The following is a 72,089-nucleotide window of genomic DNA, read 5'->3' on the forward strand; positions in this document are numbered from 1 at the left end:
CACACACACGGTTCTCTGGCGTGGTTCTGTATGTGTAAAACGGTCAGTTTAGAACATTTGTAATTGTTTAAACCCCTTTAAAAAAAAAAAATACACAACTATACATCGCGTTGTATACACACCTGATGTAAGGTAGGGCTCTGTGGTCGCGGGGTCTGAATGTTTTCCTGCTCAGTTTGTTAACCCTGGAACTAATCAAACAAAAACGTTATTACATAATTTAAAACAATCGCTAGTTTAAAACATACATACGTTTAAAAATCCAGTAATGCTGTACACACCTTGTGCCTGTTAGAGAACTAGTTCCAGCTGTAAAAGCGCCCGTTTCTGAAGAAAAGGGTCCTGGGCCGTTCTCCCGAACTCCTAAAAATTAAGCTTTTGTTTTAGGAAAAAAAATAGTTTGAATATCCTATAATATGTTAACATAACACTTTTTAAAAATCCAATAATAGGTTTTGTTTTACTTACCGTTTACGATGGCCATGTTATAAAGAACGATGTTAGTGTTGATGATCGCAAAGAAAATGGTGTGCTCTGCAGCGAATCTTGAGGCGTAAATGGCTCAGGGTTTCGGGGTCTGAGCCTGTTTTTTATATAGGGTGGTGTTTCCAAAAAGAAAAGGTATGTCGCCAATCAATTTAAATGAGACCCTTCAGGGCTTTTGTCTTCTCAAGGAATTACAAAGGAACCGATACTTCAGACAATAGGCGGGGTCGCCACCCGACTGGTACACCTGCCCCATTTACCTTGTCGAGGAATTACAAAAAGAGCCAATACCGGCCACTTTAAACAATAGGCTGGGCCCTTGTTCGCATGGTACTCTCAACAACTATGTGATACCCGCGGTGTGCTTTTACAATCCTGAACAAATTCAAACAATTAGCCAGCTGTTGAAAAGTTGGAGCGGGTCTGGGCGACTGGTTTTAGAAGTATCACTGTAGCGTTTATTTTCTAAAGGGCTGAATGTTATTTGCGACTATCTGTTGTGTTAAAAACTACTCTGAAACCATGAAACCCCTTACAGAAGAAATGGCCCGTTTGATCCGTTTTTAAATAAATAAAATGCTTGCATCGGTGCAAGGTGTTGACACCGGAATCACAAAATGAGTGTATTTAAAAGACGATTAGTTTGAAAAGAGCGATACTGGCTGCTTATAGCATTTATTTTCTAAAGGACTGAATGCTATTTGTGACATTTACTGTGTTAAAAACTAGCTGGCTGGCTTTGTCTCACTCTTAGTTCAACATTCCGAAATCCCGATTTTTAAATAAAATGATCGCATCAACCCTGGAAAGAAACCCCAGTAGATGTGTAAAAACTAGTTAAATTAAAACTAGGGGTTTGATTAAATGAAACGCTTGTGAACATGCTGACATCATCCATTCAGAAGAAATTCCCATTTGTGCCATTTATAAAATAAAATGCATGCCTCACTGCAAGCTGAGACATTGTCAGATTTAGAAAATTAGTGTGATTAAAACACTATTACCAACACTTTTGACTAGAGCACACCCTCTTTGTTAAGGCGCACTGTGAACCAAAACAGCTTCCACTCCGCCAAGAATGAAACAAGAAACAAAGAATTGCTTTTAAGAACACATGCATAACTGAATGTTGCGATACACCTAAGTGATAAAAATAGTTTAATTAAAAACCCTATGGTTTGATTAAATTAAAACCCCGTTAAAAACACATAAACTCATATAACCCCTCTGATCCCCTGTGGTATTTCCACACCTGAACGCGCATGCGCACACACACACGAAACTGGTCAAATCGGTTTGGTTGGCCGCCATCTTGGACTAGTGCCATCGAATTACTGAACGCGCATGCGCACACGCACGAAACCGGTCAAACCAGTTGTCAAACCGGTTTGGTTGGCCGCCATCTTGGACAGGTGCCATCGTATTACTACTCTCACTAAATGAGAAATCAGCAGGGAATGGTACAGTGACCTGTGATCAGCTCAAACGTGGAGATTCATTTTTAATGTAAATCCTTAAGCGCAGGTTTAAAAGTCAAGGACCAGACCCTGCATTTAAAAAAAAAAAATACAGGTAATTAGATGGGCCAGTTTATTAGCCGGGGAGGAAAAAGTGTTTGGTTAACTTAGGGATAGAAAAAAAGTCAGTTAAGCAGGCGTCTGTCTCATGTAGGCTGACTTTATAAGGAGGAATAATTCACTATCAAAATGTCCCTGTGGTAAAACAGTAGGAAGGGATTAGAAGAAACCAAAACAACTCTGCGTTAAATGAGCCTGGCAATCCACATGACACTTAATGAGAACCATATTTGCACTTCACTCGAGCGGCCCCATTACAAACAGAATATTCCAGTGTGTGTCAAATATTATTCCTTAAAAGAATGAACATGTCAATTCCAATTTAACATTTCCCTAAGTATGTAAAAAAGTATTGCGAGTGAGTTTGAACGCATCGCTTTAATTCTCCAAAAGAAAATGTGCAATTGAGCATTTCTATTTTCTATTTTTTATTAGACTGCACGTTAAATTCTGCGATTTCTTGATATCTGATGCTTGGTGCTGTTTGCATGCGTGCAGAGTTTAGTCTGCACTGTCCCGCATGTGAATGCGCTGGATTGAGCAGATCTGTCAAGTGTGTTTAGGAGCGATGGTTTATGATACGTGCTGGTCAGATGAAAAATATAAGGGGTGACATTTTCCAGACTTTTCACCATCATTTGACCATAAACTAAATGAGTCGTGTGCTCAAGTGCTTGTGTGAATTAGCTCATTCAAATTGAAACAGAGATGCATTTATCTTAAGCGGATGGTTTATGGCTGATGTAGCAGCTGGCTAAGTTCTTCCATTAAATTATTTTTCAAAGAATGATTCTCTGAGCATGAGTTTAGACAGGTTCACAAATTGTGATACTTTCCATGGCTGCCGCTTAGCGAGCGTTGTTTATTTGGGAGCTAATTTGGCTGGCTTTATTGAGAGGCTCGCTGTGGCGCTGGTACAGGCAGAAATATTGTCCCACTTGAGCTGGACACATGCAGTAAATACACTGCAAAAAGTGTAGTTAACAGGCCATTTCATCTGATATTCAGGCTGTAAATCACGCTTTTCTTCAAGCAAGCAAAAGGTTGAGCTGGATTTGATGTGATTTTGTTTGTTTCCTGTGCAGTGTGTTTCATACAATCTGTCATTCAACTGAATGTGTGTGTATATTTTTTTCCTGCGATTTAAGATTGTTAAAATAATCTTGACAGCATTTTGCCAGTCCTTCATCAGATATGTGCACACATCACTATTAAACTTAAGGTGGTCTTTCTTATTCGCACGAGTCCATCAGATGGAAATATTCAAGACATTTTCATAAAATCATCATTTTATTGTTGAATTTGTGTGTTCCAATATGTTTGCACAGCAACAAGTCTTTAATGAATAGCCACAGTGTTGCTTATTGTAAATTTATTAGGAACTGAGAAGTCTAACATTTGGTTTGAGGTTCGGTTCATTTAAGCTGTGCCAGTAAGTGTATTACACGCCCTAAATAAAACAAATCATTCTGACGGCACATAACCGGCTTTTTTTTAATTGTTATTGTCATTAATATTGATTGGCTAAAACTCGCACTAGGTGAAAACAGATCAGAGTTTTGGGATCCTATAATATGCATTTCTAATGGTGGAATCTAAATTTTCTTTGTGTGTCCTGAAACTTTACAGTGTGAAATATTTTATATTTCTAATCCAGCCAGCAGTGTAAAAAAAATAGTGTTCACATCCTCCAGCTAAATAAATGTTGATGTAGTTTGTTACATTTGACTGATTTTTGATGCATTAACATGTATGTATGTCTGTATTACTTGCTGTTACAAATTAAAGTTGATCTAATAAATGACATGTCAAAATGCTTTGTATTATATTTTTTTCTTTCTTTGTATTACTGCTGTTAATAAGCAATACAAATATAGCTTTTAACTTCATGGTGTAAATAATAAACATTAACAAAACTGTTTGTGTAATAAAACTTTCTCTGAGGTGTATAAGTAAAGTTGTCGTTACTAGTTTGTATTTTTTCATGAGGTATTCTGGGAGCCTGCTGCAGATGACCAACACCCCTGATGAATGAAAGCCTGGTTTAAGAAAGTCTGGAAAACCGACAGGGGGCGTCTCCTCTCCCTCCGTCCCCCGCCTCCCCCTCCGGCACCCTCCTCCAGTGTGGTGGAAGAAGGAGGTATTGGGGATCTCCTCCTAGACAACAAACCCACATTCAAAGAGGGGCACACGAATTACATCACGCTCCGTGCGGAGGATATAACGGAGGTTGCGAGTTACGCTCAGCGCTTTTCTGCAGAGGACACAAGTGGAGCATCATGCCGAGCAGAGGCGCGCGAAGCTCGAGGACGCATGATCTGATCTTTGCCTTTAGAAGTCGTTTCCACTAATGCTTCGTGGAACAATCTTTTATTTCTATCGCGGATTTTTATCATGGGAATCTGAATATTAAGGGACTCTAGAGGCCCACGTTTGGATACGGCTCACGCGTAATTGCGCACAAGTGGACAATAAGCAGCTCCGTGTGCGTGAGGATCTCATCGATGAACATGGATCAGTCTCACCAGTGTATTGCCATGTATCTGCTGGTGCTGTCTCTCGGACTTGTGATGGATAGAGGGATTTGTCAGCACTACTACCTTCTCCGTCCCATCCCGAGTGACAGTCTGCCGCAGGTGGAATTAAAAGAGGACCCGGATCCTGTCTTTGACCCCAAGGAGCGAGATCTTAACGAGACTGAATTAAAGAGCATCCTGGGAGACTTTGACACTCGTTTTTTGTCCGTGTTACAGCCCACGGAGGACAAATTCACCGGGAACGATGAGCTCGACGACTTCGAGATCCAAAAGCCGGGGGGAGTACTCCCGAAAGAAATCCGAGCGGTGGATTTTGACATCCAGTTCGGCAAGAAGCACAAGCCCAGCAAGAAGCGGCGCCTGCAGCAGCGGCTGTGGGCCTACTCATTCTGCCCGGTCGTGTACACCTGGACCGACCTGGGGAACAGATTCTGGCCGCGGTTTGTGCGAGTGGGCAGCTGCCTGAGCAAACGGTCTTGTTCTGTTCCGGAGGGGATGGTGTGCAAACCTGCGAACTCTACCCACCTGACGATACTGAGATGGAGATGCGTGCAGAGGAAGGGGGGGCTAAAGTGCGCCTGGATACCGGTGCAGTACCCGATCATTACAGACTGCAAATGCTCCTGTTCGAGTTAAAACACAAGACTCTGAAGATAAATTATAAGCTCAGTATTTTTTTTTTCCAAATCTCTTTCACGTGCACTACCGAGTGTAGGAATGTATTTTCTGTATATGCGGTGCCACGCAGTTATATAACTCCATGTACAAAATCAGTATTATTTGTAACCAGAGTCTACTTTATTTGTGGAGAATATTGGTTATATATTTTGTATTTATGGAGCGATAGAGCCACGTAAGGACTTGCTGTTTTCAAAACGCGGACGCAGCGAATCGACCTCAGAGTTAAACGTGGATTATTGATACAGTTTTGTGTCAGTGACTTGTTGTTATCCTGTAAATTTAAGGAAATGTGCTATTTATTCTTTATATTCGTACAATAAAACGACACTGAAATGATTTAAACATGATTTTCCTTTACTTCTTATCACTTTTATACCCAATCTGAGCGATTACACATTAAGTCACCTGCCACATTACGCACAGCCTGTAGTTCCCACGCTAAAACCATTTTACGCATCGTGTTCTTATTACAGTTATGGTGGCTGGCCTTCCCTGTCTTACAGCTTATTTCATAACAGTACATAATTATAGAACCAGACGGAGATTTGGCTATAAAACTACTCATTATTGGGGGGAAACGTTTCTCATGGTATCATATTGGTCTTATCAGTAGTCAATTATCACTTTCTGATTTATATACAACAGGTCACTGGTTCTCTTCAGTTAGCCAGAACTATCTTATCAGTGCTAAGGCTGTCAGTCACACATAGGGTCCTTTACAAGCTGATTATAGAAGAAGTCTCACATGTCTCACTTTCTTTCATCTGCACAAGCCCTCCTCCTCATTTTCAGCCCAGCAGGAGATTTGCTGGAGAATCAGAGGCTGATACTACATGACTGTTAATAAGCTGACACCATTAAAATCTGGATAAAGTATTTTCTTCATAGTGCAGTTTGTTCATTAAAGGTCTGATGTCTCCTGGGTAAATACTGAGCGTGCAAAAGAGCTAAACATACAAAAAAGCTCAACTTTCTTTACAGTTAGGAAAGAGATTACAGTCAGTAAATATGCACAGAAACAATCTGATTAAAAATTAAGATTAAACACAATGATGGGGAATATTTTCCTGTAGATGATGGGAAGCGCTCAATTTGAGCATAATTTTGCAGCCTTGCACACATTCAGTTGCAAATATCAACGTGAGTCATTATAAACATGCTCAATTTATTTAAATCAGGGAAGAACGTGGCATAAAATATTGCATTACAGTCTTGCGTTCATTAGCTTTATATTGCATAGGTATATAAGGCAGTAGTGATGACAGGTTACGTGCTTTACTCAAAAATGAAAATACTTTTTAGGCAATAGATGAATGATGGGAAGAATCACGGTATAATTCAAAGATTGCATATACTTGTCATTACTTCATAACACTTCCAATACATAATTTCAATCTAAGGCTTTACTCGACATTGTGGTACTGCAGTTTTACTGTAAATGACAGAGCTGGGTTTTCTTCCCTTTGCTGTGTAACACACAGTAATGCATCTTCTTACAAACATAGTGATTTTATCCCAGTCGCTCTGAATCAGTAAAGGCATCTGTGTGTGAACTTTGTGTGAATTATTTTGAATTTAGTGGGAAAAGACTTATACAGTTTACAGCTGTATTAAATAATCTGTATATTCTGTAATGGCCTATCAAAACATAATGGGCCTTTTCAAAGCTACACGGTGTTAGATTTTAACAGCATTGCATTAAAAAGAAATATTGTGGCGGTCTTGTTCATTGTTATTCAAGCTGACATCTTTATATCTTTTTTTTTTTTTTAACTTTGGCACCGCCGCTAAAATCCAAGGGATGCTCTGTGTGTTTGATCACAGCTGTAGGGTTTATAATATGAATAGTTTTAATGTAGCGTTTCTAATCGTTTTGTGGAGCTGCTTCTGTCTCACACTGACTGAGACAACCCCCCCACCCCTCAGTTGTTCCAGAGCCTCAGTCGGGTAGACAGTGGGGCACCAGAAAGCCTGTGTTTTGTTTTAGTTGTGTTTAGTCGGTAATGATGCTCCTTAGCCTCAGAGCCAGCTCTGCACATATGCATGCAGCAGACAAATCCCTGCACTTGTCACCGGATGGTAACCTAAGGCCAAAAATTTGTACGACGCATCTTCAATAAAGTCGTCGTGTAGCCTTTGATGTATGTGTGTGTATGCTGGATCTCAGGCGGTTGCCGCTGATCTGTTATTTCCACTATACTGTTTGTCCTCTTGTGTAAAGTTGGCAATAGTCGGGATTCACAGATGACAAGCTCTGTGCATACCCAGCTATTTCAGGTTTTATGCATCATAGTCTGAAGATTTCGATGCGATGGGCCACAACTCTATAATAAAATGATACACAAAGCTTTCTGCTTTGATGAAAGCCAAAAAATACCTTTTGATCTTCTTAATGATAGTAGCTCAGAGAAAGTTTTGACTGGTAACGGAAAGTGCTCTGTTAAAAGGCACATTTGACATAAGATATGGCCTTTAAACTTTAAGATGTGTTTTATATTTCAAAAGCTTAATTTGGCAAACATAATGAAACGCAGCCCTCGTTAATCCACCCGTTTCAGTGTGTGCATACTTTTTAGTTTTGATCTGAAGCCATGACACTCTTATTTTGCACTGCATGCTATAGTAGATCAACTTATAGATAACAGAGTAACCCTTAACGGTGCCTAACACAAATTAAAAGACGTTAACAATTAAAACACCTGGAGAATTGACAAGTGACGCTTTAGTACTTGTCAAAGATGAAGATAGCCGACATGATGTCAGCCACCGGTTTGTGGAACAGACTGGAGCCTGTAGGAAAAACAGGGCGAGCTAATATAGTTAAAGTTAGCATGTTTAAGAGATCCGCAGCTAGACGCCTAGTCAGATATCACTCATTGATTTGGACTGCATATGTTGAAGATTCAGAATTGGCAATTTGGACAACCCCATGTGGGGTTTTTGAAGCCCAAAGTAAGCATATTCTATCAAGAGGGCAGCGTGCTAAAATGTCAGCTAATGTTAGCTAACTTGGTTAGCAAGCTACACCCACAAACTGTACTGGTGCATCACACCAATGCTAGATGCCTCTGTAAAGCACGCTGTGATTGCTTTAGTGCCTTAAAAATAAGTTAGATATATAAATGTAACTCCTTTAAAAGCACTTTAGTTTTCTCAGAGATCTTATTTTCTTGAGTATAAGGTGCTTGCTCAGGTGCTAAGTTGAGCAAGCACCTGATTCAAGGGTGAAATGAGTCCATCTGTTGATGAACAGCAGTTTAAATCTCTGTATAAAGCTACTAAGTGGGTCTTGAGTTGAATGTCTAAAAGTTTCAAAATGTAAAAGGTTTGCTTAATTTTTTTAATGGATGGTTTAAAATGTGTCAAATTTATCTGACATGCTTTCATTTGGAGTTCATTCATAATTCTCTATCTTTAGCGACTGTAGGGATTTGTCTGCGTGTGTCTGTCACTGTGGGCAAATCTAAAGACATGTAAATGGGTTTCACTGACTCGCTGTCCAGATGTCCAGCCATGGCTGCAGCAGAGCCCTCTGGGAAACGTCGCCGAATGAAGGCAGGTGTTCGCTCCCAGTGGAACAGGGAACATATGTTTGTGTTGTTCACACACATGTTGCTCAGTTAAAGCCTCATTTTGTTCCTGCATTATTTTGTTAGAAAGCTTTTCCCTCCTGTTGAATATCGGCTGCAAAACCAGCGCTCTTAGTCTGAATAGGAACACGCGTAACCAAGGGTGTAATTTCCAGGGGGTTAGGGGGGTTATGACCCCCCCCCAATAAAATCATGAATTATCTTGCATAAATAGGCTGTTGATTTTCTTTACTCATTTCAGTTATTACCAGCAAAGTAGTTTCATGTTTAATCATCTGGGAATTTACCCAGATTTATTTATTTAGACAGAGATCTTGACCCCCCCCAATGTTCAGCACAGAGTTACGCCGATGCGCATAACGCTTAACCCATTAACAATGTGCACACTTGTGTAGACTACAGTGTGTCTGTGTGTTTCTGTGCTGTGCTCACAGTGATGATACTTCTCGTCCTAACTGATAATCAAGCTGTATGGACAGTTTGAGTATTTTTAAAATGGTAATTCCATCTTCTCCTGACTCATAAACACAGTCTGTAAATTTTACCAGTACTGCATTAATACTTTCATAATTCCTAGCGCCAGCTCCTGTTATTGGAATTGTTTCAGTTCCAACTTATCTGGGATTTGGGTGGAAAAAGCGGTTTAAGGGTTCTGAAACACCCGTAAACACCAAGCTGAGTCAGCCATTGGGCTTTGTTTGGAGTTTTTATTTATGGAGATGGTTTGTTGTTTAACTCATTAGCTTATCAGCATGAAACTGTCAAAGCTATTTACTAAGAATTTTTCTCAATTATATCATTGTTTTGGCACTGACGTTTATGGAATTATGTTGTTGGTTGAACATTGATACAATTAATGGAAAATTGTACTCAACAGATGGTTAACTAGTGTTTTTTTTTTGCCTCATAGATACCATCCACTTCCAATTAGATCACTCAAAACATCAGTTTCATGAGCAAACATTAGGAGCGGGCGCACTTTCGCTGAGCCTGCAGAGCGCAAATCATTAGCAAATGAGCCCGAGTGTACTCCTTTGAACGTCTTTCACCTACAACTGTTCAGTGTCAAAATTTGAGGTTTGGCATTTGGCAGTTTTTATCACTCAAGCTTTAACTTCTTGTAATTTCATGCTCTGCAATAAAGACTGATCACAAAAATCCAGAAATGTTCCTTCGTGGCCTGACGATGAGCCAGGTCTTATGGATTTTTGTTGGTTTCTGGAATAAACTAAATGTCAGTGATTGAGAAAATTATTTCAACCAGGCTACTTTTGTCTTTTATCTTTTGCTAAATGTTACTTCTGAGATGAAATGGCATAAATCAGTGTACAGAGAATATGAGAAACTGGTGTGCTCTGGGCAGACATGGCCTGTCAAAGGTTTGATTTGTCTGGTAAAAGATGCTGTTTGGCGCTCTGCCTGGTTCGCTGCGCTCTCCCACACATCGCATAATTGGAAGCCTTTGAAATCTCCTCGCTGCTGCTGCTGCTGGTCCTCGTCCTGGTCACGATGTTCAAGCTGAGATGCGTACCATGGCCAATGTTAATTTTTCCGGCATTTTTGTCTGCTGTAAATTTCACCAGGTTGATGATTTGTGGGGGCGAGGAGGGGGCGATCCCGCTGTTTGATGTCCAGAGCTCGTTAATCCAAACCTCATCTGGTATGCAAGGTCAGGCCGTACTTTGATGTACACGGGGGCAGTTCTGCCAAGCCCAGAGAGCCGAGAGGGCACTGTTCATTTACAAAAAAAAAAAAAAAATCAGGAGACATAGCAGCCTTGACACATCTTGGCTTTTGTCCATCAACTACTGTGAAGACAAGGTCTAGCTTGATGAAGAGGCCTCTTAAGCCTCCTGCAGCTAGGAGAGCACGCACGAACATTTCCTGAGAAACTGATTCAATACCAGTCGTTTTCCAAACTCACGGGTAATTGGAGGAATGTGTGAAAGTTTCATGTTTTCCTCGGGGAGCCACCAGCGCGGTTTAGAAAGAAAGCACCATGACGATGCAGAATATATAAACCCAATATTGGCATGTGCTGTCATACTGCTTCCATGCGTTTCCTTTTAAAGATTCGCCATATATTCCTATTAAAGCAGCTTTCACCCCTGAGCTGCTTGACAATAAAACAAACAATAATTGGTTTATTTTGGGATTTTGATTTGTAACCGCTTCAAATCCTTTGCCATTTTTGGCTTGCGGTCCTTTGAAACAGAGAAGAATGAGTGGAAGCGGTGTGTTTGTTATGTAAAATTAAGCAACAACGGCCCCTACTTTGCACCCAGCGCAGGAATTCACTGCAATTAACTCTTGAGCGTCGCATGTAAATACGAAGGGGTTCGGGGCTCCGCAGGCAGGCCGGCGCTCTTCACACACTGGATCCCGGGCCTTTGTTCTTCCAGGGCTTTGGCCGGCCGCCACACTGCCTCACTTGGCAGCACCTAACTATAATTTTCTCACAATGCCTGGCGTGTGAGCCGTCCATCATTCCTCTCTCTGTGTCTCCCAAAGCTCCCCCGGCCCACTGGCACCTCTTAAGCCTCCAGCATTTTCAGGTTTACCCACTCCTGAGCGCATGCCAAGTCTTTTCTATCATCCCGTCATCTTGCACAACCAAACAAGCTGCCTAAGGATATTTATTAATTCACTCTTCACACTTGGCTATGCTTTGATCAGATGGTAAGTATCTTGCCATCTGATCAAAGTATCACTCCTGTATCGCTCCTGGAGGTGTTTTGATATTCTCAGATGTTCTGTGGGATCGCTGCAAATTGTTTCCAGGTCCAGCTCTGTTCAGTTCACCGACAGTAACTTTAGAAAGTAATAACAAGAGTGCTGCTCTGTACATGTTTTCCTCTTGTTCCTTAAATACCTTTTAGATGTTCACTTGATTCTGAGAAGGCAGCATGATATCGGGGTTTAGAAAGAAATCCTCAGGTGCAAAGGAAGTGGCCACAGCATGGACAGAACCAAGCACGGGTATGGCACTTTAAGCTCAGATTTTAGATTTTGTAATTTGATTACTGCGGTGTTGCTCCGAGCGTGTGATTTTTATCTATTTAATTTCTTATCTGAGGTTTGACAGCATTCAATATCATCAAGCTAAAGTTGAAGCAATGCATAATATTCACTCTCTCACTTGTACCATCATGACATAAATGCGATGTAAATATTAGGAGTGCAACGATACTCGTATCATATTGAACCGTTCGATACAGTGCTTTCGGTTCGGTACGCATATGTATCGAACAATACAAAATTTTTAATTTATTTTATCAACTTTCCTTCTGACGATGCTGTCTGTGTTGAGCGCTCAGTGGATCTGCACTCGACAGTGCAGCCTAGGCGGAATAGTCGAACACAGATTCACTGAGCACATGGCAAGCTAGCGAGACAGAAGCTAAGCTCTGGTTGCAACATGACAAGTTGAACCTCCCCCACCCTCATTCAGATCTGGTGTTTGGAACTATTTTGGTTTTCATGTGACGTATGACCCTGAAGGTAAGCGCGTCATGGACTAAAGTAAAACAGTATGTTGGATGTGCCACGCAATGCTCAATTACATGGTGGGAGCTAGTGTGTTAGCGCAGTTAGCTCGTTAACATGTTGACGCCGTCCAGCCCCACGCACGGGGCGATCCGCGGTAGCTCGTTAACGGAGATTTGCCGTGTTGTGGCGTTAACGTCATTTCAGATTAACGCTGACAGCACTAGTGGGAACACAACGAATATGACTGCACATTTACGCCGACATCATCCTAGTGCAAAGACAAGTGGAAGCAGACAAAAACAACAAGCACGCATGCTACAAACTTTACCCGAGTCATTTAGACAGCCGTTAGCACAGGATTCTCCTTATGGGGACCTGATATGTTTAATATGCTGCTGAGAATATAGCCCAGAAGAAGCGGATAGTATAGCTTTTATTTTGGAAAGAGCCATTTCTCTGTAATAAACTCTCTTCTCCAAAGATGAGTGACTCCTCAATCAGATAGATTTATTATTTTATCCCTTTGTTGTTTCAGCAACACGGAAATTTAAAAACTGTACTTTTGAGTTAAAATATATATTTATAATTTTAATAAATGACAAATTAAAAAGGCATGAACATTTTTTTTGTATCGAAAAAATATCGAACCGTGACACCAAAGTATCGAACCGAACCGTGAATTTTGTGTATTGTTGCAACCCTAGTAAATATATAAATACACAACTTTTTTTTAAAGTGCAGTGTTTGAATTAAACCCAACATCTAAGACTGAAAAATAGAGTTAATGCAGAGTGCCAAAAGTTGCAGTTCCTCTTGTGGCCACTTGAGGCTGGCTCCAAAAACAATTTCTTCCCCATAGACTGCTACATTATAATGGCGAAATAAACACGCCTGTTGTTTTTAGCCTTACTGGGTAGTTTTCTTCTTCATAACTTTTTATAATGGCTGATTTTTTGTTTTCTATAGCAGCGGTCCCCAACCCCCAGGCCATGGACCGGTACCGGTCCGTGAGTCGTTTGGTACCGGGCCGCGAGAGTTGGGGCTTGAGTGTGAAAGTCATGGTTTTCAGGGTTTTTATCATTAACTCGGTTTCCCTGGGTCTTTTCCCGTGTTGTAGTTGTGTGCTTTACCATAGCGACCAGAGAGCATCAAGGGGTAGAGAGGAGGATGTTACTCTCAATGTTGTTGGCACATTTCAGGAGGACGCTGCTAATAAAGTTACATAATTACACAGTGAATTTGCGTTTATTATTATATTTACAAAATACCACAGTTTTTGTCTTGGTTGTGTCATTTTAATTTGTTGTATTTATCCGCGACGCCTTAAAGGCCGGTCTGTGAAAATATTGTCTGACATTAAACCGGTCCATGGCGCAAAAAAATATAGCTTATTCAGTGTTGCTGTTTTGTTTGGGTGTCCTGACGCAGGAAGTTGTAGCTGATTTGTGTCTACTTGGTCTCACCTGGACTAATTGGAGTTGCTGAGTAGTACGACTTGGCTGTGTGATACAGATAATATTCTATACACTAATTAAACCACCAACTGTTTTTCATTGGTGAGAGTCAAGGCAAAAATCCTGAAAACAATGGTAGTAAGAAAGAAACAGAGTGTTGTATATTATAGACTTTTGGAAGGTCAGATATTATTATGAGTTCATTATAAAGAATTCTTTAAAAAGCCACCAAAGATTGAATAATGAGAATAAAGCTGAAAGCTTCCAGTCTTGTTGTATTTGTTTTGTAACTGGAATCGCGTCTTTATGTGTTTATCCTTGGTCAGAGGTTTTGGTTCAGGACTTTCCACAGTACTTCAGGATCTTGGCAGCCATGCGGGCACTGCAACCGTGATGTGTGCTTTGGGGATTTGGGTCGAAGTGTAGCAATCCAGCGATCTGGATTGTGTGGCTTTTCTCTCTTTTCAGTAGGTGTTGAACTCTGCATGGACACACCGAGTGTTCAAAGATGTTCGGCTCAGTTATACGGGAATTTGCAATGCTCGGTTTGAGGGATATTGTGAAGCGTCACTGCAGGTAAACAGTCTGTGTGCTGGCAGAAACAGATACAAGCAGATTGTGCAAAGGTCTGCCAGGAGTGCCGCTCTGCCGGGATGCATGTTGTGCGAGGAAATGAAGTTTGTGAAAGTCTTTTCTAAACTTTGGCTTAGCTGCTGAGACTGGAGTAGCAGTTGTGGTGTTTCCCTGTGGGTATAAGCGAGTACTCAGTGTGGCAACCTCCCGGTTAAATAAACTGCAAATAACTTGTATTTTCTCGAAAAAGAGAAGAAGATAAAAGAAGAATAAAAACTTGAGTTTGCAGATATTACGATTTTATCAAATGGTGGAACATAAACCTCCACAGAACCTACAGATTTACTTCTGTTTCAGTTCATTACATAATCAACAGAACCTGAAGTTCAGCATTAAAGGTTATTGGGAGCGAAAGCCCTCCAGCACCAGAGACTGAGACCGAGCCAACCGTGGCGTCTCCATCCTCATGATGGAGCACCGCCAATAGCACGCCTGTGGGTTTCTGATATGATTGCATTCTGTCAAGGTGCTGCACAGGCATGTCACATAAATACTCAAGATTTCATGGGCATGATGACTTGAGGCGTGAGCTCAGATATTTTAGCAAATGTGTCAGCTGGTAAATATACACATGGTGTGCATGGCACTTAATCATACGGAAAACCTCACTGACAAGTATCTCATCACGGTACATAAATTTAGTTTGAAAGGCATTTTAAGTTTTTGTTTTGTTGAAATACTTCCAGCGAGCAACTCCTCCTATAACCACAAATTGTCATTTTTGCATTTCTGCTCGTGGACAAATGAACAAACATGCTGTAACCTGCTAATTTGGGAGAAAACGCAACATGTCCTCGTACTCCAGCGACAGGAGATTGCCAGTTAGTTCTGTAACAACATGGATTCAAATATAATATCCAGTGTTGGAAGAAGCATCATCTGGACTTCGACTCGGGAGATTGGTGCTCCTCCTACATGCAGGATTAAGCAACGGGCGCAGGTGTACTGTTGAGAAAACGGGGTCTATTTTACCCAAAATATGACAACAAATAGGCAGCAATGCAAATAAGCTATTTTAAGAACTAAACGGGCTCATTAAAAAGGTCAGCAACTTGGAGCGCTGCTTCACAAACCAAGACCCAGGTCAGAAACAAACCAACCAACAAATGAGAGAGAAGACAAAGGGACACGGAGAGTAAGTAAACTCAGTGCTCAGTCCTAAACCCCCATGCTTTCACAGCAGATGGTTTGGTCCACTTGTTAGGTCTGTGAACTCTAACCAGCTCTGCTGTCAGCCTTTTGTTCAGCTACAGGAAAGACTGTAGCAGCAGATGGGCACCTCAAGAGAAAGACAAAACATCATTAATGCAACTTAGAAAAAGCATTGACAAACACAGGAAACCAAACATGCCTGCCCTCATTTACAGTGCAATAAAATGTGCTGAAACACACTAACCAAACACAACAAACCCTTCCAGGGGGGACTGTCCTGTGCACGTCCAGTGACAGCAGTAGAAAGGAGTTCAAACGGGATAGAAAGGAGTGCGATTTTGTTTGGTGTACAGTGCACGGACATGACCAAATTGTTATTTTGATTCTTCACAGCTGAATCATTTTATAGTTTTTCAGTTGGTCTTTGGATAAACTCGGGTATCAAAACTTTTTCTCACGACTCTCACCCCATAATTTACATCCTCTTACTCACTTTAATACGTTGTAAAGTGAAGATGATACAGTATCGTTCTTGAACCGTTGCCAGCGTGAGGTACCTTTGTTTGCATACTATTTGGCCTCAGTCATCAGGTCTCTCCCCTGCATATTTTGTGGGTAAAGGGTGCTGCTGTTGTCCAAATGGAGAGAGGGAGAGTAAGGGAAGAAGAGAGCTTATGAAAGACAGCAGCATGGGCAGTAGGCGGCATAGAATGGAAGATTTAAGATTTATCACCGAGCCACGGAGTGGAAAGAAGTGCTGCAAGTCTGGAGAGTGGGTTTCCACTTCAGCCTAATTCAGTGTGAAGTGTTTAAGACACACGAGTTTGGTTTGAGGAGATAAATGGGAAAGCCAGGCTACTTTCCGAGGCCGACACCTCTCTGTATTTCAGCTCCATAATTAACTCTCTCAGTAAGTTTTCGCCACAATTCACTGCAGGTTGGCGATTTCGTGTTTGAAGCGCGTTCTTCGATTGAGGTCCACATTTGTTTGACGTGACAGACAGTGTGAAGCTGCTCTGAAAGGTATTTCAGAGGATATGTGCCATCTAGTGGTACAGATGTGTGCAGATGTTTCCCACAGCTGCAATGAAAGTGCAAGTCGATGGATCCGGAGTGCAGTTTGTCTCTGCTATGGCTCGAGATTAAAAAGCATGAGTGCACAGCATGCTAACAAGGACTAATATTAGCAGATGGTGAGCTCTTAAGACTAACGCTGGAGACTTTATGTGAGGAATGATTGATGCGTTCTTAACACTTCCCAGTTTTTAAATTATGTGTGTGTCTGTGAAGACGGGTCCTTCTCACAAACGTGACCTAAATGACATGTTTGATGACTCGGCCCTCACACTCTGAGCCCATTGGCTCTCTTAATGGCCGTTTTATTACCTTAGCGTGTTAACCTGAAGCGCCACTTGCCGCCTAAGAAGGAACCGAGGAGCTGCATGAAAATGATTACACCGCAATTATATCAGCCACTTTGTGCGACTCCTCAATGCCCAGCTGTCTGCCGCCTGCTGCCAAGAAATGGATTAGTTTCACTGCTCCTCTAATAAGACTGTTAAACCAGCAGCATGAGCTCGAATAAATGGATGAAAGCTACAGATAGAGGGATGGAAATAGATGAATATTGTCAGGCTGCAGCCAGTCGTAGCTGGAAAACCTGGCCGATGCAAAGAGGGGATTCTCATTATCTCCAGGAACAGTGAACACCCAGCTGGCTCTTCCTACAATCAACACCTGTCAAAGGTTCTCACGCAGGACACGACAGCGTCAAACAGAGAGAGTTTTGTATACCCGGAGGGCACGAGTACAATCCCGGCAGTAATAAAACTCGGGCAGACCGTGTTGGTCCTGTAAACGTAATCTGCAAAGTGTTAATTACAACCTGGCGCCTCTGTGAAGCTGGAAGTCAGCTGAGATGTCAGCGGCGTCCCGATCTCCTTCCTAAACAACACAGCTCGAGCCGTGGCGACAGACCTTGGAAACGAGATTTTCTCTCTGTTGGGGTTCCTGTTTGAATGGGCTGCTTTAAACAAATTAAGAGTCAGTCAGATGCTGTGTTTGCGTGACCCCCTTCATCCTCGGGGGTTAGGGTTGGGGTGGGGGTAGCAGGGCGGGGCACAGCCAGAGCGCCCGCGTTGTTTGCTGTCATTCATGTGGAGGGCCGAGGGTTTGTGTGTTTACCGCACGCAAGCGCTCCTCGCAAGTGCCACTCAATGGAAATGCTGCTCAGGGTCCATTGCATGCCACAAAGCCAGGAGACGCCACGGCTGTGAAGCTGCATGGATTAATCGATTAGCGAGAAGTCGGCCTGCTGGAAATTTGAGCTCTTGCTCTGCACTTTTTTAAAAGTAATTCCAGCTTCTCCATGTGGAATCAATCAAAAGGATTTGTTCATATGTAATAATAAAACGGAACCTGTCTTTTCCCTGATTGGTTGAGGGTTTATGGGTAAATCTGTAAATTTATTAATCTCTGCTCGTTATGCTCACTCTGGTTTTCTGGAAACTCTTCCTCTGCCTGCGTCTCCCACTGTAGCCCCAGAGGACAGGGCTCAGTCAATGAGCGCCGCTCTCAGATTTTGTTATTTTGTTATTGTGTAATGGTTTCCAAAGGTTGATGGATGGCTCCTCTACAGGTCTCCCTTGAGGAGCAAACCCCTCTATCTAGACATTAATCTACTGCTGTGAGACAGACACGCTTGTTTAGCTAGCACAAAGCCCAGTAAGCTGTTGTCTCTGAGAAAAACCTGGCCGTCTCCAGAGCCACTGGAGGCAGCGAGGGCTGGAGCCAGAGTAATGACCTGTGAAATTCACCGATAGAGTTGTCGTGTTGCACGCAGGTCTGCCGGCACCGGGCCTTGTTCACAGCCCACTGCTGGTATCAGTGCTCCTCTCCTGATGCCGCTCAGCCAAAAGGACTTAAAACCAAAATGCAGACTTTGTGAAACTCTTAAAAAAAAAAACAACTTTTGAGCTTTGTTTTCCTCTAACGAGTCGACGATAAACTGCCACTGAAATCGGCCGGTAACGAGCTGCTCCTTGGCGAGTTTTGTTCTAAATTATTTGGTTAAACTCTATCTGAGACTAATTTCCACTGTGCTGTATCATAACAGCGCTCTCAAATATTTACTCGGCTTTGCCCTGTGAAACGGTCAATATTACCTCTCCCTCTCAATCAGATTAGGATGTGAAGCTGAAAGTTGAGGAGGGGAGCCTTTGACGGCAGTAATGAAAGTAGTTGTGTCTTCCCGAGAGCAGATTAAAGAAAGATCAGAAGGGCAAACTTCCCGCTGGCCTCTTATGTCTGGTTGATACAGTTTGACTTAGTTACCCCAGTTTCACAGCGGAGGGAGATTTCCTCCTTATTCTTGCCCCGTGGGTGTTAAGACATTGATGAACTCTCAGGTGCATGCACCTTCAAATGCAACAGCACCATCTAGTGGTCATTATAATAGTTGTGCACGGGACTTGTGTTGGGCTCCTGCAGTGGAGAGATTTGCAGACTCACATGTGCTTTTTTTAAAAATTGTTATAAACTCTGAATGTCTCCTCAGCACCAAGAGAAAGTGATAGAAAACTTAAAATGCATAGAATTGTTTCTTTTTCTGGCTTCTTTCACTGAATTTTTAATTTAGGGCAACACCTAATAAGTCCTCTAACATTAACCTGAGGATTTCACTTTGGTTGCATGGCAAGAAGACAAGAAAATGGTAGCAAAATAGCAGTATTATTAATTCTAATGTTGGGATTTGTCTGAAACTGCAATGTTAAATTTATATAAATATAAAGCAAAGCGGCCAACGCCACGAAATGTCTCGACTTCTCCGATAAATTAAAGAAAACCCCGAGCCAGACTGAAGAGTTGTACCTTTTTATTAGTCACTCTGACAATTGGTACAATACAAAGATTGATGACACTGTGCTATCCCCAAAAGGCTTTTAATTTGAAATAAATAGTAAGGAAAACATTCAATGGAGACGGTTAGTAATCTAAAAAAAAAAGCAACAGGTATATGAAAAGTTCCTTTATCAATAAAACAAGTAAATATAAAAACATAAGAAGTCATATTAACACCTTGCATTACCCCGTAGTCTATCACACGGTGCTGATGACACCAGATATCACACACAGTCTGTGGTGCATTGCTTTACATTGTATACAGTGTGCTGCAGCCACATGAAGAAGACCCTAAACCCACAAATGTACCTATTACACATGCAACAAAAGGTGATGCTGAGTGCAGTCTACTTCTGTAAACTGCACCTACACCACTCGTATGGTTCCAATTAGGCCACAAATATTTTTTCTCTTTACATTTGTAACAGGTCATCCAGCAGGGCTTTTCTTTTCCCTTCCAGTTTCACAAGAATACAGACGAGGAAACAGAAACGGTGTAGTCTCCAGTGGATGCTCAGGAGAACTCCTTTATTGAACAACCTGAAATTCTAGCTATCTTTGGGGTAATGCCTTTGTGTTTAGTCTGAGAGAAAGAAAGGCACAGTCTGCAGAGCAGGATTAGACACAGGAGTTCAGACGAAGTGCTTTGTTGCTGAACTCCTCTCGAGGGAGCAGAAAGTAGCGCACACTGTTGCGGTTTCTTTTCCGTTACATCAGACAGACCCTTTTTTTTCCTCTCCCTCCGGGAGGCCGAGCCTGCAGCTCCTGAACCCATGCACGAGGGGTGAAATGAGAAGACCACAGCTGCAAGTAACAGGAAAAAACGAAAAAGAAAAAAAAAGCCCTTTCAGTACTAGGCACCGGTTTTGAATCACCAGTACACGCTTGATAAAACCTGCTGTTTTGCGGTCATCTGTCGTTAAGCTGTCCATGCCTGACCTTTTCCGGTGTGTCTGAAAGGCTCGAGTCCTCACGCCCACGGCCCGCGATCTTTGCAACAAGAGCACTTTCCTCCAAAATTTCCAGTCACAGAAGACGCAAGTTGCTGGTGAATATCTCGTGGAAGCGGTGCAAAGGAAGAAGAGCGAACCTCAGCCGGGGCCGAGTCTTATCTGAGCGTCGGAGGGGAAACGGAGATACTGTATCTGACTGTGCATGCTTCAGCCCATTTGGAAAACTGCGCTGATAAACCGGCTACATTGTGGAATGAAGCTTCTCTTTGAGGTGATAATGGTGCGCACAGTCAGTTCAGATGTGGTGTTTTCTTTTTTTAGTACACAGAAATGAAGCTGTTGCTGGTACTAACACAAGATTAAACAGCATCAAAGTCCAATACATTGAGACCTATATAAAAATATATATAAACACAATGATGATATACCCTGGAGGGATTTTTTTCCCCAAAGAAATGAACAAACGAGAGGTAGCTAATTTCAGAAATGTTACAAAAATAAACCCTATCGACTCAACGCTAAGATTTAAACTGGCTGAGCTATCGAACGACATGGATTCACAACATTAAGAGATTATTCAAACCTAAATGAGCTATCCATAAAAGAAGCTAAACCTCCTGCTCACACCTGCCTTTCATAATTTCTTCATAAAGACATTCCTTCTATCTGCTGTTATATAACAAAGCAGAGGATACCTCAAACAGAAACACACACACAAGATCAATGTGGATAAATGTGTGAGCGCTAATGTTTTGCACCGATTCAGCTGCCCGTGGGGGAGCGTTGCTATTTTAGCTCAAAGCTAAATGTGATTTTGATGAAACGCTCACAGGGGGAAAAGGTTTTATCAGGTTTGATTTTTGTTTGATTTTTGTTTTTTTTACATGAACAAATAAATAATTACTATCAATAAATGATTTTTTTAATACCTCACAGTCTATCGTTGACTACAAAAAGATAAAGAACAAATTGACCGACCTCCCCCTTTGGTCCTGTGCGTTATCGTTTAAAACTCGCTATCTGCGTCTTTTGGCTCCAGCACGTCTTTATTGTTAGAGTTGTTGCTTGCTGTGTTCTTCTGCGGGATGCTGATGATTCATTGTTCTGCTTCTTCTGATGGTAAACGCACAAAATAAAGGAGCATAGCGCGACAATTTCTGTCCAGCGCCAGACTTGCTTGTAACCTATATCACCAATTATGTTAAGAAAAATGACGCATTAACTACAACAGCAGACTGACCTTTGTGTAAATGCTTGGAGCAGACTAACCTGTGAGCTGGAGTGTTCTAGGACGTTATATTTGATCTTTGAATGGCTGCAATCCAGTCGCCTCTTTGTTACTTCGGAAACATGGCTCGAACAATTTCTCTTCAACGACGTAATCCGATAACAACCGATCTCTTTACCCGTCGGCTTCCCGTGGCTGTCATGCGACCGGCTATTGCAGTTAATAATACAACAGCTTCTTGACATTTTTGTGTTTCTTTTTATCGCTGTATAACTGATTTCAATTGAAAGCCTGCGTGCGCTAGTACCGCTTGCCACGAGTTCCCAGAATCCTTTGCGGTTCTACCCGTGAATGACGTCACATTTTCAATCTCCATATAATATGCATGTTAAATTTTATATTTGGGGTAAAATATCAAGTCTTTTCAAGTAAACCGGTTCAAGTCCAATTCAAGTCCCAAGTCATTGGTGTAAAAGTCCAAGTCAAGTCACAAGTCTTAGAACATTTTTTCAAGTCAAGTCTAAAGTCATAAAATTAATGACTCGAGTCTGACTCGAGTCCAAGTCATGTGACTCGAGTCCACACCTCTGCGATGTAACCATGGAGACAGTCAGTCACGTGAGCTAGCGGTGCACGTTTACTACAGTGAATAAGGTGATTGCGTGCACACGCTGCAGAGGGTAAAGACATTACTTCAATATTGTTTTATATTGATATATGTTTGCCTTCTGTTGACCATCACCTCAGGTTCACCATTACAGTTTCAGCAGACAGATGCACACTGTCTGAATATGAACACATTCAAAAACTCATGTCTCAGAAATAAGCACAGCTGTTCATGTTTGTCATTAGAGTTTTATTTGTAAGAAAATTATGAACTTCATATTGTGCATCAAATAAAAGAACATTTCACAACTCTGAGTCAACAGAAACAGGAAACAGAAATGTCTCTAATGTAGACATGTACAGTGTAGTGTAAGCATTAAAAGATCATAAAGGAAACACTAACATTCATGTGAAACTAATTGTAATAAAAAAATGAACAGGTGGTTTATAGATTTAAAAGAAAGAATCTGAAAACAACACTTTTTTGGTCTAAGTGATCAAAGTAGAAAACAGAAGTGATGTTCAAGAACAAACCGTAGCTGCACTAATATTACACATCTCCATTGTTGTGGTGAACAGACATGTTGCTTTTAAAACCACATGCAGTGTGTGACCGTGACTGTTCACTGAGACCATGAACGGCACTTCGCTGAAGCCTTCGCCTTCTTCTTCTTCTTCTAAATTGGAAGCAGAAGGAGCACGAGCTGCTTTGATCTACTGAAAGGAAAAAGCAGAACATCTGAGCTGAAACCAGTCAGCTGAAATCATTAAGACAGGAACAATCATTCAATGCAGTGTCTCAGGTGGCTAAGCCTGTTACAACTGTTGATACAAGCTAAATACGGTTAACACACAGTGTCAGGGAGCTCCAGTGTGGGAACTAGTGGCTTTAGGTTTGTAGTCATTTAACTTTCATCCCTTCATTCATTTAATTCAGGAGGAAGAAATGTGAGGTTGGTGCAGGCTGGTTACATTTGGTCCCATGCTGTCTTTAACTAAATGACTTGGTTCACTTTATGGCTGGGCTGTATGTAGGGTTATATCATGTTATTTGGGCAGGAGTACCTGTCCCCTGTTAGACTTAGAAAGTTTCTCCATAAGTAGAGTTTCTAACTCTTCTAGCACATCTGTGGCTGACAGCTTTTTGGTGGCTCTTTTTACCCCACACTGGTTGTGAGTGTGTAAATAGCCCCACTAGTTCTTTTGGGTTGCAGTTAACTTGGGAGGAAGAGGTAGGTCTGCCATGACTAGATGAATAACAATTATCTGGGATACATAAATTTCATAATGCATGCATGTATCTCTATAAACCTGCCTGAGGGCTGCCATTTTTTACATTCAGTTATTTCTCTGCTGGATCTAAATAATGAATGTGTTACAGTTAAAGTGAAACACTGGTCAGTGTAAATGGCTCATTGGGACACAGAAACCTTTAAATTAAACCTGATATCGAGTGTCAAACAATATCAAAGCTGTAAAAGCTGTTTACAGTCAGAATTTATAAAACTATGATTGTAAATAAATTCAAACAAGTGAGCTTTTCTCTTTGTGCTGAATATCAACACTGTGATTTCTTAGACTGTAAGCTTTACTTTAGCACAACCAGTTGTAGAAGCTGCCACTCCAAATGTCTTTGATAACAAGAAAAAAATACCTTTTCAGTCCACGGCCTGAAGTTCTTCTCCGACATCTTCTGCCATCAGCTTTGTCTGCTGGTTTGAAGACAATAAACCACAAAAAGATGATTTAGTCACTTTGTCTGTGTCATGCAGCTCGAATGTGTCGTGTAACGATGTTGAATAGCCGTCGTTATCCCTCTGCTGTGTCAGTAGGATTGTACTGTACAGCATCTCATTGATATGTGAGGAATGCTAATGTAAACAGACTTACATCATTAAAACATAAAGGACAGGAGATATTTAGATATTTTTATATTTATATTACATTTTATAGCTGACGGATATTACTAAATAGATAGAATTTACTAAATAGCTGGATGAACATGAAAAATATGACTATAATAACAAATGACCATGAGAGCCAGTAGAATTAATTCAACTGGACACTCAAAAGACGTCCTTAAATGCTCTTTAAGTGGCAGAACAAACGAACAAACAGTTAATTGCTTACTTGAGATGAAATCTGCTCAGCTACTTTGAAAACAGCTTCTAACTGGTTCCTCCTTTAACAGGATGACGGCTCAGGGGTAAGGCCATCATGCAGTCCAGCAACCTTTATGGTTCTGCTTTGATTCACCAGGAACTATTAGGGAAACCTTCCAGCGCCTCCTGTGAAAGACACAGGCATAAACACACAAACATTTATTAACATGTTCCACAGTTTTCCAGTTTGATTTTCTCATCCTGTGGACAACAACATACAGGGATGCAGGTTTATTGTTAACTTTTGTAAGGTTTATTTACTGAACATATCCAGCTGCAGCTCCACTGTGATCCTGAACTGGATAAGCACTTAAGAAAATGTGTCAATAAATGGACAAACATCAACTTACTATATTTATCCAAACAGACGGGACCAATAATGCTTCACTGAGTCAGAGACTTTAATGTCTCTTCTATGTAAGAATGTCTCGTGCTGATATACAGTGGGGCAAAAAAGTATTTAGTCAGCCACCGATTGTGCAAGTTCCCCCACCTAAAATGATGACAGAGGTCAGTAATTTGCACCAGAGGTACACTTCAACTGTGAGAGACAGAATGTGAAATAAAAATCCATGAATCCACATGGTAGGATTTGTAAAGAATTTATTCGTAAATCAGGGTGGAAAATAAGTATTTGGTCAATAACAAAAATACAACTCAATACTTTGTAACATAACCTTTGTTGGCAATAACAGAGGTCAAACGTTTACTATAGGTCTTTACCAGGTTTGCACACACAGTAGCTGGTATTTTGGCCCATTCCTCCATGCAGATCTTCTCGAGAGCAGTGATGTTTTGGGGCTGTCGCCGAGCAACACGGACTTTCAACTCCCGCCACAGATTTTCTATGGGGTTGAGGTCTGGAGACTGGCTAGGCCACTCCAGGACTTTCAAATGCTTCTTACGGAGCCACTCCTTTGTTGCCCGGGCGGTGTGTTTTGGATCATTGTCATGTTGGAAGACCCAGCCTCGTTTCATCTTCAAAGTTCTCACTGATGGAAGGAGGTTTTGGCTCAAAATCTCACGATACATGGCCCCATTCATTCTGTCCTTAACACGGATCAGTCGTCCTGTCCCCTTGGCAGAAAAACAGCCCCATAGCATGATGTTTCCACCCCCATGCTTCACAGTAGGTATGGTGTTCTTGGGATGCAACTCAGTATTCTTCTTCCTCCAAACACGACGAGTTGAGTTTATACCAAAAAGTTCTACTTTGGTTTCATCTGACCACATGACATTCTCCCAATCCTCTGCTGTATCATCCATGTGCTCTCTGGCAAACTTCAGACGGGCCTGGACATGCACTGGCTTCAGCAGCGGAACACGTCTGGCACTGCGGGATTTGATTCCCTGCCGTTGTAGTGTGTTACTGATGGTGACCTTTGTTACTTTGGTCCCAGCTCTCTGCAGGTCATTCACCAGGTCCCCCCGTGTGGTTCTGGGATCTTTGCTCACCGTTCTCATGATCATTTTGACCCCACGGGATGAGATCTTGCGTGGAGCCCCAGATCGAGGGAGATTATCAGTGGTCTTGTATGTCTTCCATTTTCTGATGATTGCTCCCACAGTTGATTTTTTCACACCAAGCTGCTTGCCTATTGTAGATTCACTCTTCCCAGTCTGGTGCAGGTCTACAATACTTTTCCTGGTGTCCTTCGAAAGCTCTTTGGTCTTGGCCATGGCGGAGTTTGGAGTCTGACTGTTTGAGGCTGTGGACAGGTGTCTTTTATACAGATGATGAGTTCAAACAGGTGCCATTCATACAGGTAACGAGTGGGGGACAGAAAAGCTTCTTACAGAAGACGTTACAGGTCTGTGAGAGCCAGAGATTTTCCTTGTTTGAGGTGACCAAATACTTATTTTCCACCCTAATTTACGAATAAATTCTTTACAAATCCTACCATGTGAATTCATGGATTTTTTTTCACATTCTGTCTCTCACAGTTGAAGTGTACCTCTGGTGCAAATTACTGACCTCTGTCATCATTTTAAGTGGGGGAACTTGCACAATCGGTGGCTGACTAAATACTTTTTTGCCCCACTGTATCTGTTATAGGGTTTACGGAATTGTCTGTGCAATAACGCCGAAATTTATGGAAAATACGGAATTTTCCATTTTAGGTTTGACTGAAATGTCTGTCAATGGTACAGAAAAACTCGGGTAAATCTACAGAAATATCCGTTTTAAGGTTTACGGAAGTGCCCGTACAATAACGGAAAAAGTGCTGGTAATTAATTACCAGCACTTTTTCCGTTTTATAACGGAATTTTTTTTAACAGTGTATAAATGCTGTCCGTTTAAATGGTCTTACCTGTAAACACTGCTGTATCCACCGGATTCCAGCCAGAGTGGATTCTGGAGTCTTCCACGCTCCTGTTAGTGATCCTCCATCTGGATGGATGAGAACAACCTTCTGAACAATCTAGCAGGAGATGGCCCATATCTATGGGACTGATTTGTGCTAATAACGCCCATTGTATGTACTGATAACAGCCGAAGCGGGTGAATAAAGTCACCCAAGCTGTGCCATTACCCAGCATACACCACTCCCTCCATAAATGCAATAAATGATACAAAAGTAATAGCCTATAATTAATTTCTCTGCTGTATCTGCTGTTTCTCAGGTAGTTGCTTACATTATATAATTGATTGTTTTCTGTATACGTCACTACAATGTGATTTTGGAAATGTATAAATATACCGACAACAGGCTCTTCCGCGGCAATCTCTTGTCGTCAATAAGCAACGTTTAGGGAGCTCTATAGTATTCAATGAGAGGACCCTGCACGTCAATTCTCGACGGGAGAGGGGTACCCTGCGCGTTGATAAGTGAAGCAGAGGGAGCCTGACCATGCGTCACACGTTTGACGAGTTGGGAGTGAGAACGCGTTGGCTCTTCTGGAAGCTGCAGCGCCAAATCACAACAACAGTCACCTTATTTTAAGGTAGACCCTGCAATAATACATACAGAACAACACCCCACAATCCCTATGAGCAAGCACTTTGGTAACAGTGGGAAGGAAAAACTCCCTTTTAACAGGAAGAAACTTCTGGCAGAACCAGGCTCTGGGAGGGGCGGGGCCATCTGCTGCGACTGCTTGGGGAGACAGAAGGAAGACAGGATAAAAAACATGCTGTGGCAGAGAGCCAGAGATTAATAACAAGTGTGATTCAGTGCAGAGAGGTCTTTGAACACATAGTGAGTGAGAAAGGTGACATAAGAAGAAATACTCAATGCATAGTGTCATTCTCCCGAATCCAAACGGGAAGCAGATTCTATAGAAGAGGGGCCTGAAAACTGAAGGCTCTCCCTCCAATTCTACCTTTAAATACTCTAGGAACAACAAGTAGGCCTGCAGCGCAAGAATGAAGTGCTCAAATGGGGTGATGTGGTACTATAAGGTCATTAAGATAAGATGATTATTTAAGACCTTGTATGTGAGGAGCAGGATTTTGAATTCAATTCTGGATTTAACAGGAAGCCAATGAAGGGAAGCCAAAACAGGATTAATCTGCTCTCCCTTTCTAGTCCCTGTCTTGCTGCAGCATTCTGGATTAACTGAAGGCTTTTCAGGGAGTTTTTAGGACATCCTCATAATAATGAATTACAGTAGTCCAGCCTGGAAGTAATAAATGCATGAACTAGTTTTCAGCTTCACTCTGAGACAGGATATTTCTAATTGTAGACATGTACTGCAAATTGAAGAAAGCAGTCCTACATATTTGTTTAATATGTGCGTTGAAGGACATATCCTGGTCAAAAATGACTCCAAGGTTCCTCACAGTGTTACTGGAGGCCAAGGTAATGCCATCCAGAGTAAGGATCTGGTTAGATACCACATTTCTAAGATTTTCAGGGTCGAGTACAATAACCTCAGTTTTATCTGGATTAAGAAGCAGAGGATTAGACGTCATCCTGGTCTGTATGTCTTTAGTAAATTCCTGCAGTTTAAATAATTGGTGTGTGTTATCTGGCTTCATGGATAGATAAAGTTGGGTGTCATCTGCATAGCAGTGAAAATGTATGCTATGCCTTCTGATAATAATACAGTACACTGTGATATCAGCAGGACTGAGGTAATATTTACGTATTATGCACAAAGTATAAGTATTTCTCTGCGTCTTTGTGTAATAGTGCTGCAAGTGCAGCTGGTCTGTCAGCTACTGCTGGTGCTGCTCTGGCTGGTGCTGGAGCAGCAGTGGGATGATTGGCGAGTTTCATCAGCTGAAAATCATAAGGAATTCATATATTTGCTTTATGAAAAAACTGAAAGTCTTGTTATTCTCTCAAGATTGTTTTTAATCATTGTGTTGTGTTTTCATTATTTTCATTTTGATACATTTATATTAAAATTATATATTATGGTGCAAAGCTTTAAACCTTGTGAGTATTATTAGTACAGCTAACTGTGTTCAATACACGGTTATAAAGACAAGACATGGTTTTGTGTACAAGTTTTTAAATATGGATGACAGGGTGCAGTCAGAACTGAACATAACTGGCATCTCTTTAGTTTTTCTCTCTTTTGGTTTAAGTTAAAAGGAAGACTGGATATTTTAATGTCAGCTCACAGATTATCATCATCATATTACATGATTACTGGGAGCCCAAGATAATGAAAAAAAAAAAAAAAAGCCAAAACTATTGGTGGCTGCTACTGCTACCCCGCAGCATCTAAGTAGATACACCCTTGGTATCAATTTCAAAATCCTACTTCACCTTCTCGAGTTATCACGACACATGGGTGTCTGTCAAAACAATATTACCGGTCAATGACCAGCAGCATATTTAGTTTGAATATTGATATAAATTGAAGTGGGTGAGTTAATGCCTTATATTCTCTAGAAAGGGGAGAGAAAATTGATCCAGTTGAAATTGGGAACTTGGGAACTGTTGGTGTGCTGAACCTGCATATTATGGGAGTTTAAAGAGTAAAAATCTCCTCTGTATTTAGGAAGTAACTGACCAGAAGAAACTGTTCAAGACCTGGAGAGGAAGAGCTTGAGAGTTGAATTCCCAGGATGTGGCATGGAAACACACTCCCTATTAATGCAAGACCTATCAAGGTGGTTGAAAAGCCTTTCTCAGGAAGATGTAAGATTAATATGTTCTTGACTGCTTGTTCTTCTCAGTGACCACCTTTTCCTTTGTTGTTTGTAACCAGGCTAATAACTTTGACTGTGGTGGCTTTGGGCCTTGGATTGCAGGCCAGAAATATGTCTTAAGTGACTAGTCTGTTTCAGAGAAAAATAAACCTTGTGTACTCAATTTTCAGTGAGTGTGGTGGTTTTTTACTGGTCACTATTAGAACTTATTACTTTCTTGTCCTGAGGCTGTTTTGTTGCCCACATTACATTTAACACATTTACCTTCATTTACTGCTTCCTGAACCTCAAACCCTGATTCATCAGACAGGTACAGGTGAGTACAGTTTCTCTGTAACTCACAAGTTGATCTTCCCTCCCAGATGAGACAGTGATGAGTTCTTTCAGGCCTGTAAACAAGAATGAATTGATGGTGAGCAAAAGGTTTCGCATTAAAGACCCTCCTTTAATTGAGGTTTACTCCTGGATATTTCTGGATGTTTGTCTGATAGAACTGAATCTATAAAAAAAGCTGTACACTCAAATTCTAACCAATCAAAATAACTTTCAGCATTTAGACAAATCTAATCCTAGCAAATGGTTTTTGTGGAATATCTGGTTTTTCATTGTGGCACAAGAAACTGATTTTTAAAAAAATCTAGAATATGATATAAAGGATGGAAAGTTTTTCATTGAGATAACTTGTATCAAAATATGAAAGCAGCAAGAATGCATTTCTTGAATATCAGAAACTGAAATCCATCAAACAGGAAAAACTAAATCCCACTCAGCCTATACACCATACACCACACTAAGCTATTATTTATAATTGATAAATCAATTTCCTTCCCAACCGTAAAGTTGAAGCGAGGTCTTTCCTTTTTTTAATTTTTTTTTTTATTGAAAAAGGACTTACAATAAAGTGCACTGATATTATTTAGTCAAAAAGAAAATAAAGATTTTTTTCTTAGTCCTTTTGTTCTACATTGAGATAACAAAAAATGAACTCGGTGGCTTGACAGTGTATGGGGGACACAAAGCTAATCCATTTATTTCATATTTTGTAGAATTTATCTTTTCGAATTTTTAAGGAGAATGTCAATTTTTCCATTTTAAATATTTCAAAAACCACATTAAACCAATCCTCAAGTGTTGGTGGAGTTGGATTTAGCCACTTTTTTTGCTGGCCGCTAATAGCGCTTGTAAAAGCTTTGTGTCCCCTCCCCGGACCGAGCCAGCAACCAGGCCCAAGTACAAATTTACAAAATTAATATCAGATTTTATCTTAAAGACCTCACACAGAGGTTTATGAACTCCCGGCCAGTATTTTTTTAATTAGGGCAATCCCAAAAGATATGGTAAGGATGTGCCTCTTCTGATCCACGTCTTCTCCAGCATTCTGCTGTCCCATTTTTATATCTAGTTTGATGATGGGTTTTGAAAAATCTAATAATATTCTTCCAACAGTGGTCTCTCCAAGATAGGGAACTTGTTGAGTACCAATGAAAATTACAAATCCTCTCTTAGTTCTCCTTTGTTATACCCATCCCTGATTCCAGTTCCCATTTGGTCTTAATATTTTGGGTAGTATCCTTCCTTGCCTGTAGAAGCACATTTTGGAGATTGCCTTTCTCAGAGAACCAACATATGCTAATTTAACTATCTTAGAAATTCCTCACTCAACCGAGTTTGGGTTTGAGATATTGCAATGTTTGTTAAAATAATCCCGCATTTGAAGAAACCTGAAAAAAAAATCAACTTGTCTTAGGTCATTTGTTATTTGTAAAGATTGGAAACTCTGTAGTGTCCAGGCACGTGCAGAGGGGGGGGCTAGAGGGGCTTGAGCACCCGCCCCTTTCCTGATGGGTGCCCAAAGTGCCCTTTTGTTGAGGCAACTTTTTAAAAAAAAGTTGTTGTTTTTTTTAATGTGTGTGTGCGTGCGGAGTCCTGTCTGTGCCCCTCAACAATAATATTTAACTTGTAATCACAGTTTTGCTAAATGAAAGGATCTGGCTTGCATCAGTCACATGATCACATTTAACCAATGATCGCCCTTGACAGCAGAACGCGCTGGTTACGAGCCGGGAACGAGCTCACAAAGAGCACGCGCATTTGTTGCGGTCCGGAGCTGTAGGAGAAACACAAGTTAACTCAGAGACACAGACTGATGCGACAAAACCAGTAAGTAGGTGTACAGCGTACACTGTAGTGTATAGCACCCAGGAGTATTAGCTTATTACGTACACGTTGGTAAGCTGTCTTGTTGCAACTGACGAACTGAAACAAATGAGCGTACTGTGTGTGCAACAGCGTGACAAACATTACCTGTCCTTTTATTAACTGCACAGGTAGTGCTGGTCATAGCTGCTGGCTACCTGTGTAAGGCTGTCATGGGTCTGTAGCTCTGTCACCGTTTTAGTGAACATATTTAGTTTTAATGTAAGTTACAGAGCTTTTCCTGCCTTTCTGGAGGGATTATATTTCACTAAAAACGATCTAATATGCATGTCCACATAATTATGCATTATTATAATTATAATATTTTAAAAAACACACGCTGTATTTTAAAGAAAATACATTAAGTGGTAAATGGCCTGTATTTGTATAGCGCTTTACTTAGTCCCTAAGGACCCCAAAGCGCTTTACACTACATTCAGTCATTCACCCATCCATACACAGGTGATGGCAGCTACATTATAGCCACAGCCACCCTGGGGCGCACTGACAGAGGCGAGGCTGCCGGACACTGGCGCCACCGGGCCCTCTGACCACCAGTAGGCAACGGGTGAAGTGTCTTGCCCAAGGACACAACGACCAAGACTGTCCAAGCTGGGGCTCGAACCGGCAACCTTCCGATTACAAGGCAAACTCCCAACTCTTGAGCCACGATCGCCCCAAGAAGCAGATTATATTAGATTTATATTTTAAATAAGACAAAATTTTGCTTTTACAGCAGTGAAATTATTGTATCTCTACAGTTTAAAAATGTAATAAGCTTTGCCCCTGCACAGAGTGGATAGTGAAACAAATGGAATCATCATAATGAAATTACTTCATATTTATTACTTCCCCCTCCTCATTGCTTTATTATTGTAGCTCTAGTAATGATAATAATGTAAGGATTCTGGATCAGCACAGTGATGCCCATAGTATATACAGTATTCCGAAGAAGGTCTAAAATGTCACTGTGCGTGCATGTGTGTGTTTTATGTATATGGATTTTTCAAAATTATTACTCATGATATAACATTGTCCAGACATGCCTGATAAGGACATGAGGAGGAAACAGTAGGAGCTGTGTGAGGCTACTAATGGCAGTGCTATAACATTTTTCTGTCATCATTTTATTATAGATTAAGTGCAAGAGTTGTTAGGTGTGGATAATTAGATTATAGTTTATTGCAATAACAAGTTGTGCCTTGTTCTCAGATAGACAGCAAGTGGAGAGTGATATATGAAATGATGGGAAGGAAGAAGAGAAGCAAAGAGTGATTCACAGGCAGAGCCTAAATTATTTCTCACAGTTTTTTGTTGCCTTATGGTTCCAAGTACTGTCACCAATCTTTGCATTTTGTTATTATCTCATGACACTTGTTTAATCAGCTACCATCTCTCCTATGGACTTTTTACTGTCTACAGTCTCAGATCAACACAGCCCTGCCCTCCAGCACTATCCACAGCAACCCCTCAACAGCAACATTGTACCCATCAGGTAAAACATCGGCTACGTTTGCTTTGCCTTGTTGCCCATATTAGATTCTTGATGAATGTGTGTTGTTGTTATTCAGCCTGGTTCAATGTGCCCCTTTTTAACTTTGAGCACCTGCCCCTTTAAACCTCTCTGCACGGCCCTGCTGAGATCCAACCTCACAATCACTTTTTCTATGACGACTAAAGGAAGTTTATTTACTTCACAGACCCAGTGACGCCCATTCAGTTTCATTTTCCAAGAAATAACAGCTGATCCTCACTCTTCTGTTTAAGACACCGTTCAGTTTTAAGCTCCTCATCCTGAGTGGAATAATGATTCTGTGTGAGTACAGCTACCTTTTTCAAATCATCTCTACATAATATAAGCTCATGATTCTACCGTCACAGAAAATGTCTAAATATTTCCAGTTGAGCTGTGGTAAGTTTTGTTTTCTTTCTTGTGTTTCAGTGACAGTGGTAGCATTCGCAGTCGGGGCAGGTAAAAATATATAATATACAAGGGCGTAGATTTGGCATGGACGGAAGGGACACGTCCCCACCAATATCCAGCGATTATTGAATTGTCCCCACCAATAATTTGATCTCTTCGAGTAAAGAAAAACAAACCCGATAGAAAGAAAGAAAACGATCATTCAACGTCTCATTCACCCAGCGGTGCAGAAAGAGTTAAATTACGCAGTGTTGCCAACTCCTCAGTAAGGAAACTCGCTATTGGTTGTCCTAAAAGTCGCTAGAAGTCGCCAAATGACGCCATCGCCCAATTTGCATAATTGGTCATGCTAATGTAAATGTAACCTACGCTGTTGGAGAGAGAAACATCATCGTGGAAGAGACATAAAGTGAGTAAAAAAGGTCCTAAATGCAGTTAGAATTTATTTAGAACTACAAATTAAATTTCTTTTAGCAATTATTGTTTTTTAATGTCATAATTCCAACCCTGCTCCTTTATCCGGGCCTTGACCAGCAAAAGTGCCCCGAAATTAGCACTCTGGTGGAGTTACTTTATGTGTGTGTGTTTGTTTATAAGTAGTTTTAAACCTTTTGATCCACAAAACAGCATAACAGTAAAGGAAGAACTGACTGCGTTACAGTCAGTGCGGGAGCAGCGGCTTCGCTCATGCGCGATTCATTTGCCGTTTGGACGCACAGGTGTGAACATCTCCTACCCTGATAGCAGCTGGGGGAGGACTATCCTCCGCCTGTGAGCGCTTTGGCACGGGTGAGGTGCCCAAGGCTGCACGGATGCTTGTTGAGAGTAAGAGCGATACGCGTTTTCACGTCAAAAAGTCGTCATAAATAAGTCTCCAATAACACCAGAAAAAGTCACCAGATTTGTCGCTAGTCGCTTTTTAGAAAAAAAAGTCGCTAAGAGGGTCTGAAAACTCGCTAAATATAGCGACAAAGTCGCTAAGTTGGCAACACAGAAATTACGTTCTCTACCTCGTGTGACAAATATGGCCAATGTGATTGGCTGTGCCTGTCAGGGAACTCTGTTGTTTAGTTTTAGCAGCAGTAAGCTTGCGCTGGGAGGACCTGCAAGGAGGAGAGGAGGGCGGTGTTCCAGATCTACTGGCGTTTAGATCAACTGGCGTTGGTCGAACAGATGTGTGTCAGTCTTGCGTTTCAGTAGCTCCTACCGACAAACCAGCAAAAAAACGCCAAATGTGTCATCTGTGACACTTGTGAGGTTATCTCAAACACACTCCGTCAGTCTTGATGCTGTTGAACAACAAAATGTTTAAAAATGTGGCGAGTTTACCTGGTGATATCCTCATGCGCGACGCGATCGCGAAAACAGCAAACAAGTAACACCACGCCGTTGTTGTTCACGGGACAGCAAGAGTAAACGATTGGGAGACTCTTGTCGTCGTTATCGTTCCCCTCGCACGGTTTATTTCTCCGAATTCAGCGTTTTTGCTTCACAACTACAGCGTGCAGTTTACTTTGTGCACTAACATGGAGTCGAGTCAACCAGCGCCACCTCTGGCCAAGTGCCACAGCCTACAGCCAGATCAACCTGTGACACATCTGCACCACGTTTGAATTCGTGTCATGCACATTTGTACCTTTCAATTGTGTCTGTTTGTGCGTCATGCAAATAAACCTTTGGAAAGAATGAAATGATATCATATATTCCTTATTGGCCTACATTTGTACAAAATTCCAAATTATATACACAAAGTCATAGAAATCACCACTCCAATTGGTCATCATGATTTTGATTGATTGATTGATTGAATCTTTATTTTGAACATGTTGAAAAAGTATAAAAAAAAATAGAATTAAAAGAGACAAATGAACAAAGCAAACAAAAGGAAAACGAGCAACCACAACTCCAAATAACGTCCATGTTCAAAAAGGAGCAGGAAGAAGCATAAGCTTATTTAATCCCACCCCTTTTCCACTATCTAGTATCAATAGACTACAGAAATACCTCCTTGTAATTACATTATATGTTATGTGTAATTTTTTTTTTTTTTTTTTTAATATATACACATATATGTTTCTATCTATCCATACCTACGTATATACACACATATACACATTTTCAATAACCCTATTAACACCTGAAGGATACACAACCTACAATTTTATATATATATATTTATATATATATATATATATATATATATACATACACATACACACACATACATATATACATACACACACATATATATATATATATACACATACATACACACACACATACACACATATATACATAAACATATATATACACATATACATATATACATATACACATATATATATATATATACACATACATACATACATACATATACATACATATACACATACATATATACCCATACCAACAAACCCGTGCATGCGCACACACATGAAAATATTAGACAAGAACACCCTATCAAATCTCTACCTTTTCCCTGTACCCTGTAAAAACCATATCCTTAAACCGCTTTTTAAACTGCGCCATGCTTTTTAATATTCTCTTTTTCCATAACAATGAAATACACCTTGGACAAATATGACACATCAATATTTCATTAGTGTTGTCACATCACATCCTGTAAGCATCGTCTGTCTGTGTCTTTTCCCTGAAAATGAATATTTCCAGCCAATATAGGCAATTCATCAACATGGCTGGAGTTATATACAGTCTGTATAAGTGTGGTTAATCTAATGAAGATTTGTAAGGAGACGGCAGTTACTGTGAATTCACAGCAGTTACACAGTGATTAGTAATAAACAGCCAGTGAGAGTGAGTGGATATGACTGTTCCCACCACTAACACATGACCATAGGCCACTACTAGATTAACTTGTGACACATCTGCACCTGCTGCTATGATCACATTGAGTAGAGGCTGAGTGGCTGCACTTACCCCTGGTACATCCAAATCTACCCACAAACATGTTGAAAGATGCAATGCCAGCAATGTGGATTGTCAACACTGAAAACAATCAGTAAGCAAAGACAACAGGGATCATTTGTTTCTGTTTATTTAGCACCCACAACATTTGTAGTCGCCTTCTGCACAGGGGAAGTCCACACACACCGTGTGGTACCACTTTCCACAGAAGGTGCAATCTGCAAGATTGAATGAGATTGTCAGGGTCATTGTCTGACTGTTTATTACTAATCACTGTGTAACTGCTGTACATTCACAGTAACTGCCATCTCCTTATAAATGTTTATTAGATTGACCACACTTATGCAGACTGTATATCACAACCAACTCTAACATGTTTGTTTGCAGAGGGAAGACACAGACAGACTACGCTAACGACATGTGATGTTACAACACTGGTGAAATATTAGTGTGTTCACGACATTTTTCGTATGGGCAAAAGTATTGATATCAGGATGGTGATTCTTATGTGTATGTCATTTGGCATTTTGTACAAATGTAGGCTGATAATAAATACATGATATCATTTCATTCATTTCAAAGGTTTATTTGCATGACGCACAAACAGACACAATTGAAAGGTACAAATGTGCATGACACTGATTCAAACGTGGTGCAGATGTGTGTCACAGGTTGATCTGGCTGTAGGCTGTGGCACTTGGCCAGAGGTGGCGCTGGTTGACTCGACTCCATGTTAGTGCACAAAGTAAACTGCACGCTGTAGTTGTGAAGCAAAAACGCTGAATTCGGAGAAATAAACCGTGCGAGGGGAACGATAACGACGACAAGAGTCTCCCGATCGTTTACTCTTGCTGTCCTGTGAACAACAACGGCGTGGTGTTACTTGTTTGCTGTTTTCGCGATCGCGTCGCGCATGAGGATATCACCAGGTAAACTCGCCACATTTTTAAACATTTTGTTGTTCAACAGCATCAAGACTGACGGAGTGTGTTTGAGATAACCTCACAAGTGTCACAGATGACACATTTGGCGTTTTTTTGCTGGTTTGTCGGTAGGAGCTACTGAAACGCAAGACTGCCACACATCTGTTCGACCAACGCCAGTTGATCTAAACGCCAGTAGATCTGGAACACCGGCAGCAAAAAGGAAGAACCTCGATATACGAAAGTATTTTTCAAAGAAACCTGTAAGTCACTTAAAGTCAAGTTCACTCATAAAATGTGTCCGTCATAATAACGTTACAGGCTATGCTAGGCTTTGGCCCACATCAGTCTAAAATTGTATGTAACCACGAATAACGTGTTTTGGAAACTAACTGCACAACATGCAGCACTATTAGTTCTTTCAGTCTCAGAGCAGCATTTCTAATTTTGATTGACACTGTCAGAGAAAACGGCAGCCTCGAGCAGCCAGGATATTAGTTTACAGAGGCAGTTAAACGTATATGTCTAACGTTAAAATGTTGGTGACACAATAATTTCATCCTAATGGCACTGACATATTCATAGGGTTAATTTTTGAGACAAAATATCATGAGGTAGTCATGATTTTGCAAATATTCCACCTTGTAGTGCAGTTTGCACAAATTGTTGTAAAAACGCACTCAGCCTACAAACATTACTGATGAGTCAAGATCTGCACAAATTGACAGAAACACTGAAGCAGCTCCACATTTTATTCTTATTGTCATGTATGTCCTATTTGTCAGGTGACAGAAGAAAAAACACAAAGCTCAGAGAGCAATGGTGATGCAAGATCACAGGTGGAATTGGATGATGACCTGGTGGTTCATGACTGTATTTGAAGCACATGTGTGACTGCATGTATTTGGAATGTCTCACTGTTGTTTATCAGGTGACAGAGGCAGCTCTGCCATGTTGTAGCTCGGACAGAAGTGAAGAGGCGAGGTCACAGGTGACTGACTGATGATTTGGTGCTATAGATTAACTAGTATTGTCATGACAGTTGTTAGGCTGCTGATGTAAATTCATTCATTAGTGTATATTTGACAAAGAATCTGAATTGACATGTCTCATTTTTTATATGGCATGAATCCATGTGTTATTTTTATCAGGTGGTAATATGTCCTAGTACAGTCAGAGGGGAAGAGCCAGGGCCAAAGGTGAGGCACATCAAGCACATAATAACAATTTTAATCTGAGGATAAAACACATGTACAGTGGCTATAAAAAAATCTACACACCCATGTTCAAATGCCAGGTTTTTGTCATGTAAAAAAATGACAGCAAGTCAAATAGTTCCAAAACTTCTTTCACCTTTATGTGACAATGCACCTGAAAAACAAACAAACCTTTAAAGGGGGGAACAATAAAATAAAAAAGTTAAAATAACCTGGTTGCACAAATATGCACACCCTTAAACTAATACTTGTTTGCGGCACCTTTGCCTTTTATCACACTAATCAGTCTTTTTGGGTAGCAACCTATCAGCATGGCACATCTTGATGTGGCAATATTTGCTCACTCTTCGTTGCAAATAAACCTCCAAATCAGACAGATTGTGAGGACATCTCCTGTGCACAGCCCTCTTCAGATCACCCGACAGATGTCGGATGGGATTCAGGGCTGGACTCTTTCTGGTCTCTTCCAAAACCTCAGTTTTATTCTGGTGAAGCCATTCTGTTGTTGTTCTGGATGTGTGCTTTGGGTAATTTCTGTGCTGAAAGATCAAGTTCCTCCTTATAGGCCACATTAAAGGTGGCGAAAGTTGTGAAATTATTTGACTTGCTGTCATTTTTTTAAATGACAAAAAAATGGCATTTGAACATGTGTGTGTCGACTTTTTATATCCACTGTAATCTATCTACAATAAGTGGTTCTCTGTTCTCATGAAGTTACATAAGCTATGTATTGTCATATGACCAGTGTTACAGTATAGCTAATTGTATGATGTGGTCTATTTCTAAGGAAACCAGTACACCTGTAGCAAGCAACAGGGAGAGCAACAGGGAGAGTGGCAGTGAAGGTCACAACAATGAAGAACAGAGTACAAGTGAAGATATTTTGGACAATAAGCCAAACCAGCCAAACCCTAAATGCATCCCAGTTCAAACATTGTCCAGTAGGGTCCTCCGTTTTCAAGAGAGGTGGTACAAAGAGTATCCATGGCTTCATTATAGCCATGCAGTGAAGGGAATTCTTTGTTTTTACTGTGTGAAAATATATACTGTTCAGAAAAGTATTATGTCAAAAAAGGCAGACCCTGCATTCTCATCAAAGGGGTTTACTAACTGGAAGAATGCTGTTGAAAGATTTGAAAGGCATCAAAATTCTCAATCCCAACACCATGCAGTCACAGCTAGCGCTCAAGAAGCAGCTCCAATAAATTCACAACTATCAACTGCCTGTTCAAAACAACAGCAAAATGCCAGACACTGCTTACAAAGCATTGTGGGTGCAATGCAGTTTCTTATCAGACAGGGTTTGGCACTGCGAGGACATGGCAAGGAAGATGGTAACCTCTTTCAACACTTAAAATATAACGCCAAAGATGATGTCTGTCTTTCTGACTGGCTGATCTGTTGTCATGACTATACCGCTCCACCAGTGCAAAATGAGATTTTGCAGTTGTTTGGAAACTGCATTGTCAGAAATATTGCACAAACTATCCAGTCTCTAACTGTCTTGCAGTTCTCTATCATCATAGATGGTACTCAAGATATCACAGGAAGAGAGCAAGAGTCCATATGTTTTAGATATGTGGATGAGGACCTGGTTCCACATGAGGTTTTTGTAGGCTTATATGAGGTTTCAGGAACTACTGGAGTAGAGATAGCTAGAACAGCTGTGGATGTGCTTTTGAGGCTGAATTTGCCGATGTCATGTTTAAGAGGTCAGACCTATGATGGTGCTGTGAACATGTCAGGAGCTTATTCAGGTGCTCAGGCAGAAGTGAAGAAACAACAGCCACTGGCATTGTACGTGCATTGTGGGCCTCACTGCCTGAACTTAATTACACAGGCTGCATGTCAGGCTAGTTCTGTACTACGTGATGCTTTAGAGTGGGTACATGATCTGGGGTCATTATGCAAACAGTCTGGAAGATTCAAAGCTATGTTTTCAGCAGTTGCAGCAGATTCAGAGGGACCATCAGTATCACTCAGAACTCTCTGCCCAACCAGGTGGACTGTAAGGGGAACTGCTATTAAAGCAGTGCTGTCTCAGTATGACAGTATTTTGACTAGTTTACAGGAGATGGCAGCAGCTGGATCTAGCACAAGTGCTAGGGCAAATGGAATGCATGAGAGGTTTGAAAAGGGCAGAACAGTGCTTGGACTTCTTATGGCATTGGAAGTTACTGAGGAGCTAGAATGTCTGAACAAGTCCCTGCAAAAACTGACTGCAACCATTGCAGGAATGAGATGCTCAATAGTGTGTCACATCCACTCAACAGTTGAAAAGAAATGAAGAAAGATTCCATCAGATGTTTGACAAAGCAGCGAAAATGGTGAACTCCCTTGGTGTTGAGCCCATTCAGATTCCTCACCAGAGACGGCCACCAAAACGATATGCTGGCGGGGCTAGCCAGCACACTCCCAAGTCACCTGAAGAGCATTACAGAGCAGAGTTTTACAAAGTGCTGGACAGTGTTGATGTTCAGTTTCAGGAGAGGTTCAACTAGCCAGATCTAGGTGTCTTGCAGAAACTGGAGGAAATTCTGCTCACTGGAGAGGTGGATGGCATTATTGATCGTTACCCAGAAATTAACAGACAGTCTAAAGGTTCAGCTAGCCATGTTCAGATCCAAAAATACCTTTACATCTAGTACAGAAGTGTCTACTATCATTAGGGGAATGCCGGTGGAGGTGAGGGGTCTGTTTGATCAAGTTGAAAGCCTTGTCAGGCTGCTTTTAGTCATCCCAGTATCCTCGGCTGAGGCTGAAAGAAGCTTCAGTGCCCTCAGAAGACTAAAAACATGGCTAAGGTCAACAATGACTCAAATGAGATTAAACAATGCTGCTGTATGTCATGTCCACCAGGAGATACTGGACAGTATAGATGTACAACAAATATGCCAGCAGTTTATCTCAGTTAACGAGAGGAGAATGCATGTGTTTGGCTCCTTCACATAGTGGACGTTGAGTTGTTGTGTGGGGCACCAGTAGTCCATGTCTGGGTTTGGTGGTTGAATTATCCGTCCCCACCAATGCCACAACCAAATCTACGCCCTTGATAATATATAAATATTTATGTATTTTTATATCTAACACTCATAGGTGAAGTCACATATATCATACATGTATTCACATTGAAGCATCCTGGTCAGTAACCAGCTTCCTGTTGTCAGGTGTAGCAGTGGTCTCTGCTCCTATTGTCCTGGCGGCTGTAGGTTTCACCTCAACTGGAATAGCAGCAAGCTCCTACGCTGCAATCTGGATGTCTGCAATTGCTATAGCCAGTGGAGGAGGAGTGGCAGCAGGAAGTCTGTTTTCTCTTTTACAGTCAGCAGGTAAAAAAAAAAAAGTTTCCCATTACTCAAAAATCTTTATTATTGTAAACCTTAAAGAGCCACCAAACAATAACATTTTTAGGACCATTTATTTAAGAAAAATCTTATCGATCATTTTGAAAATATAGTCGAAATGTGGAGATTACAAGTGTCTGAAGAAAAACTGCCACGGTTGCTACTGTATATCATCTGAGTTTGTGAAATTGTGCTTCAGAATCTGTTTTTAGTAAGAATGAAAGAAATGATTTTTCTTTAAGCTCATAAACACAGTGTGGTGATAAGTGTTAGGTTGTACAAAAAGCTGCGGCTGGTAATGGACAGATGCGAGGTTATCGATGGTTACATCCTCATGCAATAAAGAGGATGAATGTTGTATCACAAGACGGCTGATCAATTTGTTTCACTAACTCATCTAAATAAGGAATTTTCTTTAGCGGATATAGCGCATGTGGCAGTTTGTGTTCAAACAGTAATGTCCATATCAACAACATTTCTGTTGTGGCTCTAATACTCCGTCGTAGGATAAAGCCTCCCCCTCTTCTCTGCAGCTCAGTTACTTCATCTAACTGCTCGATCAGCTGTCTGGTGTTCTGAAGCCTGTTTTCTCTCTGCAGGTATGGCAGGTCTGTCTTTGCTCGCCAACGCAGTCCTGGGTATTGTTGGAGGAATTGTTGGAGGAATTGTTGGAGGAATTGTTGCGTTTTTGGCTAATTTCATTTGAGACCAAGAGAAATAAATAAATAAATATATGTGTATATATATGTGTGTGTATATGTATATATATATATATATATATATATATATATATATATATATATATATATATATATCAACGTTATGCTTGAGTAAAGCTTGGTTAAAATCTCAGTGCTGGTAATACTGTGGTGTTTTATTACAAAACACATGGACACGCTCAAATTGTGCAACTGTGAAAAAAGCCCTTAAAAATAATGAAAAGCATTTTAAAGTTGTGTTCTGGTTATTTTTATTATTGTGTTTATATTTTATTATTATATTTATCTATCTGTTATCAGAAAAAACTAAGACATGGATCATTATTATTATCTGAGTCCCAAAGCTGACATACTTGCTTTTTATAACTGGCAGAAATGAAGCGATCACCAAAGCTTGAAGTTCAATTCAATTCAATTCAATTCAATTTTATTTATATAGCGCCAAATCACAACAAAAGTCGCCTCAAGGCGCTTCATAGATACAGAGAAAAACCCAACAATCATATGACCCCCTATGAGCAAGCACTTTGGCGACAGTGGGAAGGAAAAACTCCCTTTTAACAGGAAGAAACCTCCGGCAGAACCAGGCTCAGGGAGGGGCGGCCATCTGCTGCGACCGGTTGGGGTGAGAGAAGGAAGACAGGATAAAGACATGCTGTGGAAGAGAGACAGAGGTTAATAACAGATATGATTCAATGCAGAGAGGTCTATTAATACATAGTGAGTGAGAAAGGTGACTGGAAAGGAAAAACTCAATGCATCATGGGAATCCCCCGGCAGCCTACATCTATTGCAGCATAACAAAGGGAGGATTCAGGGTCACCTGGTCCAGCCCTAACTATATGCTTTAGAAAAAAGGAAAGTTTTAAGCCTAATCTTAAAAGTAGAGATAGTGTCTGTCTCCCGAATCCAAACTGGAAGCTGGTTCCACAGAAGAGGGGCCTGAAAACTGAAGGCTCTCCCTCCCATTCTACTTTTAAATACTCTAGGAACAACAAGTAGGCCTGCAGAGCGAGAGCGGAGCGCTCTAATAGGGTGATATGGTACTACAAGGTCATTAAGATAAGATGGGGCCTGATTATTTAAGACCTTGTATGTGAGGAGCAGGATTTTGAATTCAATTCTGGATTTAACAGGAAGCCAATGAAGGGAAGCCAAAACAGGAGAAATATGCTCTCTCTTTCTAGTCCCTGTCAGGACTCTTGCTGCAGCATTTTGGATTAGCTGAAGGCTTTTCAGTGAGTTTTTTGGACATCCTGATCCTGGACATGTCCTGGTCAAAAATGACTCCAAGGTTCCTCACCGCGTTACTGGAGGCCAAGGTAATGCCATCCAGAGTAAGAATCTGATTAGATACCATATTTCTAAGATTTTCAGGGCCGAGTACAATAACCTCAGTTTTATCTAAATTAAGAAGCAGAAAGTTAGCGGCCATCCAGGTCTTTATGTCTTTAAGACATTCCTGCAGTTTAACTAATTGGTGTGTGTTATCTGGCTTCATGGACAGATAGAGCTGGGTGTCATCTGCATAGCAGTGAAAATGTATGCTATGTCTTCTAATGATACTGCCTAAGGGAAGCATGTATAATGTAAACAGAATTGGTCCTAGCACTGAACCCTGTGGAACTCCATAATTAACCTCAGTGTGTGAAGAGGACTCTCCATTTACATGCACGAATTGGAGTCTATTAGATAGATATGATACAAACCACTGCAGCGCAGTACTTGTAATACCTACAGCATGTTCTAATCGCTCTAATAGGATATTATGATCAACAGTATCGAACACTGCACTGAGGTCTAGCAGGACAAGCACAGAGATGAGTCCACTGTCAGAGGCCATAAGAAGATCATTTGTAACCTTCACTAAAGCTGTTTCTGTGCTGTGCTGAGCTCTGAAACCTGACTGAAACTCTTCAAATAAACCATTCCTCTGCAGATGATCTGTTAGCTGTTTGACAACTACTCTTTCAAGGATTTTTGATATGAAAGGAAGTGAAGTCGGACACACTGAGTGTCGCACATGATACAAATTCTACTTGTAAGCATAAATTATTTGGAATTTATTTTCTCACTGCATTATTATCTACTGATAACAAAGAGATATCTTTCCTTCTGGTTATTATCAAATCCGGTTCTTTTATATTCTTTTACTGACCGAGAAAAAACCCAACTCAGTGTGGTCAAAGCTCAAACATAATCTTTATTCTACATTTCCGGTGTTGTGCCAAAAAGTGATTTCCAATGTTTGCGTGTTTTTTTTTTTGTTGTTTTTTTTATGTATAATATCATTACGCATGTTGCTAAATCGACTTTGGTGAACAAGTATTAGAAAGTGGTTATATATAAAATTTAAAAATTACCTGTTTCTCAAGTATCTTTGTGATTGTGTTATTGTGTGGATGCTTAAGCATCCACACTATTGAGTTCCTGTTTCTCTTTATTCTTTATTGTGTGGATGCTTAAGCATCCACACTATTGAGTTCCTGTTTCTCTTTATTCTTTATTGTGTGGATGCGTTAGGCATCCACACAATAAAGCATCTCACGGATGCTCAGTGAGATGAGCATCCGTTCTCGGACTGGGAGGCCCGGGTTCAAATCCCGCTTATGGCAACATTTCTTTCAGTCAACAGTTAAACTTTTTTAACTCTTTTCAACACAAATTTAAGCTTTTTCACCCCTTTTCAGCACATTTTTCAGTTTTTTCACCACTTTTCAGGACAAATACCAGCTTTTTCACCACTTTTCAGCACAAATCCCAGCTTTTTCAGATGTTTTCAGCAAAAACCTCTTTTCAGCAGAATTTTGCTCATTGAACTCTTTTCAGCACAAATTCTGCTGATTGAACTCTTTTCAGGAAAATTTTCAGTTTTTTCTGCTGTTTTCAGAAAAAACCTCTTCTCAGCAAAATTCTGCTGATTGAACTCTTTTCAGAAGAAATTCTGCTGATTGAACTCTTTTCAGCAAAATATTCAGAGTTTTCACCTCTTTTCTGCCCAAATTCTGCTTATTCACCTCTTCTGAAACATTTTAAGCCTTTTCACCTCTTATCAGCACAATTCTCAGCAGCTTCTGCTCATTTCAGCACAATTGTCAGTCTCTCCACCTCTTCTTTGTGAGAAAGAGTTTGGTGCAGAGAGATGAGTACCTGCCTTGAGTACCAGAAGGGCCAGGTTCGAATCCCGCTCAGGGCAACATTTTTGGGTTTTTTTTTTTCAACTTTTTCAGCTTTTTTCAGCAGACATCTTCAGCGTTAAGGCATCCACACAGCATTTTCGCAGGAAATGCAAATTTTTCTAGTTGCACTTACATTATAGTCAATCAGCTCACTTTTGTCCACTTAAAATATATTTACAGAACTATTTTCGCATTTTTTGCAATTTCAGCTGTCCTCTTGGCCAGATTACTCTTAAAAGACACATTTTTAAAGTCAACAATTTTTTTTTTTTAACTGCATACATAAAGGATACATAAAACTCACTGCCAAAAACTGATTGCGGCTTCTACCTTGTTACAGGAATGTTGTTTGTTGCTCAAGATGACGTGATATCATTCATGAGGGATAGATTTGCCATATGTTTCACATATTATACACCAACAAGTTATTTATAGCAGTTTAAATACAAGCAATCAGTTTTTGGCAAATATCGGAAATCACTTTTTGGCAGACAATCACTTTTTGGCACAACACCGGAAAAAGAGAGCTGCAGACGCTAGCTTCTTTTGGGTCCCCCTTTCATGCCCAGATCCGTTCGTCTGGTGCTTCCTGGATTCTCGCCAACCCTTCGTGGTTTTGCGGTGGTTCTGGAATCTGCTCCTTCTTCTGTAAAGGACAGAAAAGGAAAGCACCTCTCTGCGACGCCTCAATAATCTAATATGTTCATCCATTGTTCTTTTAGTTATTCAAAGTTGGTTCCGAATATCATGTTCGGGACTCTCTGATCTATAGGATTAGTCTAATTATTACTTATGTGTGTAAGCGTGTTTGCATTTACCCCTCTGCAGTCGTTACAACTCAAAGTGGCGTTTTTCTATACTGGCCTCCATAGCTGGACCCGGCGGGCCGATGGTGATTTTTCGTTTTTATGGGCCGATGGGGTTTTTTTTTCTTCGTTTTTTTCCGTAACGGTATAAACACTGAAAGGTGGTGGATTGGCCAGATGCTGGGAGATGTGTAAAAATAACTCAATTGTTTGGTGGTGGCTATTGCGGAGCTTCCACAGATTCAGTAACATTAGCAAGTGGTGGAGGATGACGGAAAGGCAGGAGGAGCAACTGAACTTCAGGTAAGAAGTTATGACTGCAGTCTATCTGGGTCAGATATAAACCAAGTTTAGGTGGAGTTTATTTTCGTTGTGCTGACTTTTTACAGTCAGTTACAATCACTTGTACTGCGTAGCTAGCATGACGGAGTTTCTATACTGCTGGGCGGGTGCTATGATTTTATTCATGTTGAACTTGTTTTATCTTATTTATAAGGTTAGTTATTAGAGTTTCCAACCGTCCCGCAAAAAACGGAATGGTCTCGTATACAGAGAAAATATTGCGCGTTTGGTATTGAGGTGAAAAGGAACAGTTTGTCATGGACACAAAGCTGGAGTTATTCTGTGTCTTTGCTGCACAGCTGCCTCTTCTTCTCTCAGTCTCTCGCCCTCCCTCTCCTGTTTCTACTTCAATCATGAAACTGATCAGTGATCAGCTGATCGGCTTTTCTCTCTTGTTTGTTTATCGCTCTGAATCTTACAACAAACGTTTTTATCTGATGTAAAATGTATAGAAATCCATTATTGTACATAGTATTTTTTTTAGGGTCCCATCATAATTTCTTCAGAAGTAGCTAAGTACTGTTTATGATGCCAGCATTTTCCCACATTTTCTAGATACTGTACCAGTACTGTGTGTAAAATGCCATCAAAAAGTCAATTAAGTTTTTATTTCTCATCTGTCTTTCTATCTCCTTTCACTTTTTAAAGGCTGCAATGTTAGAAAAAATATTTTTGCCCTGCCATGGTGTTTGACATGTGGCAAATAAAATGGTTTATGAAAATATAAATCTGTCATCAGTAATCAGTAATGATCATGTCTCACCTCTAGTCTTCTCTGTCTTACTTTCAGGTTTTCACCATGTGTTGTAGATAGTTCAGGAGGTTAACTCGACCAAGCAGTCTACTTTCAGGTACTGTTTAGAATACCAGAATAGGGAGGATGGTGTAGGTTTAAGTTTATTAGATTGATACATATATACCAACAAGACAGTGTACATCACTGTGACAACAGCGCTTGTTTTCATTCAAAGGCTTTATGGTTTTTCCTATAATACCTGGTCGGGCTGGTCTCTAGTCAAAATGGGCTGATTTTTTTGTCCCAGTCCAGCCCTGCTGGCCTCTATAAAACAATATAAATAGAAAATAACCACTAAGAATATATATTTATTCCATAACATTATAAATAGATGGTCTAGCAAAAACTGATATCCGACATTTAAACAGTTGTGAATGACGTACTGGGATTTAATCTGATGCAAATCTCTCATGAATGAAATCAAAGCTGTATTGTATTTTATTTTATAAAGAACATTTTTTCCAGAAGCTATGGCCACAAACATACTGGTTTCTTTATTTTAAACATGTGACCCCTTCGTAAATCCTATTAACACCGCCCCATTTACCAATATAAGCAAAGATATGAAAGACAAAAATACAGAGACACCGCTCTACAGTTTGTGTTGCTCTCTGTCGCCTTCTGTTGTTCAACTCAGAACATAAGGTTTCGTTGCTGAGGAAAGAAAACCTTGCTTGCTATTAAAATCTGCCCTTTTCAGAGCAGACGCAGAGCAGACAAACACATGGACCCCGGTGAGTCATGTCGTGGCTTCCTGCAGTAGGTGCTGTAGTCACTGATCCTGCTCTTCCAACGCGTTCTCACTCCCAACTCGTCAAACGTGTGACGCATGGTCAGGCTCCCTCTGCTTCACTTATCGACGCGCAGGGTACCCCCCTCGCGTCGAGAATTGACGTGCAGGGTCCTCTCATTGAATACTATAGAGCTCCCTAAACTGACGACAAGAGATTGCTGCGGAAGAGCCTGTTGTCCGTATATTTATACATTTCCAAAATCACATTGTAGTGACGTATACAGAACACAATAAATTATATAATGTAAGCAACTACCTGAGAAACAGCAGATACAGCAGAGAAATTAATTATAGGCTATTACTTTTGTATCGTTTATTGCATTTATGGAGGGAGTGGTGTATGCTGGGTAATGGCACAGCTTGGGTGACTTTATTCACCCGCTTCAGCTGTTATCAGTACATACAATGGGCGTTATTAGCACAAATCAGTCCCATAGATATGGGCCATCTCCTGCTAGATTGTTCAGAAGGTTGTTATCATCCATCCAGATGGAGGATCACTAACAGGAGCGTGGAAGACTCCAGAATCCACTCTGGCTGGAATCCGGTGAATACAGCAGTGTTTACAGGTAAGACCATTTAAACGGACAGCATTTATAGAATGACTATTAAAAGTCAGCGAGTGTCAGTAATGTTAACGTGGTTATGTTAGTAATACACCGAGTGCTAATATAAGAGCTTTAAGATGCATTTGTAGATATTATTACGTGTTTTACCGTCTTTATGGTGCTAGCTTAAAGTTACGGTGTAAACGTTAGCTTATATTGGAGGAAAGCTGTTACTGTTTAAACGATGTTAGCACAGAAATATTAGCTTCTGTCAGGACTGATGAAGTTACTAGTTAATAAAGTTTCCAGTAAAGTGTTTAATCGCAGCCACAGACTGACAGCAAATATCTCGATTAGCTTCAGTGCATCTGTAATAAATATGTGCAAGTTTCAGTGCTTCGTTTAAACTGTATGATACTTATACTGACCCAGGGTCAGTGTAAAATACAATCCCAGCTGTGTGAACAAAGCCTGGCTCCTTTAATCCTGCATGACAAACCTCAGGATGCAGGCTATTATTACTCTTTCCTGCTGGCACACCTGAGAGTCAGCTAGAAACTTATAGTGACGTGGACATCATGCAAAGACTGCCAGACTCTGTAATACTGCAAATGATCAGTGACTCAGGTTAACACTAAACTTTAAACAGTACCTCTGTGTCTCTGTGTGTGTGTACATCTAGGATTGAGTCAGGCTGCATTGACTGTTGGACTTTAATGTGTGTCGCGAAATCAATCAATGTAGAGCAGTGTCACAAACCACGGAGGCCCCAGAAAAGTGCAATCAAACGATGAGTTTATTAACAGCCCAGAGAAAACATCAACATATGTCTTCTGACCAAAATGCATGTTGTGGATACTTATAAAGCAGTGGGGTACACGCCCCCCCATGGCGTCAATGACAGATTAAAATAGGTTCCAGACATTAATCGTACATCTTTAATAGCTATAAGCAGACATAGAACTTCTCTTTTCTATAACACCTTCCATACAAGGTAATAAACTTCAAGCCCTCAGGGTCTCTGAGGCTAATTATTGACTCTGATCATCTGTTACCAAGTAGAATAAAATATAGTAAGACACCAAATGAGTTAAGGCCTCAGGCCGGACACATTCCTTGATTATATGTATTATATGTACTGTAAGCATGCATTGCAGTTATCCTTCTATGTTCTAGTTTCCCTCAGCATGTATCACCTGGACAGTCACGCCAGTGAAGCTTAAGACCCTTAATGAACCGAACATCAACTCAAAATAAGCACAGATATGCAATGTGTATAAAATATTTCTAACCGTATTTGTAATAAAAGTTAACATAATGGAAGGATCCTCAAATGGACATCTTCAATAAACAACTGTAATGCAATATCAATACTGTGAGAAATATTATTAGATGAAATAATGCTGTAAAGAATGTTATTAATGCAATTATAATGATGCAGATTATATGGCAGCAATAAAAGAATTTCTGTATCTCCACATGTGTTAAAAGCAGGTTGAAGACGGCTCAGAAACATTTGAAGATTAAAATTTAGCATTATGGCTGCTGGTGGTTTGTAAAGCCTCTACTCAGCTGTATTTTTGTTTCTAATTTATGTTTGTTGTTGTTTAACACAGATTTCAGAAGAGAAAATATGCTTAATAGTTTAACTAGATTTCATTTGTCAGTGTGGGACTGCTGAGTCACCTGAAGAACTCATTTCATTCATTCTCCACATGATGTTCATTTACAGAAATGTTTCACAGGAACTGATTTCTCCCAAAGGTTGAACTAGTGTGTTTCCATAGATTACCTCTGTATGAATGTACTTCTTAAATGAAGGCAAGTGTTTGTCCTTTTTTGTTCCTCAGGTACAGTACGTGATATCAAGGGCAGGCGGTCAACACTGGGGGAAGACAAGAAGCAGACGTACTTCCAAGAGGGAGCTGCAGTGAGGACACAGCCAGGTCACTGAGGTCAGAGGTCAGAATCTGAAACAGCTCAGGTTTATATTTTAGGGGTTATAAAAAAAAATCAAAATGTATTTATAAAGAAACTGTTGGGTCTGTGTTTCCACAAACCCTGCTAATTCTAGAGACTTATTCATCATGAAGAAAACAAGACAGTCGATCGATCCATTACTTGCGCAAGGGAGGCCTCTCATCTGTGTCCAGCACGGCAATGACCTCGATGGTGGCCTCCTCTCGCTGCCTTTTATTGACAAACTTCAAACAATAGTTTACAAAACACCTCCCCTTGCAACCCCCCTTTGGTTACGTAGACAAGGCACTGTATGTAAGTGTGTGTGTGTGTGTGTGTGTGTGTGTGTGTGTGTGTGTGTGTGTGTGTGTGTGAGAGAGAGACCTCCTGCTGACCAAAGGGTCATAAACCCAGGAAGCTTACATCAAAAGAAACAGATCTTTCAGATAGGATGTATCTACAATAAAACCTCCCCCAGCACAGAGTGGCTGGAGAGGTGGTCAGGATCAAAGGGATGGCTTTGATCCTACTGCTTAAACTAAGACTATACAAATTTAAGAAACACAATGGCAACATTCAACAATTAGACTTAACATTTCCCTCCTTTTTGTCATTGTGTTCTTAAATTTCAACTTATGCACCCTTTGTTTAGACAGTGTCAGTGTAGATTTCATTCATACACAGTAAACTACATCCTATACATAAACAAATCAGTGTCAACAGTTCAAAAACAGGAATTAATATTTTCAAAAGAAGATGCCACCAAGGACCAGACGGTAACCAAGCTATCCAGCCTTGTGGCGGATCTACTCCTGTCGTGCAATTCATTATGTATTTCTTCAAGTACACAACTGAATGTCAAAGGTCAAACAAGAAGAATCATCATTCTCAAAAATCACATGTCACTACAATCCAACTGTATACAGACATAGGTGTTTAAATGCATCAGTTGACTTTATTGTTTGTCCATATGGCTCTCAGCTAACTTCAAAGCTGCAGCAAGTCAACACCCTTCTTTATGACTCCTATCGACCCCCCAAATCTTCTCACTGTAGGCATCCTGTGGGGGTTAGAGTCAACTGGTGAATTATCTGCATTTACAACTCTTCTCCTGTCCTGTTGTCACCACAGAAAAAGCTTTGTAAAGGAAATTGGATCAAGCTGTTTTGATCTTCTTGGCTCAAAACCTCAAGTGTTCATGATGTAAATGTAGACAAAAGGCTTCTCTGTTTACATCCTTCTTGCAGAAGACAAAAGAATAGGTGATGTTGCCATGTTCCATGGTTAATCTCCAACTTGGGCTAATCCATTGTCCTTCATACACATAGGCAATTGGCCTGTTTCCAGTTCGTTTAACCGTATAATGTCCTGCAACAAGTCATATTCTTTCAGTCAGATGAGCAGGTCTGTCTTACCAGAGCAGTTCACCTTCCCAGCTACTGGTGAATCAACCTTCCATTCAGGTTCAGAGCAGTTGAAAAGTTGGCAGTGTTCCTGGATGTGTTGCTAAAGCAACCAAACAAACTGTCTCGCTCTCAGTGATGCTATATGGCCACAGTCCAGAAGAATGTGTAGCCAGTGGCATCACAAGCATAACCATTGGTCTCGTTGTTTATGTGAGCGGTTGTGTTCTTAAACTGCCACCAGTAGTTGTTGAAAACCCATGCAGCACTTGGTGTGGTTTGCTCTGTTCCAGTGCGCTCCCTGTCATCCCACTCAGGGTCCACAGGCACAAGAAGATGCACAGCACATTCCCAGCCATTCTGATGAGTACCTGTGGCTCAGTTGGTTTCTTCACCGGATTGAGACGAGGGGCCCTGGAGGCTTTCCCCCCCCCCCCTTTGTTCCCGGTCTTCCTGCCACTCCGAACTGGCCTGGATGTGTGTCACCTTCTTGCAGTGCGCTTGATATATCCAAGTGTTCCTTCCAGCAATCTTCACTGCTGTGGTCGTCGTCAGCAGCATCCGATATGGACCTTCCCATCATGGACTGGACCAGCACTTCCTCTCCATGGCCTTATCGTCATTCAATCTCCAGACTTCAGGCTCTGCTCCTGCGAAGAAACAGAATCATCTGGCAGATCATTTGTTCTCATGACTTCTTTACTTTTAAACATTTCAAGCATCTAATCTGCTAATATGCTCTCTCTTCTGCTTTTCTATCATCACTACAGAAGACTGGAACTCTAAATGCTCTAACATGTATAATCTCAAAGAGTCAGACCATTCTCTGCTGGAGTAATCCTCATGTACTTATTCTATACAGTCTAACCATGTCCTGCCTGTCTTCCTAAATCTTAACTTTACTGTTCCATTAGTTCTTTCTGCCTGCAAAAAGTTTTTTGTTTTTTTTTAAAAGGTATTTAATAATCCTAGAGTGAGTATAAACTACTGCTCATCTCCCTCCTGTTTGAGACATGGCATAGCCAATGGCTCAAAATAGCAGCAGTCTTATACAAATTATTAGGCAGTACTGGTTTATCACACAGATAATAAACACCATCCTATAAGCTCGCTCCCTCTGTAAGTCACAACTGTTTTCCTGCTGTAGGTGAGTGGGCCTGCATGTCTGCTGATGTTGTACTGATAAAAGGTTAACACCATGTTTAACTACAGCTGCTTCTTTTGCGATCTTATCTGCAAAAACTTTCCCTAATGCAACTGGATCTTTCCCTCACATGTGTGCTGCACATTTACAAACGGCAATTCCACTGGTTAATACCACTGCCTCCAGCAGATTTTGCAAGAGTTTGGTGTGTTCTACAGGTTTCCCTGTAGAGGTTGTCACACCTCGTCTCACTCACTGCACTACAAAGAAATGTACAGTAGCAAATGTATACTGCCTATCAGTGTATATTGTCTCTCTACAGCTTTACAGGCTTCCGTTAAAGCTAGCATCTCTGCTGCTCAAGCAAATATGAAACATGCTAGTTGTCCTACATAGATAACTCTCTCTCACTGTCTGCTACAGTAAAACCTGTTCTAGTCTGTCCCTCTGCTGTTGTAAAACTCAAACCATCAACAAACCAAACCTTTCCCTCAACAAGTGGCACATTTAGTAAGTCATCCCTCAGCTTACACTTCTTCTCCTTGCGCTCTCTACACTCACGAGAAGTGCCCTCTTCTTTCGTTGGCAAAAAGGGTTTAACAGATTCAGAATTGTGCACCACTTTATGGTAATATGTGTGGTTGTGAGGGTAACAGTAACATTAAAGACAAGTGTCTTGTAGGTGACAGAAATGTAAGTTTAGTCTGCAGTAGTAGACATCTACCTCGTGTGGAACTAACAATTTCAAAGGTGAAATAAACTATTGAAACATTGTACAGCTTAAACTGCTGCACATACTGATCTCACGCATGGAGGTAAAGCACGAGCAACTAGAGCTAATCTTTTAGGATAGTAAGTTACTGGCTTCACTTGTGGAAAAAAGTGCTGTTAGTTATTTTACAGTCACCTGGCATTTGTGCTGTTCACAGAACCACAAGTCCATCGCTGGACCTCCTCTGCGCTATCACTTTTGGAGCTTGGCACGCTCCCTCAAGTTCCATTTTCCAACGCTGCTGAAGATTTTAAGGCAGAGCACGTCGTACCCCGTAGTTGTCTTCCTTAACGTCAACATCGAAACTCTTTCATCTTATTTAAGATTTTGCTGTGCAAAGTCTCCTCGTGACGATCCTTTGGAAGCCCAGTAGCACAGCTCTCTGTGCTGAAGGTGATCTCTGATCCTCCTGAAGACTCTCTCCAGGCCTCAGCTTCCATCTTGTGGACGATCCTCTGAGTCACTCCTTCTCGTCATGGCACCTCACGACATCTACAAATCAAAAAAACGACACTCCTCTCGCCACACGGCTTTCGCCATGTGTCAACTCCCTAATGAGACATGTACAAGAGTGTTGCACAGTCTCCCTAAAACAATCTCCAGGGTTTGTCCCTTGGAGCAGCTTCACTCCAAGCTGTAACCCTGTGTAAAAACATTAGTCAGCAATTAAATGTTTAGCTTGTTTAGCTTCCAGCTCCTGTATCCTAGAAGACAAAGTCTTAAAGTTAAAACAACTTCACATTTGCATCTAACTATAGATCATAAGAGTAATAAAGTATTCAGCATCACAGAGACAAGTATCCTTGCAGGTTTATTCTAAACTCATTAAACTCCTACTTTTTCCCATAATTTGTTCCAAATTATTTAACATCTCAACGTCATTCCACATTGTAATCAGTGACGTCCCTTAAGTTTGTCACTCACCATGAGCCCAACAGTGTGGTCAGATAATGAGCTCCATGTAACTATTCTGTAACCACTGCACATCTGTTCAATCGTCACTTGTCTGTCTGTGCCGAATCCTTTACAAGCACTCTTAAAGAAAAACAAACATTAGCCAAACACACGGTTCATCCTGGTTGTCAGGTGTCGGCCATCCAGATTCCAGAGGAGCTGTGAAAGGTCATAAAGTTAACACTCGCTGTGGAAAAAGTAACAATGGTCTCATCACAGTACGTGTCACACTGTATTAATTTCTCCCCTGTAACATTCACATTTTCTCCAACATTTTAACACAGTGTAATTTCATCATCAACATATAGCCTGTAACTACAGTTCTCTTCATACAAAATCTCAGTAATCCTGTGGTAGAAAAACATCATTAAGTTGTGTCCTGCTGTAAATCACATGATCAAATCACATGAATAACCATCTGCTGTAAAAAGAAATGTAAATGTTAGCGCTGCGCAGGTGTATACACTCTTTCTCACAGTAATCTCTGTGAGCAACACAAGGTAGTGAATGGTACCTGGTAAATTCACAGACACAGAAAAATTTAAACTAAAAGGTTAAATTTTCAGAGTTCACATAGTCATGTGACCCAAGTTTCCTCCTGTGGTCTCCTTCTGCTCCTGCAACAGAGACACACACAGAGATACATCCACACCTTTGTTAGGTGGGGGTTAACTTCACACAATGGTGTTAAGTCAGTCAGTCAGTTCCCCATTTATTTTAAAATTCTTACTCATTCACTCAGTGATTCCTTCTTTTGCTAATTGTGGAAATTATCGTCGCATTCGTTTCCACGCTCAGCAAAACAACGTCATTTCAAAAAGAAAAATAATTTAGACTGGATTTCCTCGTTGAATCCTTTTGGACAGGAACTTGTTTCCTAATTGTCCCAAATAAGTGGCTTTCTCCTGAGCCCATTTTAATTTTGGAGAAGCTCATTTTGCAACAGTTTTCTTGACGACGCTTCGGTTCTAATCGTGCAGATCTGCTCAAACATGGATCATCAAACAAAACTTTCAGTGCACCATGAAAGTAACAAAATAAAAGAAAGAGAATAAAGGAAATCAAAGGAAAGAAAGGCCTTGTTAAAGTCATGACACGTGTTCTTCATGCCAGGGGGATAAATCGTAACAACCCAATTGGCAGGCTCAACTTAATAACAAAAGACAAATCAACAGCCAGTTTAATCTCAAACATTCATCCAATCAGCCATACACACAACATACAGCATAACCCTGCTGTCTCAGCACATAGTAAGTTTCTTCTCATGTAACTAAATGTGTGCCATGGTAAAACTTCTTCACACACCAGAAACTCACAATCAGCTCACTCAGCTCACTCATTTAAGACCTCTCATCAGCATTCTGTTTTCTCCTCTATGATGCAACCATCTGTCCTATAATATTCAGTCCACTGGTCTATGTATCACTTTCATCTTACTAGTGACTTGGACAAGATGACAAACAGAATCTCATGCTTAAGATGCTGTCTGGTCTTCATGAATATCATTGTATGTGTATATGCATGTAGGGTTAGTATAGTTAATGCATTTTCAGTATGTTTTTGTGTTCATCTCTCATCACACTTTCATTATTCTCATCACTGCTTAAACAACACACATCTCTCTCTGTTTTTTTTATTTTTATCGATTACTTTTCTCCAAAACAGAAAGTAGCATTACAGCTGTTTCAGACTGAGAAACACCAAGCACTCTTCATGCTATCATTCATCCACACAACTATTTTATTTCTTTTTGTCCACTGGGCAGGTGACCTGCAGAATCACGTCTGCCCCAGCTGGATATCTTTCACACACACAATGACGTCAAACATGCTCACACTCGCGGAATTGATCAGGAGAAAAACTTTCTTCATCTTCACACTCTGTTACAGAAACACCATATGTTTTTTGTTTTTTTGTGTTGTGTCAGGGATGGATATGTAGTTGTAACGTTTGTGTTCACTAACTTTACTTTCTGTTTCCTACCCTGCCTAGTCTGTCTTGGACTCAATGCTGCTCCTAATGTCTCTCCATACTCAGCCTTTAGTCTCTCCTCCACCTCTGCCTCTGCTCTCTCACGCTCTTCTCTGGCTCTACTTTCTGCTAACATTCTTGCTTCTCTCCTCTTCTGAGCCTGCTCCAGCCACAACTTAGCAACTGCTAACTGCAATTCCTTCCTCTGCTTCGCTTTTCCTGTTTTACCTGCTACACTTACAGCTATTCTTTCTACCAGCATTTTACACTTAACTTCCACTAATGTCCCTTCAAATCCACATTTCTTACGCCAACAACCTACATACTGCGTGCTGCCCGGTGAAAATTTCTCCATAAATTTTAAATCTCCTTCTAAGGCAGACTTATTCTCCATTACAAGACAACAATCAGCCACACTCACGCAGACCACGTCTGGCCCGCACACACACACAACATAGGCCTATCACTTGCGTCTGCACGCACAGCTAGCGCTCTCTGTTGAAAACTCTCTAACGCCCCAAATGGCGGAGATTCCGGACTCCTTCACGGCGGAGACGCCGAACCTAGGTTATCTCCACGCCCCAAATGGCGGAGAACTCTCTACGCCCCAAATGGCGGAGAAGCCTGCGTCTCTCTCACGCGGCTAGCGCGCTCCCGTACCTGCGGTCAACGCAGGGTCACGTAGCCGCTCTCTAAGGCCTTCTGTACTCACTGTTTGTTTACGTTCATGGGAAGAGTCTCTGGATCCCGTCAATCGTCATCCATCCCGAGGGGAGATCAGGAGCAAACTTCCCGGCCTGGTGACAAGCCAAAAACACCAGGGCTTTACGTCAATCATCCCAGACATTGCGGTGGCGTCCTCTCCCTCTCCTCGGTGGATGCAATGTGTTAGGCTCCGGCTCGGAGGACCAAATAAATGTTGGGTCTGTGTTTCCACAAACCCCGCTAATTCTAGAGACTTATTCATCATGAAGAAAACAAGACAGTCGATCGATCCATTACTTGCGCAAGGGAGGCCTCTCATCTGTGTCCAGCACGACAATGACCTCGATGGTGGCCTCCTCTCGCTGCCTTTTATTGACAAACTTCAAACAATAGTTTACAAAACACCTCCCCTTGCAACCCCCCTTTGGTTACGTAGACAAGGCACTGTATGTAAGTAAGTGTGTGTGTGTGTGTGTGTGTGTGTGTGTGTGTGTGTGTGAGTGAGAGAGAGACCTCCTGCTGACCAAAGGGTCATAAACCCAGGAAGCTTACATCAAAAGAAACAGATCTTTCAGATAGGATGTATCTACAATAAAACCTCCCCCAGCACAGAGTGGCTGGAGAGGTGGTCAGGATCAAAGGGATGGCTTTGATCCTGCTGCTTAAACTAAGACTATACAAATTTAAGAAACACAATGGCAACATTCAACAATTAGACTTAACAGAAACCTTTAAATAATAGTCATAATTATGATTATTATAAGAAACATCAAACATTTAAGTGGATTTTCTGTTACACATATCGTGTTAGCCCTGCGATAAACTGGCAGCCTGTCTTTGTCCTGTATCAGCTGGGATAGGCTTCATCCTCCCGTGACCTTGAATTGGATACATTGTATTCCAATTATGTAATCTGATCATTTACAAACTCAAGGTATCTAATCAAAATATAAGTAATAATTATAAAATGGGAAAGCAGAAATAAGTGTGACATAAATGTAAATGTGTGAGCTGACATAGAGCTACATGTAGCCTGAAAAACCTTTGTTGTCAAGTTTGCAGGTATATCAGCACGAGACATTCTTACATAGAAGAGACGTTAAAGTCTCTGACTCAGTGAAGCATTATTGGTCCCGTCTGTTTGGATAAATATAGTAAGCTGATGTATGTGCATTTATTGACACATTTTCTTAAGTGCTTATCCAGTTCAGGATCACAGTGGAGCTGCAGCTGGATATGTTCAGTAAATAAACCTTACAAAAGTTAACAATAAACCTGCATCCCTGTATGTTGTTGTCCACAGGATGAGAAAATCAAACTGGAAGACTGTGGAACATGTTAATGTTTGTGTGTTTATCCCTGTGTCTTTCACAGGAGGCGCTGGAAGGTTTCCCTAATAGTTCCTGGTGAATCAAAGCAGAACCATAAAGGTTGCTGGACTGCATGATGGCCTTACCCCTGAGCAGTCATCCTGTTAAAGGAGGAACCACTTAGAAGCTGTTTTCAAAGTAGCTGAGCAGATTTCATCTCAAGTAAGCGATTAACTGTTTGTTCATCTGTTCTGCCACTTAAAGAGCATTTAAGGATGTCTTTTGAGTGTCCAGTTGAATTAATTCTACTGGCTCTCATGGTCATTTGTTATTATAGACATATTTTTCATGTTCATCCAGCTATTTAGTAAATTCTATCTATTTAGTAATATCCGTCAGCTATAAAATGTAATATAAATATAAAAATATCTAAATATCTCCTGTCCTTTATGTTTTAATGATGTAAGTCTGTTATCGTGTTACATTAGCATTCCTCACATATCAATGAGATGCTGTACAGTACAATCCTACTGACACAGCAGAGGGATAACGACGGCTATTCAACATCGTTACACGACACATTCGAGCTGCATGACGCAGACAAAGTGACTAAATCATCTTTTTGTGGTTTATTGTCTTCAAACCAGCAGACAAAGCTGATGGCAGAAGATGTCGGAGAAGAACTTCAGGCCGTGGACTGAAAAGGTATTTTTTTCTTGTTATCAAAAGACATTTGGAGTGACGGCTTCTACAACTGGTTGTGCTAAAGTAAAGCTTACAGTCTAAGAAATCACAGTGTTGATATTCAGCACAAAGAGAAAAGCTCACTTGTTTGAATTTATTTACAATCATAGTTTTTATAAATTCTGACTGTAAACAGCTTTTACAGCTTTGATATTGTTTGACACTCGATATCAGGTTTAATTTAAAGGTTTCTGTGTCCCAATGAGCCATTTACACTGATCAGTGTCAGTTTAACTGTAACACATTCATTATTTAGTTCCAACAGAGAAATAACTGAATGTAAAAATGGCAGCCCTCAGGCAGGTTTATAGAGATATATGCATGCATTATGAAATTGATGTATCCCAGATAATTGTTATACATCTAGTCATGGCAGACCCACCCCTTCCTCCCAAGTTAACTGCAACCCAAAAGAACTAGTGGTATTTACACACTCACAACCAGTGTGGGGTAAAAAGAGCCACCAAAAAGCTGTCAGCCACAGATGTGCTATAAGAGTTAGAAACTCTACTTATGGAGAAACTTTCTAAGTCTAACAGGGGACAGGTACTCCTGCCCAAATAACATGATATAACCCTACATACAGCCCAGCCATAAAGTGAACCAAGTCATTTAGTTAAAGACAGCATGGGACCAAATGCATGTAACCAGCCTGCACCCACCTGGCATTTCTTCCTCCTGAATTAAATGAATGAATGGATGAAAGTTAAATTACTACAAACCTAAAGCCACTAGTTCCCACACTGGAGCTCCCTGACACTGTGTGTTAACTGTATTTAGCTTGTATCAACAGTTGTAACAGGCTAAGATACGTGAGACACTGCATTGAATTTGTTCCTGTCTTAATGATTTCAGCTGACTGGTTTCAGCTCAGATGTTCTGCTTTTTCCTTTCAGTAGATCAAAGCAGCTCGTGCTCCTTCTGCTTCCAATTTAGAAGAAGAAGAAGAAGAAGGCGAAGGCTTCAGCAAAGTGGCGTTCATGGTCTCAGTGAACAGTCATGGTCACACACTGCATGTGGTTTTAAAAGCAACATGTCTGTTCACCACAACAATGGAGATGTGTAATATTAGTGCAGCTACGGTTTGTTCTTGAACATCAATTCTGTTTTCTACTTTGATCACTTAGACCAAAAAAGTGTTGTTTTCAGATTCTTTCTTTTAAATCTATAAAGCACCTGCTCATTTTTTATTACAATTAGTTTCACATAAATGTTAGTGTTTCCTTTATGATCTTTTAATGCTTACACTACACTGTACATGTCTGCATTAGAGACATTTCTGTTACCTGTTTCTGTTGACTCAGAGTTGTGAAATGTTCTTTTATTTGATACACAATATGAAGTTCATAATTTTCTTACAAATAAAACTCTAATGACAAACATGAACAGCTGTGCTTATTTCTGAGACATGAGTTTTTGAATGTGTTCATATTTAGACAGTGTGCATCTGTCTGCTGAAACTGTGATGGTGAACCTGAGGTGATGGTCAACAGAAGGCAAACATATATAAATATAAAACAATATTGAAGTAATGCCTTTACCCTCTGCAGCGTGTGCACGCAATCACCTTATTCACTGTAGTAAACGTGCACCGCTAGCTCACGTGACTGACTGTCTCCATAGTTACATCGTATATTATTAGCTATGTAAACAGCTTCCAAAGATACCGCCATAGCTCTCTGCAGCTGTAGCACTTTCACACTTTGCAAATCATTTCACGTGTTTGATAGTTATGAAGACAGAATATGTTTCTAAGGTCATGCTAGGCAGTTGCTATGGTGGTTGCTGTGGACTTGGGTGGACTGCGTCCGATTCCTGTTATTAGCTGTCCGCCTTAGGAAGGCTGCGTTCCGTTTACAAGTAGTGACAGTCTGCCGCAACTCGAACTCAAACCCCGCTTTCTTTAATTATAGGCCTTTTATAGCCGTTCATGACACGCACACACACATAAAGCACTTTGCCTCACCATGAGAATGCAACTTTACCTAACCTAACCTTAAAGTATCTGATATAGGATAGAAAAATGAAGCAACCAGAGATTTAATGATGAAGACTCTGGGTTCTGTAGTTCACGTTTTACAGTCCTGAATGACTCTTTGCATATGATTTATTGAAGAGGACTTTAGAATGCACTTTACATTTAGACTGTTGCTGTTTCATTTTTTACATTGTTGCCGTGTTATGTCATGAATAAGGTTCACCTGCTGGGGGTTTGATGGATCAGCTGGACAATTCAGTCAAAGACAGACTTCATTCATCATATGCAAGAATCCTAGTTGGATTTTTGTTGTCACTCATGTTTTTGAACCAAATATTGAAAACAATTCTGACAGACTGGATACCTGGTCAGGGTGTACATTACCTTTTACTCAAGCATCCCAGGACAGAGCCCTGCCCCACCATGAGCCTGGGTGGATACGTGGTTATAATATAAAAGGACTGATACTGAATATGAATATTTCATGAAAATCAAATTATAATACAAATTCCTAGGTGTTTGTTATATCCAGCAAGAGTAATATCGATTACATATGTCTGATTTGCTAACCCTAACCCTAGCTCAACAGACCACAGTGCCCTGGACTGTCAGTATTATTACATGCTGTGAACATAAGTACCTTCGATCACAGTTTATGTTGTAAAAGAAAAGGAATATTGGAAAAAAAGATCAACATTGTGATATTATTTCTTCCAAACTGACCAGAAACATGCTTGTCAGACTCTCACAGCAAAGGATCAGACTCACTGTGCATGACAGCTCAGGCCAATGATGTCTGTTAGATTGTCAGTTGTTTAGTGCTTCTGTACAGTTAGGGTCACCGTCTCTATTTCAGAATAATTAATATGCGGAAAACACTAAAAGTTGATTGTCTTCCAATATTCTAGCATAATTAAAAAACTTTGACTTTGTAAGTACATATTGTTACAGTCCTAATTCCAATATGATTCTTCATAACGCCTGCTTTGAAATACTGAACTTTGAAATTTACTTGATGAAAGATAATTTACAGTGGCACTCTGTCAGGATAATTCTGACTATAAGATCACTGTATTAATCTGAATCCTTCTGAAATGTGCTGTGAATGAATGCTGATGCAACTCACTGTGGGAAAGCTGTTAATAAAATGAATCTGTGACACATGCAACACATTCACAGAGGAAGAGGACACAAAGGGAGGACATGCAGAGGCTGTGTTGAAGTCAGAAATCCAAATCTTTATTAAAAAACAGGCGGCGGTAACAAACAGGAAGACAAGCAGTCCATCAAACAGTCTACAGGGTCAAACATACAGAGAATTCAAACAGCAGTAAAAAATAACTGGACTCTGAAAAACTTAAAGCAATGTGTGACGCAATAAAAGGAAGCAGCGCAGTATATTCACTGAATTATCATCAATTACAAAAGAGAAAAACGACGATTTCTAAGGATTATTTTCTTAAATGCAGTTAGAGTGTGGCTGGTAAAGATGGAGACATACAGAATGTAAACTGTGTGAGTTTGTGAACTTTGTTAGTAACAAATGAGGTAAAAAAAAAAACAACAACCCCAAAACAGACAAAACACAGAAAGAGGCTCTCACTATTCATTAATAATTAGAAAGAAAAATTCCTGTCGTGGATTTTTACAGTCTTAGTTCCGCTCGCTGTCATTATTATAATCATTATGATCAATGGCGAGGTCCTGAGGTGGGCGGGGCTGTCTCTGGTGATGTCACCATGAAGGAACAGCATCTGCCACGTGTTGGTGAAACATCTCAGTACACTGGTGTAGTTTCCTCTCCAGCTGTTGGACATTTGACACTTGAACATTAAGGGGAAGAAGAAGAAACAGTGTTAGGTCAGGTGACCACATGGTTTCTAAAGTAACTGACAGGAAGTAACCAGGCCGTTAGAAATGGATGGCATGTGTTTAGAGTTACTGTAGTTGGGTAACTCTACTTACCAAAAGCAGAAGCACACAGATGACAGATCAGATGCTGAATGTTGCAGGAACATGCTCGTGTGTGGTGGTCATTCAGTGCTGCAGGTTAGACAGTCCAAGACTGATATGCTGCCCATCTGAGAGTTTGAAAACACACATGCAAAGATTTATTTTGTATTACAGTCAAAGTTGGATGTTCATTTTTGTCCTTTAAAAATGTTTGTGTATTTGAAAGCACTAACATTTAAGGATGACTTGGATCGTCTCCTTTAAAGGGGAGACAAGTGTATCCACTGATCCACGTCACTTTACCTGGATGATGACTCCTCTCCCCCTCACTCAGAAACACTCCTAATATAACCAAGCAAATAAATAATATTGAAGATTTACTTACATCATTACAAAAACAGCAAAAACATCTCCCTTTGATTCCGTTTCTACATTCCTGCTGAACATCAGGCAACAAATATCTCAATAAATCACAGTAAAATGTAAAGCACATATTTTCTTTGTCTAACCTCTGCAGAGCCTCTGTCAAGAAAAACACATCTGTAAGCATAAAACAAATATACATTCATGACACGTCACTGGACAAACCTCGGTCAGTTGATTTCCTCTGTGCAGTGCAGACGAGCATCAGTCAGCAAGTCAAGGTGGTGAGATGGACTGGTGTCCTTTGTGACTCTGCTGGTTCTTCTGAGGAAACACCACCGTCTCTCCACACCGTCACCATCTGTGAGCACAAACTGCTGCTCTGCTCTGCCAGCATGTAGGAAATCACATATCACACACACAGGGGTGAAGAAACATTAGAGCTCAACTTTGGATACTTTAGATCTAAACAGATCAAAGTAGCTCTTAGCTTCAACAATCAGTGAGCAGACAAACAATGATACCAAACTGATTCTGTATGAATACAATATGGTATTTTCAATACAGCTGTCAAATTAATTTATTAAAACTAATACAGATATATGTATTTTTTTTTGATAAATTAGTTTGCTAAATTATAAGAATATATTTTTATTTTTTTTCATTTAACAATTGCAACTGAAAGAAATTAAATATTGAACAAAAATATATTGTCACATTCTGAGCATGCTCAGCACGCTGACAGACTTGAAGTTGCTACAGATTTTAAGAAGTGATAATTATAGGAAAGAAACTTCTCTTTTTCATCCGTTTAATCAAACATTTGATGCCTCAGCTGTCTCAGTCTATAGCGTTCTGCAACTACAACTAACCTGAAGCTTGGATTTGGCTGCAGGTGCCCCTGTACATCCTTCTCAGCAGCACACATGTGGGTACCATTTAATCACACTTCTTCCTGAGCTTTGCTTCATCACAAGACCAAAGGTGGCATCCCGTGTCAGTCTTATCATCATCCAGAAGAAACATTTGAAGAAACATCATGGAGAAGAAACATGTACGCGCCTCCTGGTTTTGTTTTCTGATCCTGTAAAAAGACTGAGGACAACAAAGCCCAGAGAACACGAGATACACAACATCCAACATTCAGACTCAACAGCCTCCATAAATGAAGAGCACCAGGTTGGTTCAGTTATAGTAGATATGAGCATACTTCACATTACTGGGTATGAATAATAATGAGGAGGCAAACTTTGAAGATGCAGAGCATGATGTCCCATCATCAGACTGTAAACAAACATCCACCAGGCTTTGTTGCCAAAATTGATGATTCTCCCATCAGGGATCAGTAGAGTGTATTAACCTGTGGTATAAGCAGCAGTCACTGAAATATTACTGTTTCAGATAAGAAATCTAGCACATAAAAGCCAGGGTGGGAGGGATCTCTGCAAACTGACTTACCTCTGCAAGTGTGAAGCTCAACAAAAATCTGACTCTCCCATCATAGACAAACAAAAAACTCCAGCTGGGAGATAGAAAACGCTGTCTGGGTCCTGCTGGATGTTGCTGGTCAGAGTCCACACATTAGCAGAGTGCTTCTTAGTCCCACTGACCCATGTGGACAGCGACTGTGGAGAACTGTTCTGGAAAACAGAAAAGAGAATTAAAATAACAAAAAGCCAAACAGGATTTCCACAAAGACTCTCTTGGAATCAGCAATCAAAAAAATCACTGGTTCATATTTCAATTAAATATGAACAGGTTCCTTAAATGTACGCAGTTCAGATCTGATTTAATTTAATTTCCTTCACACAGCAAATTCGTCCAGGCTGACAGGTAAACATAGAATTAATCTCAGGTAACATGACTCATAGTAGAGATTCAGTAAGAAAGATTGCAGGCTCTAATATTATTACCACACAATCCAAGGACACACCAACAGCTCAGAGTTCTAGAACTATTTAAACAAATGTCAGTCTATCCATTCATTTTCTTCTGAATATTCAATTCATGTTCACAGTGGGAGGGTGGGGGGGTGTTGTGGAATTTTTTAAATAAAGTCTGCAACACAGAAAGAGCTGTGATCAAGCTATTTATTACTGCGCACAGGAGAGCCAGCACACATCAAATATCACAGTTCACAGTCAGCTCTGCCACAGAAGTGGTGCTCCCACTCCTTTATGCATTCCAAGGAAGAGGGAGGAAGTTAAACTGATCACACCACACTTCACGCGCCTCGCTATGAAACCTAACCGATCAATGGTTAAGCTGTTTTGTGCCCTTGGCCTTATCAGCACCTGTAAAGGGAGTTGTTTTCTCAAACTGCTGACGCTGAAGTAAGTTCATCTAGTTTTAGAAACTTTCACTGAACAGTAACAGTGTCACAACTAAGCATATGCATAAGCACTTAAATACTTTAAATGAGAATAACAGAAAATTTCTATTACAGAGGCTAGAGCCTGTCTCAGCCCATATGGAAAAGATATATATAAATCTTATAAAGTTTGTATCTGTCTTGTGTGAAACTTGTATGAAAAGCATATAAGTGTGAAAACAGATATAATGATATAATTGAAAAATTATATAATGAAACTTGTATGTTTTGGATACTTACTAAAACAATGTATGAAAGTAATGCGAAAGTGGCCACTTTCATGAGTAATCACATATAAGTTTTTACTATTTCTTTTCCGTATGGGAGTAGTCATAGGTAGAGCACACCTGGATAGGTCACCAGTCTGTCAGAGGACTAACACAGAGACAGACATCAGAGTAACAAATCTATTTAAAATTAATGTAAGTTTGCTGCAGCTGTATGTATGAACATGTGTTTCTGTGCTCACAGTCCACCTCTCAGGAACCTGCAGTTCATTTTAAGTCAACTTTAAACAGACCTCACAAAAGGCTGATGTGGCTGGATCAGTAGTCTGATTTAAGTACGATACCTTTGGCCAGGGATTAATCTGGTGCATCGCTTCACTGCAGTCTTACGTATTTTCCCCACACCTGAATTAAAAAAAAAATACTGATATATACAAATAACAGCTTCAGCTGATGCAGCCTGACTCAATCCTAAATGTTCAGCACACAGAGACACAGAGGTACCGTTTAAAGTTTAGTGTTAACCTGAGTCACTGATCATTTACAGTATTACAGAGTCTGGCAGTCTGCTTCTAGCTGACTCTCAGGTGTGACAGGTGTGCCAGCAGGAAAGAGTGATAATAACCTGCATCCTGAGGTTTGTCATGCAGGATTAATGTCACAGTCTGGCTGGGGCAGACCGTATGTGTTGCAGAGGAGGACTCAAACGCAGACCAAAGCGTAGTGTGGATAAACAAAACAAGCCGTTTATTGAGGCTAGCAATGAGGGTAAAATTAATCGGGCATCGGTGAAAACTAAACAATAACCTAAACTGGGTGAACTAATAACAAAACATGAAAAAGCTTAACCATAGTGAACTGACATGGGTACCTGGGGATGAGACATGGATGAGCAGACGACCTGACAACAAATGACTGAAAGCACACGGACTAAATACACACAGGAGGATGATGAGGGAAGTGGGAACACATGGGGAAACAGCTGGCACACATGAACATAATGACGTCACAGTGGGAGACTAAGACTGAACACGATGAACACAGAAACACCAGACCTCTTCACAATAAAACAGGAAACATAATGAGACATAGACATGACAACCCGAACTTGACAACGTAAGACACAGACATGAAACGCATGAAGAGCAGGGGAGATTTAACACAGTTGGAAACACGAGGGGGAAATAATAAGAACTAGAAACACCTAGGCATGATAACAAATGAACTTAGGAAACCTGAAGGGCTTACATAAACTAAAACTCAAAACGCTGGGTCAACAGACCCAGGATCATGACAGAGCCCCCCCTTCAAGAGCGGATCCCAGACGCCCAAAGACATGAAAACAAAAAGCCCCCCCACGGGCGGGCGGCGGGGGTCCAGGACGGAGGGCCAAAACAAAAACTACCACCAGAAGCACAGAGGACAGTCCAGAAATCAGTCCAGTGGGCCAACCCAAAGGGCAGCAGCACCAGAGTCCGAACAGTTCAGGGGGCCGACCGTGCGGACGGCAACGGCGGCGACGACATGGAAACAGTTCAGGGGGCCGACCGCGCGGAAGGCAGCGGCGGCGACGAAGGAGACGGAGCAGTTCAGGTGGCCGACCGCGCGGAAGGCAGCGGCGGCGACGAAGGAGACGGAGCAGTTCAGGTGGCCGGCCGCGCGGAAGGCAGCGGCGGTGCTCCAGTGTCAAGCGTACTGGCCGAGGCCCGGTGGGCACAGGACCAGACGAGGCCGAACCAGGCGTAGACGATGTAGCCGAAGCAGAGGCCGGACCAGGCGTAGCAGAAGCAGAGGCCGGACCAGACGAGGACGAAGACTCGGATGAAGCCGGACCAGGCGAGGCACAGGCTGAAGCTGGACCAGGCGAGGATGAAGACTCGGATGAAGCTGGACCAGGCGACGACGAGGCGGCCGCAGGTGGTGGCTGGACAGGCTCTTCGGGCCCTCCAGCTGACGCAGCGTGAGGCTGAACGGGCCCCTCGGACCCTCCAGCGGAGACGGGAGGCTGAACGGGCCCCTCGGACCCTCCAGCGGAGACGGGTGGCTGAACGGGCCCCTCGGACCCTCCAGCGGAGACGGGTGGCTGAACGGGCTCCTCGGGCCCTCCAGCTGACGAGGCATGAGGCTGGTGTGGTTCTCCGGAACCACCAGCTGACGAGGAAGGCTGCTGGACGGGCTCCTCGGGCCCTCCAGCTGACGTGGCATGAGGCTGGACGGGCTCCTTGGGCCCTCCAGCTGACGTGGCATGAGGCTGGACGGGCTCCTCGGGCCCTCCAGCTGTCGAGGCATGACCAGCAGGTGTAGAGACCACCGGCTGGACAGAAGGCTGAGCAGGTGATGGAGCAAATGACTGAGCTGCACAGTGGGTTAAGGGCTGGGCTAACGGAAGCACAGGAATGTAAGCTACGGACCGGGCTGCTAACAGAGCTAATGACTGAGCTAATGACTGAGAGGCATGCAGTAGCGATGGCGGTGTGGATTGCAGACCGAATTCTCCTGAGCCCTCAGTAGAGACAGGGACGGGTGCAGGAGCATGCCGGACACTAGCCACTCCCACCCGAGGAGTAGGTACGGGTGCGGAGACGGGCTGTATCCTGGCTGCCCTCACCCTGGGGACCGGAACAGGTACTGGCAACGGCTGGGCAACTACCCTTCCCACCCGAGGAGCAGGTACGGGTGCAGAAAGGGTCAGAGCCTCAGCTGGCCTGGAAACCAGAGCGGGAGCCAACTGGGCCTCAGTCTCCCCCACCCGAGGAACAGACACGGGTGCAGAGGTACGCTGGGCCCGAGTTGCCCCGGGAGGAGAAACACGAGCAGGAACGGGAGTAGGCTCAGAAAAAACAGTCGCAGAAACGGCAGGCTCAGGGTCAACACATACAGGGTCGACAAAAACGGATCTATCAAAAATGAACCCGCCGTCCACTTCATGTTTAGCAGTCTTAGCATTTGCAGTCCTAGTTTTAACAGCTTTCGAAATCCATGGGTTAGTGGTAGCAAAGCGGGTTGACTCAGGGATAACTGAAACGGACCTGACAGAACCTGAACAGACGGAAGCGGAACCGAGTGTGTTTGTCCTGGTAACGTAATTAACAGTCTTTCCCTTAACCGTATGTGCAGGCTTAGGCGAGCGGGAATTGTCTTTCATCCCTCCCTGTGTAGAGGGAGTAAAACAAAACGGATCCTCCCAGTCCACGTCGTCATCCAAATTCCCCATGGATCGGAAGTGAGCCGATTGTTGTTAGCATCAGACGGGACGTGAGGGTAATAGTCATTGTTACTCACCACCATGAGCTCGGCATTGTCCAGTTTATGGCGACGGGCGCGCCGCTTCCTTCGAGTGGAGGAAGCCGGCGGAGTGAGCGACTGAGCCCCCGGTGCACAACACGGCGACAACGAGGCTGGAGCGTGAGCGACTGGAGCGTGAGCGCCTGTAGCCACGCGAAAAACTCCCACCTGAAGCGGACGAGGTTTGGAAACAGGCGGGGACTTACGGCAGCTCTTGGGACCTCCGAGAGCCAGCCGAGTCCCGTGGAAAATCCGCTCATAGTCGGGGGCGCGCCACGGCTTCCAGCGGAGCTCCTCCTCCAGCTGGGCGAAGGCTGCCTCCCGACGCGCGTAAAGCTCGCGGTCTGCTGAGTCCATAGTGGTCAGGTCGTACTGTCACGGTCTGGCTGGGGCAGACCGTATGTGTTGCAGAGGAGGACTCAAACGCAGACCAAAGCGTAGTGTGGATAAACAAAACAAGCCGTTTATTGAGGCTAGCAATGAGGGTAAAATTAATCGGGCATCGGTGAAAACTAAACAATAACCTAAACTGGGTGAACTAATAACAAAACATGAAAAAGCTTAACCATAGTGAACTGACATGGGTACCTGGGGATGAGACATGGATGAGCAGACGACCTGACAACAAATGACTGAAAGCACACGGACTAAATACACACAGGAGGATGATGAGGGAAGTGGGAACACATGGGGAAACAGCTGGCACACATGAACATAATGACGTCACAGTGGGAGACTAAGACTGAACACGATGAACACAGAAACACCAGACCTCTTCACAATAAAACAGGAAACATAATGAGACATAGACATGACAACCCGAACTTGACAACGTAAGACACAGACATGAAACGCATGAAGAGCAGGGGAGATTTAACACAGTTGGAAACACGAGGGGGAAATAATAAGAACTAGAAACACCTAGGCATGATAACAAATGAACTTAGGAAACCTGAAGGGCTTACATAAACTAAAACTCAAAACGCTGGGTCAACAGACCCAGGATCATGACAATTAAAGGAGCCAGGCTTTGTTCACACAGCTGGGATTGTATTTTACACTGACCCTGGGTCAGTATAAGTATCATACAGTTTAAACGAAGCACTGAAACTTGCACATATTTATTATAGATGCACTGAAGCTAATCGAGATATTTGCTGTCAGTCTGTGGCTGCGATTAATCACTTTACTGGAAACTTTATTAACTAGTAACTTCATCAGTCATGACAGAAGCTAATATTTCTGTGCTAACATCGTTTAACCAGTAACAGCTTTCCTCCAATATAAGCTAACGTTTACACCGTAACTTTAAGCTAGCACCATAAAGACGGTAAAACACGTAATAATATCTACAAATGCATCTTAAAGCTCTTATATTAGCACTCGGTGTATTACTAACATAACCACATTAACATTACTGACACTCGCTGACTTTTAATAGTCATATAAATGCTGTCCGTTTAAATGGTCTTACCTGTAAACACTGCTGTATCCACCGGATTCCAGCCAGAGTGGATTCTGGAGTCTTCCACGCTCCTGTTAGTGATCCTCCATCTGGATGGATGAGAACAACCTTCTGAACAATCTAGCAGGAGATGGCCCATATCTATGGGACTGATTTGTGCTAATAACGCCCATTGTATGTACTGATAACAGCTGAAGCGGGTGAATAAAGTCACCCAA

General features: G+C 41.3%; 2 protein-coding genes and 1 pseudogene across 2 annotated transcripts; all 3 read left to right on the plus strand.

Annotated features, from left to right (window-relative positions):
• The first annotated feature begins 4,213 nt into the window (after nucleotides 1–4,213).
• LOC146611694 (noggin-like) lies at nucleotides 4,214–5,601 on the plus strand. Its single transcript, XM_085343055.1, has one exon. The coding sequence runs from the start codon at nucleotides 4,568–4,570 to the stop codon at nucleotides 5,234–5,236; it is 669 nt and encodes a 222-aa protein (XP_085199181.1). The 5' UTR covers nucleotides 4,214–4,567; the 3' UTR covers nucleotides 5,237–5,601.
• A 35,197-nt stretch (nucleotides 5,602–40,798) lies between these two features.
• Nucleotides 40,799–41,899, plus strand: LOC146611695 (zinc finger MYM-type protein 1-like; annotated as a pseudogene).
• LOC146611696 (interferon alpha-inducible protein 27-like protein 2A) lies at nucleotides 41,841–42,792 on the plus strand (the record flags this gene model as incomplete). Its single annotated transcript, XM_085343541.1, has 2 exons — nucleotides 41,841–42,069; nucleotides 42,684–42,792. Coding segments are annotated over 2 exons (336 nt in total), but the record flags the coding sequence as incomplete, so codon positions are not given.
• Nucleotides 42,793–72,089: the final 29,297 nt, after the last annotated feature.

This window comes from Diplotaxodon limnothrissa, linkage group LG19, assembly GCF_057381915.1.
Source record: "Diplotaxodon limnothrissa isolate DT_005_m linkage group LG19, D_limnothrissa_male_GT1.1, whole genome shotgun sequence".
Lineage (NCBI taxonomy): Eukaryota > Metazoa > Chordata > Actinopteri > Cichliformes > Cichlidae > Diplotaxodon > Diplotaxodon limnothrissa.

Excerpts from the sequence above, each read along its gene's own strand:
- LOC146611694 (XM_085343055.1), top strand. The coding sequence starts at position 4,568 with ATGAACATGGATCAGTCTCACCAGTGTATTGCCATGTATCTGCTGGTG.